The sequence below is a fragment of the Zootoca vivipara genome, chromosome 3, assembly GCF_965207765.1.
Source record: "Zootoca vivipara chromosome 3, rZooViv2.hap1.1, whole genome shotgun sequence".
NCBI lineage: Eukaryota > Metazoa > Chordata > Lepidosauria > Squamata > Lacertidae > Zootoca > Zootoca vivipara.
The window spans coordinates 102,666,521-102,729,793 of NC_142586.1; the positions used below are offsets into that span (position 1 = coordinate 102,666,521).

The window sequence follows — 63,273 nt, forward strand, 5'->3', positions numbered from 1 at the left end:
GCATTTGAATTTTTGTGCACATTCCTTGGCTGCAGAACTGCAGCGAAAATTTTGTAGAAGTGCAAAATTTGAAAACTGTCTGTGTTTCAGTTTGTGCAATGCTTCGGGTAAAGTGAGAATTAAGTAGGTTTGCCTTGAAGTGTGAACCAAATTCAAATTCTCCCTCACCTCTATACATCGGTGTAGACATGCTCCACCTCTCTGTGTCATTCTGCCATTGCCATATGAGAATTCAGTTTTGTCCTACCCATCAAGTCCTTATGGGTCAGATCTCCTAAGACATCTGAGGTCTGGTAGCTGTGGGAGGTTTGCTCCATTTTAGTTCTGACCAAGTTCTCCATGATTTGCCAGACAGCCCCATTGACAATGATGTCAGGCCCCCAATCAGCTGACTGCCTGTTTCCATGACAGGCACGCATCACATCTGCCGATGGCTCCGATTACTTGTAAACAAGCCAAGATAAATTATTTATAAAAGCTGCCATTTCTAGTCCATGAATGAGAAGTGTGCATTTGGAAACCAATAGAAGCCCCCTTTGCAGCAACATATGTAAGTTACCGCTCTTCATTCATGTATGGGTGTGCGTTCTAGCGGTGTGTGGGGTGTGTTTGACTGATTCTCATAAAAAAGAGGGATTGCACATGTTTTTACCTTCCACTCTGAAAATAGATTTCAGCATAGCTATTTCTGATCCTATCAGAGCTTTTTAATATTACGATTTAAACATGCATATGGCAGGTTAGCAACTTCCGGCGGGATAGCTGTGTTAGTACATCTCAGCAAAAATATCCAGAGAGTATAGTTGCACTTTAAAGACTTAACAAATTTATTGTGGCGTTTATTTGAACCAAGGCACTTTTATTTAGATCTATGTCACCCTGAATGGTGCGTGTGTATCACCAGACATACATGGTTAGGGATGGGTAGGAAGTGTAAACAGCCAGGTAAGGAGGAAATGAAACTTAGAAAAGCACAGCTGGTGACTGTGATGTTATTAACAGTCACCGTTCACAAAAAAAGCTGTTGACAACACAGACATTATGGCATTGGTAAGCCAATTAACATGCAGCTAACAAGTCAGAATTGCTGGTTTTTAAAATCACTCTAAACCTGTTAATCTTCTAATGTGTTGATTGGCACAAATTAATAGGGGAAAATATGTCTACAATTATACTTTTTAAATTCATGAATCCTCACTAAATATGGCAGTTAGGTATTGTTAGGTACGTACTGTTAAAAGGTAATGTTGATTATTAAAGTTTACTAAAACAGGAGTAACATGCCATATCAGCATTGTGCTACCCATCAGAGTCTGGCAGAAATATGTATAGCGTCAAAACAGAGAGTTGGGAGTGTTTTCAGCTGAGTGTTTCAGCTACAATTGAGATATTCCTGAGGTGCAGTTGGTCCTTGGGGATCTGAAGCAGAATTAGTAGTTCTTCTGCTTGCTAACCAATGTGATCTGTTTCTTTATTGGTAAATAAGCTGCGGTTACAAAGATGTAGTAAGTCCTCGGTGCTCTTTCATAACATGAAAGCAGGCAGTGCAAATGCCCACCTCTGGAACTTCAAATTTATTTGGGAAATGTAGTTTAGTAACATACATACTAAACTATAGTTTAGTAACTATATTAATATCCCCTTGTTTACATTGTAGGACTGACTCAACAGTGGTTTTCCTATTTCCAGAGCCGAAGCAATGGAACCTTTTTCTCTGTATGACATCACTGCTGTTGTTTACACCAAATCCACCGAGAGAATTATTTCACCCATGGTTGCTGAACTTTACCACTTAATCATAGCAGTACAATGGGGAGAGGTGAATCGTGAAGGTTTGGCTGGTTTACAGGAGGCAGCGGAGGAATTAGCCAAAGCTACTGGACAGCTTTCCTCTACTGCAAGGAGGTAATATTAATTTTTTAAAAGTAAAATAGTTCAATTTGAAATTTGGCCTCAAACCAACCAGCCAGCCATCCAAATTCCCCCGTATATTAAGTCAGGGACTGGGCTTGCCAAGTTGTCCTGCAGGGCTATCGACAGATGGGTAGAAAGAATAGGACTTTGAGAGGCCCAAGGTCCAGTCTCTTAACGTTCATTAGAAATAAATAAAAAAGTCAGTTGGCCATTCCTGAAGAAAGTTAGCATGCAAAATGTGGAGGTAGCTCTAATGCAGGCATAGGCAACCTAGGCCCTCCAGATGTTTTGGGACTACAACTCCCATGATCCCTGGCTAACAGGACCAGTGGTCAGGGATGATGGGAATTGTAGTCCCAAAACATCTGGGGAGCCGAGGTTGCCTATGCCTGCTCTAATGATTCAGCACTCATAAGGCATTGCTAAGGACACCTAATCCATCACTGTTGCGTGGCCATCAGAGGAAGCAATGCTGGCTCAGGAGGGGTCCCTCTAGTGGTATTTTTCTAGAAAAAGAGTTACCAGAACTCACCATGAACTCACTTGTTCTCTTATAATGGCAATGGCGCCCACCAGAGAGGTGAGTTCCGGCTGAGAAAAAGCCCTGGGCCCCACCCAAAACAGCAGCAAAAGCTGGATGGAGGATACTGGGGTATGTCTGTTAAAGCACTTTCCTCAGGTCCAGATTATTTCATCCAGTGCTCTGCCTTTACAGAACGAAACACAACTGGCTGACTTAGGTATGTTTTACTTATTCTCTTGAAATAAATGAGGTTTCTTTCCTACCTAGAAAGAATTGTGATATTGCAGTCCCCTTCCCCCGTCCCCCACTGCTCTGGTTTTTCATGTCCCCTTTGTAACCACTGTTGGCCTGCTTGTCGTCACTGGACTATTATACATTAATATACAGTGACTATATTTATCCTGGCCTGTGACACCTGAGATGCGTGTTTTTAGGACTCGCCCTATTCCTGTGACGGTGATTTGTTTTAACTGCTTTTAATGTTGAATTTTCAATTGTTGTAACCTGGCCTGTGGCCTATTGGTGGAGGGTGCGTAATTAATTTAATACTGCTACTAACAATAATACAAAAAATATATAGAATACAAAACCAGCAAATACAGTTATAAAATAATTAAACACCTTACAGCTGCAACAAGCTAAAATTCCTGTATAATGTACTTTAATACGAGGATATTTTTTATCAAGGTTGGCAAAATGTTTTGTGCCTACATCTATTTTGCGAAACTGCACATATTTGTTGTTTGTTGTTGTATATTTGTATTTTCTTCCCAGGAACTCAAGACTGTGCATATTGTGTCCCTGTTCCCCCATTAATCTTTACAGCACCCCTGTGAGGTAGGCTCAGCTGAGAGCTGGTAGTTCAGACACAAAAGCTGTGAAATGGCACATCCTTAGAGTACTTTTTGGCAGTTGTTAACTTTTTGTTTGTTTGTTTGGGTATTTTACTGTAATTATCAGGACTATGAAACATCACAGTTTAAAGCAAGGAAGCTGCTTCCCTACCTTTCTTTACATGATCTGTGAATGACATTATATAAGGCGTGGGTCGGCAAAGTACCGTAAGGCCCGCGGGCCAGATCAGGCCCAATTGCCTTCTAAATCCAGCCAGGATGGATGGTCCAGGAATCGCCGCGTGGACTGCCAGCGCATGGATCGCCCCTCCTCCCTCTCCCTCACACGGTGACAGCGGTGGCTCCTCCCTCCCTCCTCCTGGATTCTCCCTGCCCTGCCTAGAGGAGGAAGGGGGCTGGGCTTTGTTGGTTCCAGCCCCTCTCTGGAGCCCTTTCGCGTGCCGCTCATCATCCCTCGTTCATTCCCCCCCCCAAAAAAAATATAGTACAGCCCCCCACAAGGTCTGAGGGACAGTAGACTGGCTCCCTGCTGAAAAAGTTAGAGGACCCCTGATCTAAGGACATAGCAAGGTTGTCCCTTAGAAAAAGCATCCTGTTCTCACAGCTGCTACCAGATGCCACTGAGATGCAGGACCTGAGTGAAAGAGCATTCTCCCCTCCTATGCTTTCAAGGTGGGACCCAGGTGGTGCTGTGGTTAAACCACTGAGCCTAGGGCTTGCTGATCAGAAGCTCGGCGGTTCGAATCCCTGTGACGGGGTGAGCTCCCGTTGCTTGGTCCCAGCTCCTGCCAACCTAGCAGTTCGAAAGCACATCAAAATGCAAGTAGATAAATAGGAACCGCTACAGCGGGAAGGTAAACGGCGTTTCCATGTGCTGCTCTGGTTTGCCAGAAGCGGCTTTGTCATGCTGGCCACATGACCTGGAAGCTATACGTCGGCTCCCTCGGCCAATAATGCGAGATGAGCGCGTAACCCCAGAGTCGGTCACTACTGGACCTAATGGTCAGGGGTCCCTTTACCTTTACCTTTACCATGCTTTCAAGAAACTATTATTCAGAAGCATACGTGTCTGACCACGAAGGCAGAGCACCAGCCATTGTGACTAGAAGCCATTTGCAGTCGTATCCTTTGTGAATTTATCCAATCCTCTTTCAAAGCCATCAAAGTCGGTGACCGTCACTGCCTCCCAAGGGAGTGTCCCCCATAGTTAAACCATGAGCTGCATGACATCTATCAGTATCTTGCTTTTCCACCCAGGTGCTCTAGGTTGTTTCCTCCCCGCTTTTATATTTGCAACACCCCTGTGAGGTAGGCCAGGTTAAATTAACATATGTACGTAAGCAGCAGTTGACATACGCTGTACCAGGTGGCACGTAACCCTGTTGGTATCCCTGCTTCCCTGGGCAGAGTCCTGTAACTTCTCTTTCATGATTTCGTTTTTATTGGTTTCACAAATACAAAGTACAAATAAACAGCAAACTAGTAAAAAACACATCTATATAAAGGGGTTCTCTGAATCTCGAGACTCCCCCCCCCCATCCCTCCTTGGAGTCTCATTTCTAAACATCTACAGCTGCATATTCATCCGTACTCCAAAGCCTCTCTCTCTCTAGTCCTTGGGAATCTCCCCAGGCCTCATCCCTTCACCAGCCCTGTCCCATGCCCTCCCCCCTTAGTGTTTTTGCCTGGCTGAAAGATGCCTTTGACCGGTGATCATGCCTCTCACTTGCCCACACTGGGTATGGAGCAGTGTGTGTAGAAACAGCTGTCTTTGCACAGCTGAAACGTAGCTTAGTGTACAAAGATAAGAGCTGCTTCAACCTCTTGCCCACCTCTACCCCAGCCCCATCAAATTCCAGAATGTCCCACCACACTACCCTGTCTCCCCCGAAGGCTACCCATGAAATAATATTGCTCACAGGCTGTAATAGACACTTTGGGTCACTTTCCACGAAGCAGCAGGTATCATCATAATGTAAGACCCGAGTAGGCACATGTCTCATTCATTCTACCAGCATCGTTGAGCTTGAGTCCAAGATCTTTTGCCTCTTTCTAGGCTGGCTGAAGAATCCGATGATGAGGTGCTAAAGCGGGAAATGGCACCCGCAGCGGAATCTCTCCTGGTCTCCGGGGAAAACATCCTCCTGGTCGCTCAGAAGCTTCTCATTCAACCTGATGCCGAGAACTGCCTAGAGGAACTGGCTGCATCTGCAAAAAGGATCCTCGTGGAAACCATAAAAGTACGACAAACGTATTTTCAGTGTGTTTAAAAACGAATGGGCTCACTCACCGATTTTTCAGTGATGTTTTCTTTGCCAGTTAATTGTTACGAACTGCTGGGTGCAACTTCATGCTTCTTCTATATGGCGTTATACACCTCCCTAGGCCTTCTTCCTGAGACAGTGGGGAGTTGGGGGCAGGCCTTGCAGTATCCCAAGAGAGGCTAGTCCCTGCTGGGTGCAGGGTGCCATAACTGGTGGACCATACTGCTCATCAGGTAGGAACAAAGCTTGTAGCGTTTACATACATGCCCAGACTTCATTGCACTGTTAATTTGTATTTATATTACTAGAGACTGCAGCAGACCCACCAAGTGTCCCTGTTTTCCAGGGACCACCCCTGTTTCCCAGAATCTGATTTGATCCCAGAATGTCTCACTTTTCCTTAGGACGTCCCTATTTTCATCAGAGAAATGTTGGAGGGTATGGAGTTATCCGACCCCTGAGCCAAGGAGATAAGTAATTATACAACCTTTAGAAGACATCTGAAGGCAGCCCTGTATAGCGAAGCTTTTATATGTTTGGTTCGGTTTTTATATATGTTGGAAGCTGCCTAGTGCGGTTGGGGCAACACCATCAGATTGGCAGGGTATATATAAAATAAAATTATTGTTATTATTTTTATGGAATAGGATGTCCCTATTTTCATCAGATAAAAGTTGGAGGGGATGCCACAGTCATCATTCATGTTGCTCATGATGGGCAGGCAAGTGGTGGTGGCAGCAACATGATAGCGGGGACATGGCAAGGCCTGCCTACCTGCTTGCTCACTTCACGTGTTGTTGTCACACTGAGGTTCACCTGGCCACCTAGTGGTGGCCATGCAAACTACAGCATGATGACTTTTTTCTTGCAATAATATTATATAGTACAGTATATATAAGAAAATGAAATACCATCTTTGGAACATTAGGAGAGCGCAGGGGAACCTTTTTCAGCCCAGGGGGCCATGTTCCCTTCTAAGCAACCTTCTGGGCACCACCACATGCTGGTGTTAGGCGGGGCTAGATGCAAAAGTGGGTGGAGCGACAGATGTACATTTTCCCTTTGTACAGACAGCTAGTTTCTGCACCCACTCACACACCCCTCCAGGAATGCAAGAGGCATTAACTGAGTTTAAGGACACATTCCAGCTGGGCCAGAGCACTCAAGGTATGAAGCAATGAGGCATGTGGCCTGGGTAGAAAGAGGGGCTTGGAAGGTTGCGTTCAACTTCTGGCCTTGAGGTTCCCCATCCCTGCATTTAGGATAATGACACTATAAGAGTTGCCAAATAGATTATTGCAACTATGCTGCCCTTTTAAAATTTATTTTCATTTTTATTTTAATCCTGACCTTCATAAAATGAGATGATAGCGCAGGAGAGCTGCTAATATACCTGTGCTTTTAACATTATAACTAGTATTTACACATCAACATTCTCAAAATGCAGGTGGTGTTTAATCTCCCTCACCCCAAATGATTATTCCAATGCAATTTAAAAAATAATAATACATACGTTCTTAATTAATTTACTAGGTCCTCCAAGCAGAAGATGATGCCCTGGTTCGGAAGATAATTCAAGCTGCCCACTGGCTTTTCAACTGCCTCCTTGTACTGGAACCTGCTGAAGACGTATCAGCAATGCTGGTCACTTTCCGCAGCTTTTCAGAGGCTTTGCTGCTGCTGACCAAATTGACAGAAAGACTTCTTTGGGATCTGAAAGAATCTTGTCGGAAGCACTTGGCTCAAACCCTACAGCTCCTTAAAAACTGCATTCCGATGCTGTACACAGCAAAACTCAGCAGCCTTAAGCACCCCAGTGATGAGCAAGTGGAAATCTTGAGAAGCTATATTTTTGGCTTAGCAAGAAGCACGGTAAAGGAATTGATCTCCCAGCTGAGGAACAAGGTGGGAACAAAGAAGCTACATGAGAGAACCGGGCTCTTTCCTCACCATTTGCACAATGTTTTGAGCCTCCTGTCCAGACCTCAGTCTAACAAGGGTGAGATAAGCTTCCTTGTAGAATCGCTAGTATTCTACTGCATGCTGTTAGCTGACTCGTCGAGAGGACCTGTGAAGCTCAATCTGGTCCAGCACTGTCATCGCCTCCTGAAGTTCAGAAAGATGATTGCCACAAATGAGGGCACATTGGAGGGTTTCCCAGTGGAAAACCAGAGAGGGGAAAGTATAGAAGAGAAATGTTCTGCCATGAGAGTAGAGATGGAAAATCTTGATCAAGCAGTACGTACTGCTGTTCTCTATCAGGTTCTGGACAATTTTGTGGAGACCAAAGGACCCATGAAGAGGTTGGTGGAAGCTGCCATGCAACCATGTTCTCCTGCTGAAAACGGAGGATTCCTAAGAAAACTGAAGCCTCTCACTAACGAATTCTTCAACCATTCCAACCAGATGCTCAAAGCGGCAAATTTTGTTCTCGTCACCTGCACCAAAAGGAGAACCATTCAAGGCATTGAAGGCTGTGTAGACCATCTGAGTAGACTTCTTGCCACCGTGCCTGCCCTTCTCAGTGAAATGAGCCAACACCCTCCGGGACGTAAGGGGGGTGCACCCGAAAAATTGCACTTCCTGTGTCAGACGTGGTTGAGCACGACCGAAAGCCTGCTGATGTGTTTGGACAAAGTAATTGATCTGGGTGAATTCCTCAAATTATGTCTGCAGGACATGGTGGAGCACAAAGCAAGGAGTGAAAAGGCCTTAGAGGAGCAGCAATCCGGAGAGTTTTCTCAGCACGCATCCATTCTTTCCAAAAGAGCTGTGCAAGTTGTTGAGTTTGTTAGCAGGCACCTGGACAGAGCCAGAGATCCCATTTTCCGGAATGGACTGCTGGTTCTAATTAAGCAACTGGAAAATGCCATACCACAGGTGAAGGTTGCTGCAGATCAGTGCCTGGCAAGAATGGCTTGCCTGCAAGCCAAATATGAATATTCAAAGAGGGCAAAAGATTTGATGGAGGCTGCTTGCAATGTCAGAATGGGACTGGATGAGTGCAATCAGCCAGATATTCTCAGCCCACTTCGGGAGGGTGTTCGAAGCAGCATTATTTCCAGAGATGTTCCAGATTGTTTCACTCCCCAGGACCTTATAGTGCTTGATACACAAAGCACCTCAAAGCAAAGTAGTTCGAACAATTCAGAATTACTAGAAGAGCTCTCCGGCAGGTCTATCTCTGTCTACAGTTCTTCCTCCCCAAATCCTAGTGGCAGTGATTTGTTTTCTGAAGGTGCAAGTGGAAAGATCAATATGCACACTCTGATCAGCGAGATCATAGCAGCTACAAAGACACACAATGTCACAAGTCTGAACAGTGCTTGCTCTGACTTATTGGAGCTTTCCAGTTGTTGGGTTGACGCTGCTAAAGAAGCCTTGCAGGTTTCTAAGCTGCCTGTGTCAGAGGAACTGTTGCAATACAGAGAAATAGTGACATTAATCCCTTGTCTTATTAGCTCAGCCAGAGAGGTAGACTCAAACTCTATTCCTTGCACAGAGACACTTCAGCAAACAGCAGTTTTGCTCTCAGAGAGAATTGATGCAGTTAAGCAAGGTCTGACCGTTGTTGCAAGTTCGTGGTACAGCCTGGCTAGGCAGTTTATTTGCATTCGACCCTCTTCTGAATTTTCTGACAATGCTAAAGTGTTAGGTGAAATCATGGAGATTTTACAGGCTGTTGTTCAGCTGGCTGGCAAAGCCACTCGTATAGAACACAATGAGGGGCTCCCTGAGCTTCCCGGACTTCACGAAACTTTTCTGCGAGTTCAAGCTAAATTAATCTGTGTGCAAGCCAGGACAAAACTCTTGCTTGAAAAGGCACTGGCTGTTAATCAGCCCCACTCCAGCAACAAAGCTGAGCTGGAGATATTGGATGCTCATTGCCTCTTGTGGTCTGTCACCATCCAATCATTCCTAAACTCTGTAGACCAGTTTATAGGGAGAGACGTATTGTCCTTAACCGAGTTGCGAGCCAAAACAAAGCACCTGCTCTGCTCGCAGAGCAGCCTGGCAGCAGTATCAGAAAGTTCCCTTCGAATACAGGAAGCAAGCAGGCTGTTGCTTCTGTCGTGTGCTGAACACAGTACTAAGCACGAGGTTACAGCACTAAAGGAGCAGATGAAAATGCTGACATACTCCCTGCTTGGGGTTGCCGATGTTCTGACTGTCTCCCCGCTGCCTGCACCCAATTTGTCGGCTCGTTTTGAGCTTCTCCAAAGGGAACTTGCCATAACAGCCAAAGTCCTTCTGCTTCAGATGAGTGTGATCAATGGAGAATACTTGAGTAGCATCCGAAACATCATCAGCCGAACCCAGCCTGTGCTATGTGGCAGTGAAGGTGACAGGGTCAAAATCGACAAGGAGGCCTTTGAGAAAAATGCAGATGAGCTCCGGGCAAATATCCAGATGGTCAAAAAGACCGTCGGTGATGCTCTGGAGAGCCTTCCTTCTGAGGAACTGAAAGGGAACTTGCTCTCCACGGCAGACCACCTTCTGCTCCTCACTGATGAAGTGCTCAGGAGAGCTGGGGAACTCCAAAGCCAGCTAGACAAGGAGCATCTTCTCGGAGACAGTGTTTTATACGAGTGGTCTGCTACAGCGGCTTATCTTGTGAAACAGCTTCAGTCCACAAAGGGTGCAAGTGAAGCAGCTGTGGAGCACGTGAGGAGGTGCTTGCAAAACAAGGAGGGGCACATGCCTCCCAGCCAATCTGTCTGTCAAGTGCAACCCCCCTTACGGAAAGAACTGGGTAGTGCAAAGGACCAGAGTCCTGTGATACCAAAGCGCAAAGTCACTAAGACTGGACAAGGCCTGTTGCTTGCTAGGGACGTTACCAAAACGGTAAGATGGTTCATGAAATATACTCGGAGTCGAGAGTGAATTTCATGCTCTTTATTCAGCTCGTAGTCATCAAGGAGAAGAAGAGAAGAATGCCCTTTTGCCAAAACCATCTGCTTATATACATTATTTACACAATGGGCCTTGCGTGGTTGGCTACTTCATGGCTACACCTGTGGGCCAATCAGGTTGCGGATTCACTTCTGCCAGCCGCCTGATTGGCTGCTCCTGCAGGCCAATCAGGTTGCGGATTCACTTCCACCTGGAGTTGGATTGGGTGGCTCCTGCAGACCAATCAGACTGCTCATTCTGGATCCTATTGTTCTATGATTCAGCTCAGTACATAACACCTCATGCCTCCGATACCGGTAGCTCCTTAGCAGTTATTGAGGATGTGCTTTGCCAACGATACCACATTGCATGCCACTGCTTTCTCATCGGTTATATCAGGATACGGTGAGAGGGGTAGAACGGCTCCAACTTACTGCAAGATCTTTTCTGAAAAATCCATTCTTTTAGCCTCACCAGTTTCCCTTATGGGAAGTGGGTTTTGGAGCAAACAAATATGGGTTTTGTGTTTGGGGGCTCAGAAGCCATCTCCACATTTCCCTTAGCAATTTACTAGCCCTTCAGCCTGTCCTGCTTCTCTTCTGTGACATGTGTCTTTTGTGAATCCAACTACATCCACAGGGCCACATGTTCCCCACCTTGGGATAATGTACCCTTCTCCAACTCCAGATTGATGCCTGGCTGGCCATGTTGGCTGAGGCTGATGGATTAACACACAAAACATCTGGAGGCACCAGGTTGGGAGGGGGCTGGCTTAGGGAGACAAACATGCAGAACTGGCCAAGTGTTTGCTTGGTAAAAATACCCCCGCACCGCTACTTCTCCCAACAGCAGAAAAATAAACTTGCTGCTGGGGTCTGAAGAGCAACAGGTCGTTTTTTTCAACCCACAAAAGAACCTCGTTGCAGCAAATCACAAATATGACTATGCCTTCTGGGCCCAGGTCCAAGTAGAGGCCCCTCTTTACTTGTATGCCACTGAAGAAGACTTTAGAAATTGAAACACAATTAGCAGAATTGTTACCCTCAGAATATAGATTTGTGCAATTATTTATATGCATACCTTGTATCTAATTGATGTGTTGCTTCATACTCTCTTTGGTAATACCAATGTTTATATATGCTTGGCTATCTGGCTATAAGATTGTCCTATATAAGATTTAGAAATGTATTTTATTTATTGAGTACCCGGATTTCGTTCTTTGCATTTTATCAAGAGGACAGGGCGTATATTCTCTAGGCTGGAATTTCCTCTTTTGCTTTCTCCAACAGCCCCAGGAAGATCCGCAAAGTGGTTTCGAGCCCAGTCACTCTGAACGCAACTTGAGAGCCGGCCCCGCTGCCTCGCCGGGAGACTCTGGGAAGTCGGGGCATGACGGCTGTCCAATTTCACAAGTCACCCAGCAGATGACAACTCAGATGTCATACATGGCCAAGTTTCTAAAAAGGAAGGGGCCAATCGCGGTACTTTCCCATTATTACCCCCCCCCCCGGAACAAAGAGCAGGGCAAAAGCTCAGAAGGCTACCATATTGTTCCTTCTCAACAAACTCTGCCCTTTCTCATTTCTCTACACTGCTGCCTCTGTTATTTTACTGTGCAAACTCCTGGAGAAACACCTATTCAATAAATATGCTAAGCTGGCTTTCAGGGAGCTCATCTGAGCCTTTTATTTTGCTTTCCTTTGCTGTCTTCTGGTTGGTTATGCCTTTCAGATGCCTGTACCTGGTCACTCTGACTTGTCACTCTGGACAACGTTGTCCTTAACCTTAGCTGAAATGGTTAAATAGTCCACATTCCCCTCATCAACATAGAAAACTATTCTGTCAGGAAGAATGCTCCAACCTAGCCTTTACCCTTAACCTGCTGCCTCTCTAGATCTGGTGTGGGGAGGTTTGCAGCATCCAGATGTTGCTGAACTACAACTCCCACCAGCCCGAGACATTGGCCATGCTTGCTAGAGCCAATGGGAGTTGTAGTTCAGCAACATCTGGAGGACCAAAGGTTCCCCACTCCCGTTTCCAGGTTCAGGGAGCTTTTTAAAAATTATATTATCCCTCAGCTGCAGGTTATAGAAACTGCCTCTTAACTTAAGGCCTGTTGTTCTGAGTTCTTTCGATAAAGTGTGTAGCGTGTGAATGTATTAGTGGATATCAGGACTGATTTTGTTTTGTGGGGTCTTCTTTTGGAACTGCTTCCCATTTAGACCAAGGAACAACTCATTTCCTGCGCCGCACAGATCATTTCTGGAGGGGAAGCCCTGGTAAAGTTTGCCGGCATCATTGCAAAGAACTGCCTAGACGAAAGATGTGCGACCGAACTGCTGTATGCCATGGAGCAAACCAAGACCATTAGCTACCAGCTTAGCATCGTTTCCCGGTAACTGGCTCTTTCAAACATGCTCTCTGATTCTTTCCAAAGGATAACATGCTCTGCACAATTTATTGCTAGGGGAGAGATTTATTGCATATCTCTCTGTGTAGGGCTGAGGAACCTATGGCCCTCCAGATGTTCATAGCCTCCAGATCTCCTTAGCTGCTTGCCCCCCCGGGGAGCAGGGATAATGATGGTCTGGACTGGAGGGCAAAAGGTCCCAAGCCCCATTCTAGTGGATGAGGGAGAGAGTTGCAGCAGTGAAGACACTGTGAGTTTGTTGTAAATAGGATTAGCTGAGCACTTCAGTGCTGGCTTTTCAGCACTGGTACCCAGGAAAGGTGAATAATCTTTCTTTAGTCAATTTAAAAGTATTTATTTATTTTTTTATCACCCTTGATTGATGATATGGATGATATGAACTAGCCTTATCGGGGTAGAATTACAATATTACATAAATAAAAGAGTAATCAATAGAACACCCCTAAAACATCCCTAGAGGGAGGGAGAGGCAATGTAGATCAGGAAAAGAACGCATAGAGGAGTAGGTTTCAACGCCATAGAAGCCCCATGCCACACCTTAGGTGCACATAATGCTTTCTCTCTGTACTTCCAAGGGTAAATGCATCAACAGGTAAAAGCAGGTCATCCGCCGAGCACCTTGTGAGCAATGCACAGAACCTAATCCAGGTGGCTTTTCAGATGTTAAAGGCTGCAGAAGCAGCTTGCGTCAAAGTAAGTAACCCTTTATCTACATACAAAGCAGGGGTTTGGGGGTCCTTACATTAAAAATACTGTATGGGAGAGAGGAGTGAAACTCTTCCCCCATTTTACCTCACTGCACTTTGTTGCTTCAAGGCAGGAGTGGCTAGAGTCTAGACCTTTTCGGTTCACATGGACGACATTCAGCCTTGGGCCAGTCATTTTAAACTGGTTTATATGAACCCATGGTTTCAAGTTGGCTTTAGCCACCAATTCAAATTAACATTTTGTCAGTTGTGGCAATGCAACAAGCTTGTGGTTAAGCAAAAGTGGAAGCTTCTGGACCCCTCACAGCTGTGCCAGATGAGAGATGAGTGTGTGAAGTCAAGGTTTGCTTTGGCTTTTCACATCACATTGAACTAGTGTTTTGATTTTGGGATTTGACACTCAGGAAAGTGAGCATTTTCTCACTCATCTCTTTTGTCACCCACCCTTAGATTGTGAATTGTTTTGCCTGCATCTGCTTAGCATAATTCTAAAGCCCGTTTACTCTTTCCTTGCTTCGCTTTTCTGCAGGGTTTGCGTCAACCGGCCCCTAATTCAGAAGAAGTCAATGTAGCTGCATTTTGCAGCAGGTGGAGGAAAAGTCTATGGTGGCACAGGGTCAAGGAAGCTTTAAATTCAGACAGAGATGATCTGGGACTTCGCAAGAAGGGATCATGGACAGAACCCACATTCACATCCATGACCCAAGAACTATCAGCTCCTTAGTCAGAGTTGCTCTAAATCTAAATGCTTTGCTGTTTCTGGCCAGAAGCAGGTTACTGACATTGGTTATGCTCCAACTTGTGGAAAGAGACATCACACTCAGAATAATTTAGTCTGTGCATTTTAGTTGCTGTCGACTTAGTGCCCAAGTTCAATGCACAAATGTACTCACTGCTATGGTCACAATTATTCACATGCTTAAAGGTAAGGTAAAGGACCCCTGACAGTTCAGCAAATGACTCTGGGGTTGCGGCGCTCATCTCACTTTACTGGCCGAGGGAGCCGGCGTTTGTCTGCAGACAGTTTTTCCGGGTCATGTGGCCAGCATGACTAAGCCGCTTCTGGCGAAACCAGAGCAGCGCACAGAAACGCCGTTTACCTTCCCGCTGGAGCGGTACCTATTTATCTACTTGCACTTTGACGTGCTTTCAAACTGCTAGGTTGGCAGGAGCTGGGACTGAGCAACAGGAGCTCACTCCATCATGGGGATTCGAACCACCAACCTTCTGATCAACAAGCCCTAGGCTCAGTGGATTAGACCACAGCGCCACCCTCGCTTAGCTTAACATGCTTAGCTGTTGCCTATCCTCAGAGTTGCAACTCTGCCCTTGTCTTTCAATATGCTTATCTTGTTTGTTTCAGATGGCTTCAACTTCACACACACACATACACAAAATGTCAGGTAGTGGAAAGAATACCAGAGTAGGGAGACATGGGTTCAAACCCCTGCTCAGCCATGACTCTCACTATATCTCAGGCTAACTTACCACATAGGGTTATTGTGGATAGGAGGAAATTACCAGGTGGTCCAACAACTATATACAGCTTAGGAGGGAGGGTAGAGAAAGTAGATAAAATCTACAATGCAGATTTCCCAGCCTTTTAGCAGTCCATGAAAAGTCAAGAGATTTTCACTCTTTTAATTTGTTAAAAATGTGAGACACATGAGTATGTTACTGTCATTACATATCAATACAAAAAAGCAATACAAATTAAGCAGCTGAATACAAAAATACATTGAATACATGAACACCACGATGTGCCAGCACTAAATGAGAATAATGTATGCATGAAAAAAGTAAATACATTTTTTACACATACAACTTATGAATTTTCTACTTACAAATGTTTTAGCTGTGTCCTTTGCAATTTCTTCTATATACAGCATAGAATAAAATACTTTAAAAATGTTTCAGTTCCTCAGTATGTAATACAGTATCTTTTAGGCTATGAATATCATGAATAAAAAAATGATGCTGTGTCAATGCTCAGAAAAGATCAATTATTTTTTTATTTTACTTAGCAAGTTGGACTTGATAGATCAGATAATTGTCATTTTAAATAGTGTCTCTCACAGTAATGTACATTATATTGCTTGAACCTATACAATCATACAAAAGTGGCAAACATTCTCTAAATGTTGATTTTGAAAAGACACATTACACATATACAAGTCTTCAAATTGAATCCTTAATGATTATTTACAATGAAAGTGCTTATTTCAGATCTAACATGATATACCTATTTTTATTTTTTAAAAACAGATCAATGATTAGTCTCCCTGAAATGTGTAAATTATATAGAAAATACCAACTTGGCAAACACTATAGCATACTGTGTTACGGCATGTGGTTCTGAAAATAGCAGCCCAAATGTGTTTCTGGTTATAATTTAAAAATAAATAAAGCATAGAGGTAAATCAGTTACAAAACCGCAGAAACCTGCATTATTCACAATGGTAAAAAGTCTTAATAAACACACAGCTAACAAAAAGGTGAAGCCGTTGGGTCAAAAGTCTTGAAAACATCTTTCAGTGATTTGTCATCGGATTCCCCATTTGGATCACTTTCTGGCGTTTGACTGATTTGCCCAGGCTGCTTTACAGGCCTCTGATCACTGTACTGTGGTCTGATTAACCCTGACAAAGCCTGGATGGGAAGGTTGTGTACTGCTGGAGCAGCACTGGAGTGTTTAGCCTGAGATTTACTGCCCACCTTATCTGGAATGGCTTCTCCAGATGCTTCCAGGCATTTTTCTATGTGCAGGGATGTTTTTTGAGGCAACTGTTCTTCTGAGAGCGTAGCTTCATTTTGGCCAGCGTTTTTCAAAATACCCTTTTTCAGGTTCTCTCCATTCTCCCCTGAATTAACTGGAGAGGGATCCGATGGAGTGTGATTTCTTGGATCATACAAGCTAATGCCACTTAATAGTGAGCTAGGGGTGCCCAGTTTAGCAGTGGCAGATGATAGCTTGGGTGCATATGGGGGTAACGCATCCGAATCAGAATGAAAGGCTGCAGCTTCTGAGGACTGTGATGTACCAGTGCTGGATTTGGCTAACCTGGGGTCAGCCTTTGGAGGCAAAAAGTCCTTCACTACTGCATGGTGAGAGTCTGTACTGGATGGTCTGTGGAGCCTGGGATCAATTGTTTTCTGCAAGCGAGGGTCTCCCAATTTGCTTGTGCTACCAGGATGAGAATCTGTAGAGTGGTCCAAAGAGACACTTCTGCTTAATAAATGTGTATTATTTTTTGCTTTTGCTGCTAATCTCGGGTCAGATGGTATTGTACTTGGGATGGGATCACTTTTGATATTCCGTAATTGATTAAATCGTTGGTCAGCTATAAGTGGAGGAAGGGGTAAGTTGATTGAGGATACTGGGTCTGGTTTCGGCAAAGGTACTGGGAGTAAGTCTTCAGGAGCCCATACAATATGCTTAGCAAAGTTGGGTTTGCTCAGAACAATGTCCATTTTAATATGGCTGAATTGCCTAAGCTGAGATCTTGGATCACGTAGTGTTACTCCAGGCAGAGGTTCCAATGGTATTAAGAAAGCTCTCTCTCTCAGCTCCCGTTCTCCATCCTCCTCTTCTTCCTCTAATCCTTTTTGCATAATCTTGACACCAGGGTTTGCTCCACTAGCAGATGAGCTAGCATGACTGCTTTCGCTGCCCTTTAAAATTCTAGGATCTCGTGCAAGTCTTGGGTCCAAGGTTCCTGGCTCTGATGGTTTTCTAGCATTTGATCTTGAAGCTGATCTTAGCCTGGGATCAACAGCTTGGCTTCCTTGACCTCGCTCTTTAGCAAGTCTTGGGTCAGTAGGCATAACACGAAGCTGTTGGTCTGCTGCCTGCTGCTGCTGTTTCCTTAATGTCTCACTTTGTTTCTTTAAGGTCTTTAATATTGATTTAACACTGCTTCCTTCTTCCTCTTCACTACTAGAGTACCAGTTTACATTATCATCTAGAAAAAGACAAGACACCATACAAATTTAAGTAGCCATAGTATATATTTTCTATCCTAAGATAAATAAATCAGAATTTCCCAAATAGTGTTGGGAATTCTTTTTAATAAAACCAGATTGTGTAAAAGAAAGGAATTTTAATTTCCTATTAGGGTGACAAATATGGTAGGAAGTGAGAGGGGGAAATTATTTAACCATAGTCTGTTGCCATCTCTTAGCTTATGTCAGCGATATTTATTTTATTTATTAAATATGTATATTGCCCTTCATTTGAAGATCATAGGTTCAAAACATAAAATGCAAAATGAGAACACAAAATCTATATATATACAAATGTAAACTGGGTATGTTCCTTTGTCTCCAATGTTCAACAAAACCGCTTGACCGATTGAGGTGAAATTTTGACACAACATCACATGCAAATGTCTGAAGGCTACAGGAAAGTTTGCTAAGACAGATGTCAAACCTGTGCCAGGTAAAAACCCCCAAACCCCGTGTTTCAAAACACACCACTCAGACGAAAATGCATGATGGGAAAAGAACCAGGTTGCAAACCAGCGCCCTCTAGTGGCGGCTACGCTGGTACTACACCTATAAAACCTTCCCTGTTTACATACTAGGCCAAAGCCTTTATTAGGCTGAAGCCATTACAGACTAGGCCGAATGGAGGTAATGACTCGCCTGGGTGGTGGTTGGAGGGGATGGGATAGGTCAGGACATGGTGGGGTCACACAGGGATGACCCGGGGGTGTGGGAAAGAGGGGGCGTGATATGTCATGGGACGGGACAGGTTGGGGGGAATCACAGGGAAAACCCAGGGGTGGGGGGAGGACGGGGCGGGATACATCATGGGACGGGACAGGTTGGGGGGAATCACAGGGGAAACCCGGGGGTGGGGGTGGGATACATCATGGATTGACATAGGGTGGTGGCAGTCACAGCGATTAGCCACGGCAACATGTGGCAGGGCCAGCTACCATAGTACATAATTTTAATGTATTTTGGTATTTGTTGGAAGCCACCCAGAGTGGCGAGGGAAACCCAGCCAGATGGGCGGGGAATAAATGAATAAATAATAATAATAATAATAATAATAATAATAATAATAATAATAAACAAAGCAATAACCCTCCTCCCACAAACACCTTTAAAGGGATATAGAATGTTAATTAGCCAAAAGCCTGTTAAAAAAGAAACATTTTCACCTGGTACCAGGCAAGCCTCCCTGGGGAGAGCATTCCATAAACTGCAGAAAAGCCAATGCAGAAAAGGCCTATTCTCATGTTGCCACCCTCTGGACCTCTCATGGAGGAGGCACACTAAGAAGGCCCTCAGATGATGATTGAAGGGTCTAGGTCAGTTCATATAGGGAGAGGCGGTCCTTGAGGTATTGTGGTCCTGAGCCAGTCCATAGAATCATAGAATTATGAAGTTGGAAAGTACCACGAGGGTCAACTAACCCCTGCAATGCAGGAATCTTTTGCCCAACATGAGGCTTGAACCTGAGATTAACAGTCTCATGATCCACTGAATGAGCTATGCTTCTCATTTAATGCTTTATCAAAGCCAGCACTTTGAATATGCTCAAACCCTCTTGCCCCAGTGAGCAATCTGGCCACCAAATTCTGCACTAGCTGAAGTTTCTGAATCATCTTCAGAGTTTCAAGGAAAATAAATACCAGTAGGAAGTAAACTAAACTCTTCACTAACATTTGGAAATGGCAAACGCACAAAACTATGTTACCACATGTTATTTTAAAAGTGCAGAATGTGACAATACCTTCTTCTCTGCTCAGTGATCTCTGACACTGATTGCTCATTTGCTCTCCATCGTCTTGTTGTTTTTGACTAAGCCTTACAAAAAGGGCTTTCTGCATTGCCGGAAGAAAATCTGGTACATTAATAGATGAATTGTGGCCTGCTGCTGTGGCACAGTCTGACTCGTACTCATTGCCACTGTTATGTGAATCTGAAGACATGTGGTGAGGCTGTTGATCTGCAAATTCTCCTTGCCACGCACCATCTACATTGACAGTATTACAAACAATTAGTATTTATGCTCAACTTAAGTTAAACAGAAATTACAAAGAAATGTTAAGTACTATTTGATGAGATCTCTATAAAAGCCATCAAGGTGGCACATGAAGGGGTGGGGCTGTACAGTGATACCTCTACTTACGAATAACTCTACTTACGAATGTTTCTACTTACGAATGGATCTCTGTCCGCCATCTTGGATGCGGTTTAGATAGGATTTTTTCTACTTACAAATTTTTAGATAGGATTGCTTCTACTTACGATTTTTTTCTCCCAATGCATTCCTATGGGATTCGACTTACTAATTTTTTCGACTTACAAATGTGCATTCGGAACGCATTAAATTTGTAAGTAGAGGTACCACTGTACATATAAGAGGCTTAATTCTAGGGGGCAGAGGACAGGTTTACTTTCTCACATGCAAATGGGCTTCATCAATTCCTCTCACCATCCTCAACGCAGCAAAGTGTGCAAATGCCCTCTAGCAAGCATGGAGTTACCAAGCCTTCCTCCCAATGCTTAAGCTGCAAGGTGGGCAGGGACTGCTACTGGTAGTTGTGTGGTGTTCTTGCCACCTCCCTAGTTCCAAAGTTGGGAGAAAGTCAGGGGCAGGGGTGTCCCTTGGGAGCTGTGTGGCCACATCATCAACCTCTATCCCAAACTGGTCTTATCTGCTTTAGAGCAGGAAAGTCCAGAGTCGGAGCAAGAAGACATGGTGCTTAGCGTGTCTTCAAGTAGCAACAGCCAAGCAGCACCATTCCACTGGCCTTTCCCTATGAAGTATCATCCAAGCCACCACGTGTCCCTCTAGGTATGGCCAGAACGCTTATTTGTTTTAGATGGGTGCTGCTAGAAGGCACCTCAAGCACTTAGGAAAGGCCAGGGGGAAGATTGTCAGTCAAAGAGATGAGACTACTGGCGACTCCTGCACTAAGTGAGTAGTTGCTTATGGGGAAAAGTTAGCAGCATCCTGGAGGGTGGGAAGGCATATCCTTCACATCTGATCTAGGGTGTCCCGAGTCCCCCATACAATAATTCAAGAAGAGGATGTGTGCAGAGTATACAGAAGCATACTGCACCTTCAAGAGTCTGTGTTCTCCCCACACACACACACATACACCCCCCATAATGAGTATTTTGGGAATACTTCTATAAATCTTGAATGAGAAGGGTGATTTTGAGTTATAATACAGCTCAAATTCTGACACAATTGTTTAGTTCTAACTAAGGACGTAAAATTTATACATTAAAACTTACCACCAGTGTTATTGGTTGTCTGAAAGTTATGTACAGCCTGATGTGAATAGTAATTATCATAGAAATTGGCTGGATTCTGAAGGGACTCGTAACAGGTATTTGGCAGCCGTTCACCAGGGATTTGCTGATATGGTGGACCAGGTAGGCAATGATTGTCTCTGGGCATGTTTGCCATATGTTCTTGAGCAACTGCACAGCCATATGATGAACCAGGTGGAGTCAAAGGCGGCCCACCCTGCTGTCCATGCATTGGTCCACCGGCTTGACCCTGTGGTCCTAGGTAACCTGGAGGAACTGGCTGCAAAGGTGGACTCTGCGGCCCTCCTAGACCTATGCAAGGATGCCCAGGAGAACCCGGGAGCCCTGCTGGTCCATTATGTCCTGGGCTCGATTCTGCATTATACATATGTGAATCATCTCCTTCAAACTCTGGTCCTGGCGGTGATGTGCTGTTATAGAATGCTGGTGGACTGCAAGACAGAAAGTTAGGTCAATACCACCTTTATATAAGCATAAACTATAAGCAAGTTATGAGCAGCATAGTGGTCTAGAGTCTGAAAATGGCTACATGCTCTGTTTTGTCAAAATTAGTTTGCTTTCTCTTAGAAGGGAACACTACCATTCAGTTTGGTTTTTTCACCAAACCACAAACAGGTGAACTTTGGATTATTACAAGGAACATGACAGAAGTCTTCAAATACTTAAATGCCTAATAAAAAGATGAAAAGCAACTGTTCTCCTTATAAGGAGTACTTTGCATAAAAAGTAAAACATATGAAATACAAACAAGGGAGATTTGAGACATTCCTTAATACTGTACATATATTTTAAATGAGACTGACTGGACAACCAGTAGTTTTCATTTTTCTGAAAAGGATGTCAACAATATGCAATTAGTTTTTAAATATAGGCCAAATTTTAGATCAAAATAGGTAGGCAATAATTACGGTACACGAAATTTTCACTAAGGTGTCATTTCAATCAGACATACTAGATCTAAGCATGGTTACTGTGGTGTTTGCCTAATCATGGAGATGCCGTACTGGGGCGAGAAAGGGTTAATAGGCTGACCAATAAGAAAGCCCAGGGGTGGAGCCTAACTGTGTTTAACACTCAACACAGGGGTTCTGGCAGTTAGTTTGGTTGGTTTCTTGTGGGTGGGAGGCATAGGAGTCAGAGTGAGTTAGAGACAGAGAGAGTGAATCGGATTACAGTGTTTCAAAGTATTAAAAACTTGTTTGCGTTCACAATACAACTGGAATCTTTGTTAATATGTTACAACCTGACTGAGTCTGAATATATTACTGGGCAAACCTGGTTGGTGGCAGTGGAAGAGATAAGCCGTGGTGGTGCAGGGTCAATAGTCCGTGGAATGACTGGGGCTCTGTGCGAACACCACAGTTATAAATACAGTTTTAGCTCCTTTCTCCTAAAAAACCTAATGCAGCCTTCTACTGGAATGTGTGAAACTACTTGCCACTTCAGCTGAGGGTGGCAAACTATGCCTGCCACCACTGTTATATTCTAGGGTCATTGTGCTTGTAACTCTCTCTTTCTCTTTTTAACCAGTCCTGTAAGATTACTATAATGCCATCATTTCCCTGCTCTTCCTTATTGCCTCAATAAAACCATGCACAACTTTTATACTTCTAATACATACGTTTTCCCAATCTTGTGTGCTAAATCCACAGTAGGTTTCACAACTATCTCAAAGAGAGATGGGATTTTCTTGAATTCACCAGAGGGATCCTGAAAGTTTTCTGCATCTTCCTCAGTAAATGAATATGGTTCTGGTGGGGTTGGCAAAAGCCCAACTCCTGGAGGAGGCTTAGGAAGAGGAACTATGCCACGTTTCCGAAGTTCCTCCACTTCCTTTTCATCATCGTTTAGTGGCTCCTCTTCAGTATTCAGTACCTAAAACACACACAAATTATACCCGGAGTTATAAAAGTTTCTGGTGGCTGCCATACAACCCCCTAATTGGGATTCTATCTGATCTGATCCTGAAGGATCAGGGTAGGTTGCAAATCTTCGAAATAGAAAAGTCAAAGCATCTATGGAATTCAAAAGAGATTAAAATAACTTGCATACTATACCCCAATTAATCTCGAACACCATTTTGAAGTGCAGCTCCTAAAAAAAGCCACCTATAAAGACCTAACCAAGTTTTCAGAACATTATGTTCTAACAGTTAGATCAATCAGAGCACAGTCCACTATGCAAACTTTTGGCTTCACATCTGCTCACTGCTATGAATGCTCAACTCTTTGGTACACTGAACTGAACTGGTTGGTGGTTTCTCCCTCAATAGCAACAACTATTTCAGCTACCGTAGTTTCAACTAGACCATGACTAAGAAATTAAATGTTGACTTTCGGGAGAATCTTTTCTAACACTGTCAATAGACAACAAGCCCATCCCAGAACCCTTGGATCCTATGATTTCATGCATAGTGTGCAGTGATGTGCACCTTCCAATTTCTGTAAGACTACACTACACCAGTATAAGCAGTTAGGAGATTCAAAGAAAAATACCTGAAGAGGAAAACTAAAGGGAAAAGGTGATAATGGGTTAAAAGGAAGCAGGAAGTTTAAATCAGATTTAACATTTTTACTTCAGTGGGGCTAACATAAAAATGCTCCTCCCAAACATGCTTTTCCTCTTTGGGGTTCTACCACTAAGGGGCAAAAATCCAGTCCTGCCAGAAACTGGCTGTTCACTTTGCTAACTAGCTGCTACCCATGAAGTCAACAAGAAACCTCTCCCAAAATATCTGGAGCTTTGCCATTTATTCCACCCCACCCCCCATTGAAAGCGGAGGGTCAAAACAAATGGGTAATGCATAAATGTGTAAGCAGTGCTATAAGAAATAAACTGATGGTGAAACAAAGGAGGGGCAAGATCGAATGCTAAGATGGCATTTGGTTTAATGGCATGCATATTTGTGATGTGTAAGCCTTGCAAACCTGAGGGGCGCCAGGTTCACCCTTCAGTTAAGGACCCTGCTGTAAGCTCCCTTTTTATATGTTTGTCTTCATCATGAGATGCTGGTAAAATCTCTGAAGCCTAGAATAACTTTTTTTACATGAAAATATACTACGTTGACAGATGACACTGTACATCATGTGCAACTGAAATCTCGATAAACGTGACTGGACTCCTTGGAAAATCAATTTGAAACTGGGTTACCACAGACTTTTTTGAAATATCAGTTTCATATTAAAGCATGATGTGGTGTATTCTGTTGATACAAAGGAGCATTACTCACCTTATCAAGGAGTTCTTTCGACTCTTTAGTTAATGGATCATGAGAAAACTTGCACTTGTCACCGTGGTAGCACTTAGCTCCTGTATGATAGAACTTGCAAGGGAACTCATGTGAGCCTTTATTAAGGATTTTAACAAGTATAACACTTTGTGAGTGGACTTAATGGGCTCCCTAAAGGGAACTCCTCATGACTGTTAATGGAACAGGATGGATCATGCTCAGCTAATATTTTGGATTCAGATTTTCTGCCTTCTATCAATTTACTCACCTGCTTACCAGCAGAAACATAGCTGCCAAGTACCCCGTTTTCCCTGGGAAACCCCCTTTTTTCGTACAGTTTCCCGGTGGTTCCCCGTATCAGTTCCTCTCCCGTTATTCTCCCTTATTCTGCTCCTGCCAGCGGCAATTTTTTCCCCCTGCTTTGCCCATCTATGGGCACCAAAAATGGCTGGCGCCAACACCGGAAGTTGTGTTTACGCACTTCTGGACATGCGTAGACGAGACTTCCATTGCCAGCGCCGACCATTTTTGGTGCCCATAGATGGGCAAAGTGACACCGGAAGTTGCGCCTACACAACTTCTGGTGTCACGCGGCTGCCGGTCCCGGATTTTGCAGTCCAGGACTTGGCAGGTATGAGCAGAAAACACCTCTTTCCCATTTGGCAAAATTGCTACTTGTGGAAGCTAAAACACATCACCTTTTCTCTCCTGTCCTCCATGGGGGTAAAGAGATGTAGCTTCTCTCATGAAGTTAGGCTTTTGCAAAGAGCTCTGGCAGTACCTCACTGCTGCTTCCAGCAAAAACCCAAGAGGAAGAGAGAACTGACCCTCTTCTTTCTTGCCCATTTTGTTGAGAAAAAATGGAGTAGCATCTTTCCCTTTCTATTAGACTTTTGTAGGAGCTGGTGGAAGTGGCAGCAGGTTGCTGCTGAAGCTTTCTGAAGAAGTCCAGCTTGTAGAAGACAAATCATCTCTCCTTTCTCCCTAGATCCTCCAAGCCTCTGGAGAGGAAAGGAGAAATAGTTTCTCTCCCATCCAGTGTGGCTTTTGAACATAGCACAGGAGTAAGGAAAGGGAAAAATTAGTGGGCATCACAAATAATAGGCATGGCTTGTAAGCAAAGTCAAAATTTTGGACTCCTGCTCTTTAATTGTAAGCACTGCATTTTTGATGTTTTAACAACAAAGTATAAACAATATATTAAGTATAACGCTTATTGTGACATATCAAAGAGCCATCATTTATCACTTTGAAAATTTCATTTACATTATATATTTGAGGTCAAATTTATATGTACCGTTTATGTACACACACACACACACACACACACTTAAACAAAATGCTTTAGGATATTATTTGTAAAAGGATATTGTGCATGTAAATGCAGTTCTCTCCTTTGGAACAATAACCCTGTATATAAAACTTGCAGATTTCCTTTTTCTTCTCTATTTCTGCATCATGGTCAAATTTACACTGGTCTCCCTGTGTACATAAAAGAGGTTATTAGCTCCAAATGTGGAATTATTGTATTTCAAGTTGAATTTTCAATGATAGTATGAGAAAGTTTAATCAAACATAGTTCATTGCTTTTCCTCCCCCACCCCACCAGTGGTGTTGGAGGAAGTTGTTTGTAAGGCAAACCAATCATTAAAAGCACAAAGCAGAACATAAACTATACCTGCACTGACACTAAACAGATGGCATTGTTCAGAATTGTATTTATTTCACTCATTTCTATAATACTTTTCAGGACCATAGACCTTTCCCAAAGCGGCTTACAGCAACCTAAACAATTAAGATCAATACAATATTGATCTTAATTTTTTTTTTTTAAAAAAAAGCAGAAGATGAAAATAGCATCTCACTGCCAGCACAGCATGCTAACCACCCCAAATTAACCAAAAGCTGATTGGAAAAGAAAAATATTTAGGGCTTCTTTGAAAGAAATCAAGGAGGGAGCCGAATGCAGTTCTTGGGGAGGTAATTTCTATAAACAAGTGACACCACTGGAAAAACCCTATCACACTTGTCTGCCAGAATGCAGATAGTTTTTGAATTTTCTCAACTGACTGGTAGAAATGTTTAAGCTGCTCTGTTCACAGTGATGCAACTCTGTGCAATAATTTACATAGCTCACTAGAAGATATACTATTATATACTGTACAATCAAGCTTTTCTTTTCCAATCAAAGGAGATCATGGCTGCCATATTACACACTTTCAACATTAAATATAAAAGCCCGCACAAGAAATACAATGACTGAACAAAATACACCCATATTTTAAAATTAAATATCTATTTTAGTACTTTAAAAAATACTTAACAGCTGGGGTGGCGGCTGATAAATGTGTTGAGCAAACTGGAATAAACCCCACACATTCCCCCTACCCTTTCTAGAAAGAGTACAATTGTATATTCACCTTAATGCATCGTGCCTCTAGGAAATATTTACAGATTTGTTTTCCTTTGTGTTCCACAGTATGCTGATTTATGAATGCCTGACTCATAGTTGGCCATTTCTTAACCGGCTTTATTTCCTGTAAAAACAAGCATCCTGTTTTAATGCATCGTTACCTAAAGTGTCACTGAAGATCCAAAGTTACAGTACTCAAATGATACACTAAAATGATTTAGTCAAGCTTCTCAAAAAGCCTAGGACCAAACAAATAGGTATGGTTACTGACATTCTAGTTATGGTAAATGCTAGGCATAGTGTTGGGCATGTTTTGCTTATGAGGAAACAACGCTGTGAATAACATGTCATTCTTTGTATTTAGTGGTGGTGATGGAAGGTGATGGGACTGACAATTCATTCACTTGTTCCCCAAGCTGTACACATTTTACTATTACTGACTGACTTCACTAGCCCTAGTTCTCTGTATCATTTTAATTTTGCCAATGTTGCTACCTGCCAACCACTATTATTTATCTTAGTCACATTATTTTTACAAACTGCAAAATTGTTACTACACATTCCTCCACCTTAGCATTACCAGAAGTTCATTTCACAGTGCATGTGTCCTTAGGCTGCAATACTGAAGCTACATAATGCAGAGTAATCATAACTGAAGGGCTGCGTATTCTAAATTAAATACTGTACTGTATTTACTCAAGTCTAATGCACCGTCAAATCTAATGTGCTCCTCAATTTTTAAAACCTTGAAACCAAATAAAGTATTCACTGGCAAATATAAATGTGCCATCGAATCTAATTGTGCACCTTAATTTTTGCAATGTAATTTAGCAAAAAAAGGTAAGCATTAGATTCGTGTAAATACGGTATTCTAAATTATCCACAACAAACTAAACAGAAACCCCAAGTTTCAACTTAACTTAACCCACTTCCATTCCACTTACCTCTTCAGGACCTTTATTTATCCCTCTTCCCCTTCCACGGTCTTTGCGTTTCAATTTCTTCTGCATGCCACGCCCTCGGCCAATACCGTAACTATTGCTTGTCTGTGTAGCACCTAAAAACAAAAACATCCAACACATTTCAGCATAAAGATTCTGACCTGAAAAAAGAATGTACATACATACCACCTGTACTTTTCTGCAGAATGAAGAGGTCACATAAGGAATACATGCCAGGTCAGAACTATAGTGTTTTAAAGGTCATTTCTAAAATTATAAAATAGCATTTTAACTCTAACTTCCAAAACAGTGAATTTGCAACTTGGCCCCAAAAAGTTTCATTCCAGGCCATTCAATGGAAAATGCTCGTTCTGAACACAATTTCACTGTAAATGCTGTAATTATGCATAGGTGGGTTTCTAACACAAACTAAGCTAGCATTAGACCAATGCCTTACCTTTCTGAATCCCTTTCATTCCTTGTTTTTTCATAGATTCTTTTGAAATTGGCGCATCTAAATCAGCATTTGAAGTTTCTTTAGCTTGTCTATACTGTTTTAACTGGTCAGCAAAATCCTCTTTTTCATCCTCATTGTAGACAAAATCATCACTGTAATTATCATAATCTTTGTTTTTTGATTTTTTATTATGCTGTGACTTCTGTGAAGGGGTGTATTTTCCTGAAATATGCCCATGCTGGACAAAAGAGAATGATAATTAGAATGCCATTAGGATTCAGCCCCAACAGCTCTCCAAGAAAAAGCTTAACTACAGATGTCAGAACTGAACTTAGCACTCTGTATAGAGAAAGCATATGACCTCTCACTATTTTCTCTACAAAGAAAACATAATTTTACTGGTGTTCCTGTGTACTTTTAAAATCCTGAATTAGGGTTGTTATTTGCAAGTCCTTAAATGTGTAGTGCAGTTGCAAATTGAAAACAGTGCAAAGATGTCTTTAGTGCTTGATTATCCATAGACAGATGGAGAGTTGATGGAATGAACACAGATCTGTTCACTTGACTATGGGTGTTGTGTCTCCAAACTCTTAAGAGAGCTTTCTGTCCCCTCAAACCATTGTTCCAGGGAGAGCAACAAATACTGATCTTGAAAGACTCCCTGGTGAAGTGAGTGGATAATATAAATGATTCACTAAGTTTCTATTTCTTCCAAAATATGTAAATCACACAAGAGTAGCCAAAGTAGAAATAACTGTTTTTAGCAAAGACTTTGGCACTACCAATTTGCTAAGCCAAGCGTGTATATGCAAATACTGGAGATGGATGAAAGGAGAAGCAGAATTAACAGCTTCTCCTCCCCCACAGCAGCTCACACACTCTTTTTACAGGTGTTAATCTATAAATAGTTCATTTTGTGGCGAAAGACACATGACTTTATTGAACAAGTTATTTGTATCATTCTGTTGCAACGAGCAATAATAAAGAAAGAAAAAACTATTCTAAGGACATCATTTTCTTATGCTTTAGAGTTCAAGTTGTAACAAACACCACAGATGCATGGGCAGAATCAAGACTACCCTGCCAAAAATGGACACACACAAGTGTGTGCCAAGTCAACACAAATTCACCTCCCCGCAAAAGTGAAATTATGCAATAAGTCAAAATTATGCAAATTAACATTTTTATTATTTAATTTTAGAGGATTAATTGGAGCACAAAGGAATGATTTTTTGAAAGATCAACTGCCCTCATTGCTTGCAGAGAAATTTATGAAGACATGCTGAAACATAAACATATAATACAGTTAGCATTAATTATTTCTCCAATGGGAACTACTAGATTCAAGTGAAATATTTCTTATTTATTTTCTGTAGCATGAAGTTAAAAGGTAAAGGAACCCCTGACCATTAGGTCCAGTCGTGGATGACTCTGGGGTTGCAGCGCTCATCTCACTTCATTGGCCGAGGGAGCCAATACAGCTTACGGTGTACAGCTTACGGGTCATGTGGCCAGCATGACTAAGTCGCTTCTGGCAAACCAGAGCAGCGCACAGAAATGCCGTTTACCTTCCCGCCGGAGCGGCACCTATTTATCTACTTGCACCTTGACGTGCTTTCGAACTGCTAGGTTGGCAGGAGCAGGGACTGAGCAACGGGAGCTCACTCTGTCATGGGGATTTGAACAACCGACCTTCTGATCAGCAAGCCCTAGGCTCTGTGGTTTAACCCACAGTGCCACCCACGTCCCTAGCATGAAGATATTGCATTCCAATTTCTGGCAGTCAGAGTGAAGCAATTCTTATGTCAGTTCCACCCCTTTTCTAGATGTAGAACTTCCAATCTGATGACTTCCAGCATTGTGAATAAATTTATGATTAGTAACGCTATGCTAGTACAAATTTTGCAGGGTTGAGGAACCTGTGGTCCTATAGATATGGTGAACTAAAACCCTACCATCTTTGACCACCACTCCCCATGCTGGCTGGGGCTGATGGGAGTTGGTTCCCTGCTCTATGTCTGAAATATTTATCTCCTCTTTCTGGGTTTCACCTTATGAATTTTCAATTTGAATTAGTTGCAAGCCATATGAAAAACCTTTCATGTGATATAAATGATGTTTTGAAGTTAGGCTTCATTCTGCCAGCACCTTTAATTTTAATAATTTTAGATATATTATTTTGGAAGTGTGGAATGAGGATGAACATTTCACTTATGTATTGTCTCTTTCAACATGATCTTTGGAATGTGTTGATTGTTTTATATTGCTTTATTTGTTTGTTTTAATGTTATGTATATGTTATGTATTTTTTTTTAAATAAAAAAATAAAATAAATAAATCAATATCCATATAAGGCTTTGCTACCGGTACCTTAAAGTCCAGGTACGTAGTATGAAATAACTACTGATTTTATAAGTCAAGCAGTAATAACATTGTTTTTAGTTCTGAATGGACATTTATCTTCTCCCAGAGCAACTGTTCGACTAGTCAAGAGAAACCATATGCTCCTTCATTCAGAAAGACATGAAGCCAAGAAAAACCCAACCAAGTCTTGTTTTATTCAAATAATGGAAGGAGGTTTTGGATGGAAAGCAAGAGCCCTCATAGAGCGAGATCATTTTTACTTCTGGGAGAGATTTACTTCAACCGAGTCACTCATATGTCCGCCATGCATATGAATTTCATAACAGAGAACAAAATGATACTACTCCTCTCTAAGGAATGCCTGCTACTGATCCTTTGAAGAATACTGAACACTGCACAAAACTCCTACAATGAAAATCTCAATAGCTGTCAAGGCAAAGACATATGCTACTTTAATAATCTCTGGTTCCATTTCTTTGAATAAATATGGCAAAGGCAAAAAAGAAACCCATGGCCCCAGTAAAACTCAAAGTGACACAAATTACTTTTGAAGCACCTGAGAAGTAAATGGAAGGCTTTCATACTCGGCCAGAAAAGTGGGAGGATAAAAATTGCTTCATTCTCACTGTAAAATTTACTAACAAGTAACCAGGGAAAATGTTGCCCTCTGTTGCCCCCGTATCACCAAAAAATTGTAGCAAGCCAGGAAACCGGCATGATATATAACTTTGGATGGAATGAACATTTTGAAAGCTGTACCTGAATGAATGAAGACTCATAATCTCTGTAGAAACCAGATCCTTTCTTATGGGATCTTTCTGTTCGTTCGGCATCAGAATCAATGCTATAGTCAGAACTGTCATTGCTAGAGGGGGAATTATGCTGAAAAACAAGAATGATTTCGTTTGTATAATGTAGGCATATGGACTATATACATTGTATTTATATATTGCATTTAAAATGCTACAGTAAAGTCAATCGGAAGAGAAGCAGATTGTGGGGAAGTGGCATACAATTCAAATCCCTATGAGGGCTAATTTATTACCAATAATAATTAAGGTAGCTTGTACTGTATGAACTAGAGTACCTCATAATGCACAGGCAAACATTGCAATGCATTATTTGGCACACTTCTCAGCTCATATGTAGTGTGAGGAATGTTGGACACAGCAAATAATGATTTAGTAGGCCAATACTCTTGGGCACATTATAATCTGTACAGAACCAGTTGGCGCTCACTTATTACAGGGCCTTATTGGTGGTTGTTCCCATTTGCAGAGTGCCCTCTCTAGTGACGTGTGCCTTTCTCCCTCGTTATTGACTTTCAGGAGAAACTTTAAAATATTTTTGTTTACCCAGGCATTTGATGACTGTAGATAATGGTCATGGCAACTGTGAAATTAAAAACTGTGACGCTATGTGATTGTTTTTAAATTTTCTTAAATTGTTTTAGTGTTTTAAATATGTTTTTATTCTATTTAACCAACATGAGTTTGACCAAACTGTGGGAGGCAGTGGAAGACAGGAGTGCCTGGCGTGCTATGGTCCATGGGATCACGAAGAGTCGGACACGACGAAACGACTAAACAACAACAACAACACTGTTTAAATATTTTCAATGTTTGCCACTCTAGACATGGCAATCAGAATACAAATTTAATAAATAAACAATATTTCTAAACTTATTTTAACACTAGTTTGAGTAAAGGAAAAATAATTACCAGAGTTGCAAAGAATATTGACTAATAATTCTAACCTTGTGTTTATCTCGTCTTCTCCTTTTTGCTTTTTTCTTATCTTTTTCCTTTTTGCGTTTCTTGCGGGATTTTCTATGGGTTTTTTCATTTTTCTGTTTATCTTCAACCTTTGCATTTTGTTCTTCCTTATCCTCTTCAAATCCAGCATCATCTATTTCACCATCTTCGAGTTCACCATCTTCTCTGTTTTATAAAGTCACAATAGTTTAGATTCAATATGAATTAGAAATATTTTTTAAAGGGGGTATAGTTGACAGTAATAGTACAATCATCTCCCATGCTTATTTGTCCAACAACCACAACAATTACATGACATTTACACACGCTCACCCTATAGTAGTATCTAGTATTGTTTGCATATTAAGAAACAGCGGCATGTAAGGATTACATAGCTTCAGTTTACTACCTTAAAATTATAGGCAGTTTAATGAATACTAAAATCACTTTTGATTTTAAAGTTCCCAAACCTCACCACTATGAAATGCATAAAAACATAAACCTAAAAACTATTAATACATTAATAAATAAACCAAGACATGAAAAGCTGACAAAACCAATAAAGCAGCTAAATCTATTACAAAGCAATAAAAACAAAACTTAAACATTAATTGCCCAGGTGAATATAGTAATTCTGAACTAAATGATGCTAGTGTAGATGCCTCCTTCACTTGCTTAGTGAAGTGACGCCTTATCCCCTGGAAAAGAGGGTTCTATTGCATATCTTAACTATCAGGCAGGTTCATATGGGAACACTGTTTGGTATCAATTTACTATGACAACACTAATCACGTGACAGCAATGTTATTTAGTTTGGTTGTGAAAATATATGATATACAGTTTAAAATAATAACATATACAATCTGTTAGGAAGAATAATCTTAACTGCGCTTAATACAGAATATGGAATCTGTTTTCTAAGTCCTGTACTTCTAGCCTTGCACAAATAATTATTTTTCTGGTTAATTTACTTTACAGGGTTATTGCAAGTGTAAATGAAATGCACTTTGTACTATAGAAATAATGAACTATGCAAGAACAGTGATGTTATGTTAAGTGATGTAGGACATCAGTTAAAAAGGAAGGCTCTCTTAATAAAGTACTGAACTCTTCTCAAAATAGGCTAGTTGTGTTTGAAGGAAAACTAAAGCAAAACACATCTCACAAATATTTTTTTAAAAAATGTCTACCTTAAGGTTAACAGTTGCTGATCAGTGAGGTGTAGGAGGGAGGGATTTAACCTTGGCTTAAGGTGTATGTGACTATGCTTAACATTATTATTATTATTTATTATATATTATTATTTATATATAATATTATATCATGTTATATTATTTATATGATAAAGATATCAATGCATTTATTTCAGGCTCTGGTAAAATCTATAAAGACCAACTACATATATGCCCAGAAAAAATAATCAACACAAAAATCTCAACCAATTTTAAGTATAACAGGACATATAGGCAACTATTTGTTCAGTACATTGGTTGGGGTAGAGAGAACTAAATTCTCACTGTATCAAAGGCCTCTGATCAAGTTTATTCAAACAGCAGAGACTTCCGGCCGATCGCACGGCCATTACAGTCGGAGGTTTTTTCGGCTGAAAGGACCTCGGCGCGTCAAAGGCGGGGGGTTCCGCTCCAGCGCAGCGGACCCCCAAAACGGGTGTTTGGGGATGTGGTTGTCTGGCGGGCACAAAAAGTGGGCTCCCCCCTCCCCGGTGAGGTCGTGCTTTGAACCCCCGAGAGGGAGGGGGTCAGAGCTGCGGCGCACGGACTAATTGCTTCATTTGACAGCACGTAGCTGCAGGACTGTATGGCAACAGCGGCCAGCACTTCCAAAGCTAATTAAAAATTAAGGACTGAACTGTGAGTAACCTAATTATTGGAAAAAATCGGAAAATTTGGCCATGGGAAAAGGGGTTTAAAAAGGAAGTCAATCCCTTCCCTCTGATTAAATTCGACAGCAGATGCTTTTACCGAAGCCGGGAAAAGTATTTGGAAGGATCGGAAACTCCAAAGATTGACTTTTTACTCTCCCCCAGAAGCAGGTTGGGGGGGGGGGAGAATGCTTAAAACTGTTTAAAAATTCCTGTGAAGTTAATCAATTCAGACAAAGAAAGTGGCTTCTTTTTTGGGAAAGTGAAAGTACAGTCAACTCGGTGAATTTCCATTATGATGTCGCAATAGGGAGGAAGTTACTAAGTTTTGATTCTAAAGGGAGCCTTTTGAACTACAGTATTGTGGCAAAGTGAATGGATGTTTGCAGCTTGAAGTTCCTACATCCCTTGTTATTTACATTCCTGCTCTGACCTTGAAGATAGAGAGAACTTAACAGCCAACATGTCATCTGACTTTCAACAGACTGTTTTGAGTCTTCTTTATGAACAAAAACAGGAGATGCAAGCCATCAGAGTGGAGGTTAAAAAGTTTAAAGACTTTGTGGAGAATTTTAAAGAAGAAGTGAAAATTGAGGGAAAAAGTGAACTGAGTAGTAATAAACTGGATAGAGGAGTTGGAGAAAGTTTTGATGATGGAAAAGATCAAGATGAAGGGAAAAAAACAGCAAGAAGCTCCAATAGGCACTGTTTTTGATCTCAAGAGAGAACAAGAAGGGAATCTGAGAGAGATTGAAATGGCAAAGGATAATAGTAGAGGCTGGACAAGGAAAGAAATGAAATGGTGTAGGGGGGAGCAGGGGGGAAAGATTCATCGTTGGGCTATGAGACAAGCTAAAGTGGGAGTGGGGTAAATAAAAGGATAAGTTATTAATTGATAAAAATGGATTGAAAACGGTCTGGTTGATAAAAGTAAAATTATGTATTGTAATTATAGGATATGGAATTTGCCGAATTGATTGGGAGTTTTGGTGATTAAGAAATAGGGAAAGAGAAGCAGAGAGTTTTTTAAAAAATTATAATTGGGAAAAATGTGATATTATTTGAATTTGAAATTATGGAAAATCTTGGAGGGGATTACAGGCCATGGGTTAGAGGTAGTTGATTTTGCTGATTGAATATAGATAGTTTGGTTATATAAAAATGTAAAAATGAATTTGAATGGCAATGATTTTTTAATATGCTAGTATAAAGGCTAAGATGAAATATGTATAATTGTTAAAATGTGAGAAATTTTAGAACAACGGTTAAATTGTAGAAAATGTTTAAGATTATGATATATGAAACTGCTTAAGATGAGTTGAAATGAAAATCAGATAGGGGGGACTTGGGGAAGTCCACATAATAATGGTTTGTGAAATAGATAAAAAGAGAATTGATGATTTGTTTTGTTTTTGTTTTATGTAGTGTGTATGTGTTTATGTTATATTGCATTTGTCTTGTTATTATGATTGTTGGTATAAAATCAATAAAAAATTCTTTTTAAAAAGTTTATTCAAACAGCAGATGAAGTGGTGAACTTGTTTCTGGACAGTACCACCTCAAGCTGCTATCATTCAGCTTTCTCATGAAACATTACTTGAAAAAACTGTGTCTACATTTCAACAATTGGGAAATGTTGACTAGATATGTAGCAAAAGCCAACTACAACTCTTGGGGACACAATTCTTTTGGGCATCTTGTACTGCCAGAGCTTGCCATGGCGAATAGGTAAAAGGTACTTGGGAGATGTAGTTGCTCAACATTGCATGTCTTAACACTGACACCCCCCGCACCATCTAAGTACACACACACAACTTGATAATCTTGAGCTCAGTGAAAAACACAAAATTAAATTCAACAAAGGCAGTGTATTGTATTAGACATAAACAAGGACTATACACACAAGGATAAATAGCTAAGGAACTGATTAGAAAACAGAAAATTTCCTCTTTGGAGGGCTTCAGCATATGGATACCAGGCGTGGTCTCAATGCTGAAGGTTTAAATTAGATGACTTGTGTGGCATCTACAAATATATGCAATGTGTCATAAACATATCTTTAATAATCAAATGTTTATCAGTTAGCCTCAGGAATGTGGGTTGGTGTAATTTTTAACATTCCCACCATCCTAGCTATGCAGAAACTGTATTTGAAATATGCACTTTTGCCATATATAGTGGTAGCTTGGTTTAAGAACAGCTCAGTTTATGAACAATATGAATTAAGAACGCTGCAAACCAGGAAGTAGGTGTTTTGGTTTGTGAACTTTGCCTAGGAAGCAGAACATGTTTTGCTTCCTGTTGAATGTGTTCCATTTGTAAATTGAGTCTCCTGCTGCTATATGGGAAAGCATGCCTTGGTTTAAGAACGCTTTGGTTTAAGAATGGACTTCCGGAACGGATTAAGTTCGTAAACCAAGGTACCACTGTACATGTCTTTAGTTTTAAAACATATCTGAAGGGCCAAACTAGTTTAGCATGAACAGTATCATGATACAGTTTGATCCTCCAGTAACAGTAAACCTTACACTCTTATTCTGAGAAAAAGGATTCGATTTTTAAAGAACCTATCCAAAATTTATCTAATTGTTCTTTTTCAATACTGTCCTGTTTAGAAGTGGGAGCTTTTAATATGGTTTTCATTCTTGCAACTGAGATGTAAGAATTTACTTGCTACCCTGTTAACTGAACACCACAGATCTACAAATCTAGTATATTCAAGTTAAATTTTAATGTAAGATGAAAAAGATAAGCCTTTAAATATGCAGTTAAAATGTGTTCATTAATGCAAGGGGGAAAAAATATCTAAGAGCACAAAATGAGAAAACAGCTCAATTAGTATTTTCTTAGTGTGAGGCAAGGGTATTCATCAGTGTTTGGACAACAACTCCTATCTCCAGCCAGCATGGTCAATGATCAGGGATTATGGCAGTTGTAGTCCAAAGCATTGGAAGACACTATGTTGGCTACCACTGATGTGATCAATACTTATAAATTAGATTAACAGCTATAAACAGAAAGAGATGTGGCTCTTATATACAATGGAATCTAATTCTGTCCTACAGTGCTGTGATAAGTTACTAGTGAAAAGAGAAAACTATAAGTTTTAACTCTGATATACATTAAGAATAGTACTACTGGTGTACAATAACAAGTTCATAGGTACCAAGTGTTCCCATTTAACTATATATTATTTATTCTAGTAAACTCTAAAGCTCCAACACTCAACATTTCAAACACCCTCCTTTTCTATCTACTGCACATAGTCAGTTACACTCAGTGCAATAAGTGGGGCAGTAAAACGGGTAGTTGGGCCTCCAAGGACTAGGATGGAAGCATTTGCTAAACATTTGCAGAGTTCCTTGTCCCAGATGTCTTATGTCAAAACAAAACAAAAGATATCTTCAATTCAAAATTAGCAGCCCTATCTCTATTTGCTTTAAAGTATGGCACGAAAAAACTAAGGAAAATGAATTCCCATTGTATTTTAAATTTATCCATGTAGACTTTTTCTCGTTTTGCAACTTAACTGTTTTTGAGATTCTGCAGAAAGAGTATCTGCTACTGCTGCAAAACAAGGAATCACAACTTCTGTGTTTCTTGTTTTCCGATAACAATTCAGGGAATCCAATATGAAAGTTATCTACCTATAAAAAGGTCTAATTTATTATTGGGAGTTAGAAACATAAAAAACCTTCAGAGATTTGATAGGCCAGCAGGGGAATTAGCTCATTAGGAGCTGCAATTTCTGCAAAGCTATACAAGTTTAAAGGCTTTGGCTGTGCTTAAACTACTTAGTACAATTCCAATGTATCTCAGAAGATTTGCTAGTCAATAGATTTGAGGGTCACCTGCTTTTCTGACATACTTTTTGTTTTTAAATGTCTACGAGAACACATTGCATGATGTAGTAATCTTTGATTTCCCCTTATTAGTTCCCCTTTCAAAAGGGTAATATCTCTTAAGAACTCCTAGGATAATTAGCTCCAGGTCTTTTAATAATTCAGTAATGTGCCAGCCTTTCCTTTAGCTAATATTTGCTGGACAACTCATGCTGCATTCATGACTATGTTAAAAGTAACAATACTATACCAGGTAGTATCCTTTTGCAGTACAAACTGTTTCATTAACATTTTAAACTGCTACATCTACGGTATGAAGGACTGCTGATATGTAGATCTGAGATACAAGGCCCAGTCCGATTCACTGTAGCTCTGTCCAAGTCATTTTAATTGCTATTTGTCTCTGTATCCTGTCTTATAAAAGATGAAAGCAGTATACAACCTACAATGCTACTACTGTAACATGAATTAGGGGTTATGTTATGTTTTGTACCACTTTGATAAACCAGTATTGTACATGGTTGTTGGGGAATGTGGACCATGGGTAGGCTTGCTGTTATGGGGAATACAATTATAAACTGTGATCTAAGGAACAAGATTTGAATACATGTTGGTGAATGACAGATCAATAATTTCAGAGAGGTTCCCCCTTTTTTTTAACCAACTGAGAAGAGCCAGATCTTATGAAAACAAGAGCCTGGAGAAAACAGAGGAAGGCACAAGACCTCAACCAGGGGAAAAACCCTCTGGTGTGTTGGCTCAAAAGGATTGAAAGGTAGAAAAGATAAAATCCAACAGAACTTCACCTGCACATAAAGAGATCTAGTTAAATGTGTAAGGTGTAAACATTTACATGTAGCTCCATGTATAAAGGGGGGGGGACACACACTCTTTGATTTCAAATGGCAGTAAGGGATATAAGGCAGGGTAAGAACAACAGTGACATTATACAGACACCCAATGTAAAGTGCATTTTATGAGAAGATGGGATTGTTTAAAAAGGTAATGAAATGTGAAGGGGGGGGGGGGGAATGCATGCAAAATGCACCTTGAAGAGACCTAAAAAAAACCCTCCTCAAAACACATCCTTGTTCCTGTATTAAGAACACCCCCCTCCCTCAGGCTGAAGGTGACTCCCCTCCCCAGTACAATGTTACATACATTTTAAATTTTTTTAAAAACCCCACCTAGGTACATTTAAGACATCATCATCATCATTATTATCATCATCATCATTATTACCACGACCACCATCTCACATTCTTAGTTATTATCACCATTGAGAAGCGGAGAGAAAGAAAAAAGAAAGAGAGAGAGAGAGAAGAACGTTACTCGACCTTTCGTCCCCTGCATGTTGCCTGTCAGAGTCGGGCATGTTTTGGTCAAGAACTGGGTTTGGGGGCTTGGAGAACAGGCTTTCAAAGGCCATTGTGCTGGCTCTGGCTGTGTGTGCAGGGAGGAGGAGGAGGGAGGAGGAGGAGGAAGGCAGGACACTGCTGCCCGTGGTGGGGCGTTGGGAGAGGAAAGGAGGGAGGAGACACTAGGCACACATACAACACACACGCACACACAAATATACGCAGAAGCGGCGGCGGCCGGAGGAGGACCGCGTGGGGGTCCCCCCACCACCTCAGCAAGCAGCAGCGAAGATTTCCACTCACGGTTTTTTACTGAGTGACGGGAAGGGTGGGCACGGGGACACACGCAAACACACGCGCACGCGCCCCCCAGAAAAGGGCGCTTTTAACGGTCGCTCTGGGGCCGGGCGATGCAAATTTCAAAAAATAAAATAAAATAAAGGGGGTGGGGGGTTAACAACAGGCAACACACACGCACCACAGGAAGAGGAGGGAGTGGTGGGTCGGTCGGTGAGGGCGGAGGGGATGGGGAAGAGGTGCCGTTGGCCGCAAAGGAGGAGGAGAGGAGGCTGGTCTGGTTATGTCTTCCTTACAAACATGGCGCCCGGTCGCTTTGCCACAGAGAAAGAGCGAGACGGGGAAGAGAGCGCGTGGGAAGAGAAATGGCGCGCGGCTGAACGGGATGGTGGGGAAGGGAGCGGGTGGGGGAGGAGGGACGCGCTTACAAAATGGCGCCGAGCAGAGGAGGAGCAGGAGGGGGTGGAAAAGGGGAGGGGAGGGGAGGGGAGGGGGAGGGCTAGCGGAGCTTCTCTGCTGGCGCCTCACGGGTCGCCCGCAATCGAGGCGAGGGCTTGGCCGCACGCCCCGCCGCTGTCGTCATCGCCCAGCTTGGGGGGGGGCTTCCCTTCTCAGCATTGGCCCGCGCGGATAGACGGGGAGGTGCCTATTGGGCAGGCTTGCTGCCTATCCAGGGCACGTTCGAAATGCAAAAGAGCGGAAAGCCCCTCTCTTTCCTCTCTCTCTCGCGCGCGGTAGTGACTTATAAAACGGGCGCGCGTCCGCTTCTCTCGCCGCCTCCTGCTTTTCTAAGCGCATAGATAGCGGGAGGCTGCGTGTGTGAGAGAGAGAATCCTGTATGTGTGTATTATGTGTACCGCTTGATGATTTAGCTGCTAATCGTGATACATAAATGAGACTCAGAAGTATGCCTCATTTATTTCACTAGGATCAAGGGTGGCATTCAGCCAAGTTTTACTTAAGAGGACACCCATTGAAATTAACGAGCATGACTCAGATTCATTAATTTAAATACGTCTGAGTAAAACTTTTGGCTGCCACCCTTGCTCCCCTAAAAATCTCTAAATATTGGTTCGTTATTAGTCTCCGTTTACATTAATTACTATCAACCTTTTAAAAATTATTTTAGAAATTGGCAAATAGCTCCTTAGATGTGCTTTAAATGGATGGCATGGCTCTGCCCAGTGCTATTACTATACAGCCTCCAGCTGAGTTCGCTTTCCAGATCCCAGTTGGGAATGGCTGTTAAGGGAAAGGACCTGCAGAAAACTTTATACCGTAGAACAGGGGTCCCCAAACTAAGGCATGGGGGCCGGATGTGGCCCAATGACCTCCTAAATCCGGCCCTTGGGCGGTCCAGGAATCGGCATGTTTTTACATGAGTAGAATGTGTCCTTTTATTTAAAACGCATCTCTGGGTTATTTGTGGGGCCTGCCTGGTGTTTTTACATGAGTAGAATGTGTGCTTTTATTTAAAATGTATCTCTGGGTTATTTGTGGGGCATTGGAATTCGTTCATATTTTTTTTCAAAATATAGTCCGGCCCCCCACAACGTCTGAGGGAAAGTGGACCGGCCCCCTGCTGAAAAAGTTTGCTGACCCCTACCGTAGAATATCACTTCCTCAAGACTTTTGAAGCAAAGGTTGTGAGCCGGAAACTCAGCAGAAAACCACTTGAAGGATTGTGCATGAACATTATGCAAATATATGCAACAATGAGGAGGTTCTACATCTACAAGTATTAAAATGTATGCAATACATTTATTTTCAGTTTTTACTTAGTCACAAATATCTTCTTTCTTTGGCGATCACTCGTAGCCATGTAAGATTGTCTTCCATGAATATGGTCTTAACAGTGTGTCCGTAGTCACAAATATATTACCATATAGTCAAAATATGCCTTCCTTGCAGACTGCTTTCTCATGTACCACCTGCCATGCACGACCAGTTACATAGCCCTTTTGACTATCTGAATTCCTAACAGAAAAGTTTGACCTGAACCTTTTTAAACAGCACAAGCGAAGTCTGTGACTTAACTTTAATGAAGCATCCTGTTATATGGTTGCTATTTTGCATGTTAATACATGTCAGTTCCTGGTATTTAGTAATAAAGTGAAGAAAACAATAAAACAAAGGAACATAAAATCAAATGTATGTCTTTTGCTGTCTTTTAAGCTGTTGCCACCCACAAGGGGTCCTTGAGAGGAGGAAGGGTTGAAATAAATTTTATATTTTATGTTGCCCTAAATACACTGTAGCCTTGAACACACACCAGCAAACCTTTTCTAAGGGTACTTCCAGACAGGCATTTCTTGTGGTTTTGATTTTCCTCATGCATTTTTCCCCCCAGCGTTCACACAACATCATTAGCATCAAAATGCCAGCCCATATCCCTTCCCCTTTTAAATCTGATTTTACCTCTTCCATTTAAAAGTTGATGTTTAAAAAAATCCTGTTGCCAGCTGCTCTTTTGTGATATTCAAACAACCTCTTAGTAATAATACATTCCTGTCTGGATTAAGCATCCAGGACATAACCCCCCCCCCCCCGCCACTCTTCCCATACCCACAAGGAAGGTGGGGCGCCATATTATCATTTTAGGCACCAAAAGTTCTTGAGCTGGCCTTGAGCGAGAGACTCAAGACACAACAATCCTCGATAAGCTTATCTGAAGGCTAGGCAGCTATCTCTCCTTTGCCTTACTCATTCTCAATAGACCCGTCTATTCTTCCTTGCCATCTCTTATGCCTGGTATTTTTATGAGAGTACTTATGGTAATGCCACTCTCCTTCTTTCTTTTTCTCTCCTTCCCTACTTTCAAACCTTAGCTTTCCAGTGATTCCTTTACCCTAACTGTTAGGTGATTGAAACAAAAAATAAGATAAAAAATTCCTTCCAGTAGCACCTTAGAGACCAACTAAGTTTGTCATAGGTATGAGCTTTTCGTGTGTATCTGGAGAAGGGTGCATGCACACGAAAGCTCATACCTATGACAAACTTTGTTGGTCTCTAAGGTGCTACTGGAAGGAATTTTTTATCTTATTTTTTGTTTCGCTTACGTCAGACCTACCTGTTAGGTGATTGTTGGTCCTTCAGAAGCCCAGTTCAGAGAGCTATAGGGAAGGGAGCAGTTTGATGTCGTTCTGTTTTGAGTGCCGTTTTGCCCTATTGATCAGTTGGCGATCGGTGGTGCCTGCAAGCACCATTTTGGCTAAGCCCCACTGTTATTTGCCCCACACTTTATTTATTTCATTCATTTATATCCTACATTAAGCTTACCAGATTCCCCCCCCCCCAATGAATCCAGGGAAACTTTAAATAAATAAATAAATAAATAAATACTACACGTTTGAGACGTTGATGCGGTGGCGGTGGCAGAGGGGCGGCCACCGCCTTGACCCCAACCACCACGTTTCCCCTTCCTCTGAGACTTCTATCTCCTTTCTCCATGAGCCTGGGCAGCCCCTGAGTTGTTGGTTCTTTGGTGGTGGTGGTGGGGAAGCGGTGCGTGGTTGGTCAGGTATGGAAGGCGGAGAAGGAGGACAGAGCAGTGGCAAGGCTCTGGCAGCGCGATGCCTCCCTTCCCATCGGAGCAGCCCCAATCCCATTCCTAGCAAGCAGCAGGGGGTGGGATCCCGCAGCTGGGAAGCGAGGCTTCACACTGCCTTTCGGAGCAGCCCCATCCCACCTCCTACTTGCGTGCAAGCAGGAGGGGGCAGGGATCTCTCAGGCAGCGCAATGCCTCCCCATCGGAGCAGTCCCAATCCCATTCCTACTTGCGTGCAAGCAGGAGGGGGCGGGGACCCCTCAGCTGGGAAGGGAGGCTAACTGAGAGATCCCCACCCTGCTCCTGCTTTCACGCAAGTAGGAGTTGGGAGGCTGCTCCGATAGGCAGCATGAAGTCTCCCTTCACAGTGAAATATACTCGGAGTCGAGAGTGAATTTCATGCTTTTTATTCAGCTCATAGTCATCAAGGAGAAGAAGAATGCCCTTTCCCCCAAACCATCTGCTTATATACATTATTTACACAATGGGCTTTGCGTGATTGGCTACTTCGGGGCTACACCTGTGGGCCAATCAGTTTGTGGATTGACTTCTGCCAGCAGCCTGATTGGCTGCTCCTGCAGGCCAATCAGGTTGCAGATTCACTTCTGCCAGCCGCCTGATTGGCTGCTCCTGCAGGCCAATCAGGTTGCGGATTCACTTCCACCTGGAGTTGGATTGGGTGGCTCCTGCGGACCAGTCAGACTGCTGATTCTGGATCCTATTGTTCTATGATTCAGCTCAGTACATAACACACAGCTTAGCTGCTGCGGTCAGGGAAGGTGGAGGCAGCCCGGAAGCTGCATCTTAGAGCTGCATTTTTCGGGGACATTAGATGAAATCCAGGGACATTCCGGGGATGGAATTTGTCCAGGGACTTATTCACAAATCTGGGGACTGTCCCTGGGAAACAGGGATGTCTGGTAACCCTATCCTACATGGTACTCCCCCCCCCATTTAATCACAACAACCCAATGAGGTGGGTTAGGCTGAGAGGCAGTGACTGGCCCAAGGTTGCCCAGTGAGCTTCACAGCCAAGTGGGGATTGGAGCCCTGGTCTCCCAGGTCCCAGTCTGACACTAACCACTACCCCACACTGTCTCACAGTGTAATAATATATGATTATTGTGTAGGGCAGGTGGGCGTGGCCTGACCCAAATGGCCTTGTGGACTGAATGGAGAGGCTGGGGGCTCCCCATACCTTCACTAGCACCTTAGTCCTCACCCCCAGACTAAACAAGGTGTGTGGTACATGTAATCACAATTTATTCACTTTGATAAAGAGCAAGTCCACTGGCAGTGTGATTTGATGCTGCATACACACCATATAGTAGATTTAAAGCATGACTTCCCCCAAGGAATCTTGGGAATTGTGGTTTGTTAAGGGCGTTGGGGATTGTAGCTCAGTGATGGATAAACTGCAGTTCCCAGGATTCCTTAGGGTACGTCGTGCTTTGAATGTATGCTGTGTATGTGCCTAAATTGAACTTTCTTTTAGTACATTGTAAGCCTTTTAGGGCTGCCTTCTTTGAATGACTCTGTTTTTTAAAAAAACAACAACACACCAGGGTTTTTTCAGGTTGTTTTTTTTTGTAGGATTCCACCATGAACTGGCACTCAGCAAGCTGCAGCAGACTCTGGTACTTCCAAATCATTTATAATATTTATATTCCTGCTATTCTTTGCAGTGGGGCTTAGGGTAGTGCACAAGAATCTGACAACTCCCCAAGACAGTCACATTGAGAACCCTTTTACAGGTTTATGAAAAATCCTTTAAAAAAAATGTTGCTAAGGGCCAAACGCCTTAAAATAACCCAATGAGGAATCAATGGACAGCGAATGCTAACTGAAAGGGAAACAACAATAGAAAACTGAGTGGGAGTGGAGTGGAATTGGATTGGCTGAAAAGGGACAGGACAAAACAGGGTAGAGAAAACCGTCTAATTGGCTGGACAAGTCATTTCCTGTTTCACTTTAACACACCACTTTGAAGCATATCCAAGGGTGGAATTCAAGAACAAGCTGGTAAATTAAAGATGACTTGGAGCTGTTTTACAACTAACCCACTTCCCCCAAAGATCAGACTTTTTGCGATCAGAAAAGTAACTGGAAAATGCACCGGAAAGCGTGGTCTAACCTCCACGCAAACAAATCAGAGGCAATTCTCATTAAATAGCTAGTGTTGTTTAATGTCCCTGCAAGAAAAACAGGATGGATGCTCAATAAACACCACCTGGAAGCACCCTATGTGACATTTTGTGGGAGGTTCTGCTAATTGCATAACCTAGCATTTCGAAAGCACATCAAAGTGCAAGTAGATAAATAGGTACCGCAACAGCGGGAAGGTAAACGGCGTTTCCATGTGCTGCTCTGGTTCGCCAGAAGTGGCTTTGTCATGCTGGCCACATGACCTGGAAGCTGTACGCCTGCTCCATCGGCCAATAATGTGAGATAAGCGCCGCAACCCCAGAGTCGGTCACGACTGGACCTAATGGTCAGGGGTCCCTTTACCTTTACCTATCATAACTGGAAGGATGCGGGTGACGCTGTGATCTAAACCATTGAGCCGCTTGGGCTTGCCGATCAGAAGGTCGGCGGTTTGAATCCCCGTAACGGGGTGAGCTCCCATTGCTTGGTCCCAGCTCCTGCCAACCTAACAGTTCAAAAGCACCCCAAAAAGTGCAAGTAGATTAATAGGTAGCACTCCGGTGGGAGAGCAGTTTCCGTGCACTGCTCTGGTGTCGGTGGAAAAACTGTCTGCAGACAAACGCCGGCTCCCTTGGCCTGTAAAGTGAGATGAGTACTGCAACCCCAGAATCGTCTGCAACTGGACTTAACTGTCAGGAGTCCTTTATCATAATTGGAGTTTGTTATTTTCTCTTTATCCACCAGGTGGCATATAGGAGCTATATATTACCTATCTTTTCATTTATATTTTTTTTGCTGGTGACTAGGAATGGGTGAATGTCAACTTTGGTTTTTCTCAGTTTCTCATTTTCCCAGCCTTAAATTCAGCCCTTCACATTTCTACATTCATGTGTGATTTTGGTTTTAAGCGCTTATAAAAATTCTACTGAGACGTTCTCCTAATATACATACTTTTTTTTTTTGCCAGCAATTTTGCCTCATATCCACATTTTTGCAAAACAGTTTCCCCTAGTACATGCGTTTTTAAACTTTAGTTTCACTAACATACACTACTTTAATGCACACTTTACCATAGTATATGCATATTTCTGCACATTACTTGGCTGTAGAAGTGCAGTGCAAAATTTGCATAAGTGCGCATTTTCAAAGGTGGCTCTGTATCAGGAAGAAAACAGGTAAAGTAGGTAAGTTAACCTTTAAGCATGAACTGTACTGAATTTTCCCCATGTCCCTTGTGGTGGCAGCCTTTTGAATGTGAGCAATCCAACCTATACAGAAACAGAAACACACAGAGGGAGAGTTGTAGTTCTTTTTTTTATTATGAAGGACAGGAGAGAGATTCAATGAACAAATTTGTAGCATAAGTGTAGTGGTCACCTTTGTGGCAGGCATGTATTTTATTTTCTAATAGCAAAGGCACACACACAGAGAAAGGATAGCAGAGCTGGAGGTAGAGTTGAACGAATCTGTCAATATCAGTTTCTCTCACTTTCTTAATTTTTTAACCTTGTATTCAGTTCTCCACATTTCCACAGTTTAATTTTTTTTAAAATAAAAGTCATTCTGAAAATTCACCAGCTTTTAAACACACATTTCTCCTGATATACAGGTGAAACTCGGAAAATTAGAATATCGTCAAAAAGTGCATTCATTTCAGTAATGCAACTCATTATTTTTTATTTTAATTTTAATTTTTACAACTGCTTTCTTTTGGAAATTCCACAGTAATAAAACAAATAGTTACAATAATACAAAAATAAACATCACTATTACATTTCATTAATTCCATTCCATTTATAATTGACCTGCCTAATGACAAATAATTACAATTACAACAAATAAAGGCTTGACATATCTTGCTTTGCATGCCATGCATCTATCTCATATATTGGTTTCACCTTTTAAGTTGTAGTTACAGGTAGGTAGCCGTGTTGGTCTGACACAGTCAAAAAAAAATAAAAAAATCCTTCCAGTAGCACCTTAGAGACCAACTAAGTTTGTCATAGGTATGAGCTTTCGTGTGCATGCACAAAAGGTATCTGAAGAAGTGTGCATGCACACGAAAGCTCATACCTATGACAAACTTAGTTGGTCTCTAAGGTGCTACTGGAAGGATTTTTTTATTTTCTTTTAAGTTGTGTTACTGAAATAAATGCACTTTTCGACAATATTCTAATTTTCTGAGTTTCACCTGTATATGTTAATGTATGCATTTTTTTTATCTTGTATGCAGACTTTTGCAAAATGCTTCCCCCTAAAATTATGCATTTTTGTATGCTATTTCCACCATTATATGTGTTTAGGCCAGCATACCTAAATATTTTTGGTACACATTAGTTGACTGGAGAATCGCTTTGCAAAATGCGGAGAAGTGTGAATTTCACAGGATAGCTGTGTTTCGGTCCCCGTACTGTTTAAGAAAGTCAAAATTATGTGGGCTCACTTTTAAATGGGAACTGAATTGAAATTCACCCCCCATCCTAATTGGAGAAGACCTTGTAGGCCGTTGAGCACGGTCTCTTACTCAAAGCAGGAAGCTGATGGTCACATGCTAATGATGAGGAAATAAAGCTTTCCTTGGAACCTTCCACTGCATCTGAAGCGCTGAATTGTTTTTACAGTTAAGGTCTTCGGTTATTATGATGTTTGCACTGATGAGCATTGTAAACTCCTCTGAATCAGGAGGAGACTCTGCTGGGCCACCGTGCATTTGGCCTCTTTGAATGATTGGCAGCAAACACTTTAAAAACACATGCAAAGTGTTTTCTAAAAGTTCAGTCCTTTTGGACCAAAATTCTGGCTGGGGTGCTAAGTGGACTAGACCTGGGACAGAACGCTAAGTCATTTCATCATGAAATGACTCGTGCCATGTTTTTTGTTCACAGGCAAAAGCTGAGCTGACCTCGCAGCAGCAATGTAGCTTGCCAGCCCTACCATTCTGGGGCAGGGAAATAAAAAATGTTCCTTGTGTCCATGTGTTGAAATTCATATTGGTTCTGCAGTTTTGTTGCAGTGCAATGGAACATAAGACCCCCTAGGCTGCATTTCACAACTTATTTACTCAAAAGAAGTCCTATTAAAATGAAGCTATGGGGAAGGCAGCTGTGGTGAAGGGGGGACAGTCAGTGCAACTTCTTTATATGGGCAAGACCTACAGAAGAAGAGTTGTGCTCATTTGACCTGTGCAGATCCTGTTTTCTCAAATAAAGAGTTAACTCCACTTACTTTGTGTGATTTAGATAGATAGATAGATACTTTATTGTCATTGTACATAGTACAACAAAACTGAATGCCGTCCTATAAAAACAAAAACACAATTACAGCCACACATACACATTTACTGCTGGCTCGCTCACTCCTGACACCTATGTGTGTCAGGAAACAGTGTGTAGTTCAGAGATATCTCTGAAAGCCTGAACTTTTTGCTGTAAGGAAAGTGTTGGGAAAACACACTGAAAAGTCGAAACAAAAAACAAACAAAAATTCATTCCAGTAGCACCTTAGAGACCAACTAAGTTTGTCATAGGTATGAGCTTTCGTGTCCATGCACACTTCTTCAGATGCACTGAAACAGTTTCATACCTATGACAAACTTAGTTGGTCTCAAGGTGCTACTGGAAGGAATTTTTGTTCGTTTGTTTGTTTCGACCATGTCAGACCAACATGGCTACCTACCTGTAACTAACACTGAAAAGTGTGGGATAACATTTGCTTTTGTTGCATGGCCAAAAATGGCTTATTTTCTCAGTTAGGCCAATATAACTCAGAGACAAGAGGAGTTAGGAGTCCATTTTGTTTATTGCAAAGCAATGGGCTACAGTCGAATATTTTTGCAAAACTGCAACCCCGCCCAAAGGTCGGGCAGGGGTTTTATAACATTTCAAACAAAGGATTTTGATTTAACCAATCATATTTAACACTACATCATTTTAATTCAGTACGCATGTCCACCAATACTTTATCCTAATTTAATATGCATGTGCAATAAGCATTTGCTAACTAGGCCTTGATTCTCACCATGATGTGTTAGTATGGCGTTGGGAACCTGTGTTACGTGTACCATGTAACAACTTATGTTCTAGTTTATGAATTGCATCTTTGTGATTGACGTATTAGCTGACCTTCTATCCCAGTAGGGACGGCATCTTGCTGAATTATCAGTTTCTTTAAAGCATCAGGTTACCATAACTATTCTAATATAAGAATATTCCAAGATTTATAGAGATTTACATTATCACCGTAATCATCTAATATCTCTGCAAGGACCCTTGGACAGTTAAGTCCAGTCAAAGGCGACTATGAGGTTGTGGTGCTCATCTTGCTTCAGGCTGAGGGAGTCGGCGTTTGTCCATAGACAGCTTTCCAGGTCATGTGGCCAGCATGACTAAACTGCTTCTGGCACAACAGGACACTGTAATGGAAACCAGAGCGCATGGAAATGCCGTTTACCTTCCTGCCATAGTGCTACCTATTTATCTACTTGCACTGGTGTGCTTTCGAGTGGCTAGGTTGGCAGAAGCTGGGAAAGAGCAACGGGAGCTCAGTCCGTCACGGGGATTCGAACCGCTGATCTTCTGATTGGCAAGCTCAGTGGTTTAGACAAAAGTGAGAGGTAAGGCCTATTGGACTCAATGGAGATTACTTCTTAGTAGATACACATACATTTGCACTGTAAATCACCTTGGTCCAAATCCATTGCTGTAATCACTAAACTGACTCTGGGCCTTATATTTTGATGTATCTTGAAAGAAGATGTATGTACCTCGGTTTTTTGAAATGTAAACGTTTCTGAGCAGAAACAACTTTGCTCATGTTGATGATGTTCCATACATCCCAAAAATATTCTACAGGAATATATTCTGCATGTCTGTCCTCCATTTTTCCATGACATTCATAATTTGAACTGAGGTTTAGTTTATGTAATAATCTAAACCTTGGTTCAAATGACGAGGGCCATGGAAAAACTGAAGGGAAGCATGAAACTACATCTTTCCATTAAAATAGTGTATTTTGTCTATCTAATCTGTTTAGCTACCTAAACTGTGGGATGTGTCCAACATTCCAAGAAGGACCAACTTCATCTCTGTGTCAGTTTGTTTGGACCGTTGAACAGTTAAGCTGCTGCTGCTGATAGATGCTATGAAGGAGTTGTTAAGACTCACTAATATGTAACATATCGTTTATTTTATAACCTAAGTATGAATCTGACAGTAAACTAGTTTGTTTTATTATAAGACAGATTCATGTGTATTGTTTTTAAGAGAGATTAAAGGGATTCGCAACTAAGAAAGGCTCTAACGAGTAGGCAAGCCGTTTTGCTGCTGTGCAAACTTCAGTAGGGAAACGTTTGACTCTGCAACTAAAGTATATTATAAACGTTCCTACATTGGGTTATGGTTGGCCCAGAATTGCGATTTTTTTTTTTATAGTTCTGGGTTGTCTAGTGGGGATTAAGTAACCCCTCCCTTCCCTCAGAGGTTACAGTAACCTAAAGCAGTGGAGATTATATAATTTTTTTAAAAAATGGCTAATGGAGATTTTGAAAGTGATCTCGGAGAAGGTTTGCCTGTTCTAAATAATTTTGTGCACTGGAAGCAACGCTTAATAGCACTTCTAGATGCAAAAGGCGTCTTTGATGCTATAAAAATCCCCCGACCCACAAGCACAAATGAGGGTGATTTACCCAAGATAAGAGTTTGGTAAGAAAAGAATAGTAAAGCTAGATCCATCATTTTGAATGGACTTCGCAATGAACACCTCTCAATGATAAATTCTGAAGAAACGGCATCTCAAATATTAACTGATATTGAGCGCATGTTTGGAGACACGATGAAGAGCTCTTACTGGGTGTTAATACATGAGTTAACCGGACTGAGAATGAATTCTAAAGATGAATTCACAAGGCATATGAGCCAGTTTACAGAAATGGTTCAAAAGATTCAGCTTACCTCAAAACCACTTGATGAGGAAATGAAGACATCAATTCTGTTATTGTCTCTAGGACCATAATTCAATGCATTTGTGAGTATAATGGACCACAAAGAAGGTCTATCTTTAAGAGATCTTGTAGCAGGGGCCCAAAGGACCACAATTAAGGTGATAATCCCAATAAATCTTGGAATCCCAATAAATCTTGGAATATGCTTATAAATCCCTATAAATCTTGGAATATGCTTATACAGTGGTGCCTCGCTAGACGAATTTAATTCGTTCCACGGGTCTTTTCTTATAACGAAAAATTCGTCTAGCAAATCCCATAGGAATGCATTGAACCTCCGCTCGAAAAATCCTTTCGTTGAGCGGAAATTTCGTTAAGCAGGGCATTCGTTAAGCAAGGCACCACTGTGTTAGAAGAGTTATGGTAACCAGATGCTTTAAAGAAACTGATGATTTAGCAAGATGCTGTCCCTATTGGGATAGAAAGTCAGCTAATATGTCAATCACAAAGAAGCAATTCATAAACTAGAACATAAGTTGTTACATCCACACATAACACAGGTTCCCATGCATGTAAACTAACAATATGTAACAGATCATGGTGAGAATCAAAGTTTAGTTAATGATGCTTATTGCACATGTATATTAAATATGAAATGAGGTAATGATGAATATTAAATATACAATGATGTAATGATTTATGTGATTGGTTAAATCAAAATCCTTTGTCTGAAATGTTATAAATTCCTCTGCCCCACACTGGGCGGGGTTGCAGTTTTGCGAAATGATTCGACTGTAACCCTATTGCTTTGCAACAAACAAAATGGACTCCTAACTCCTCTTGTCTCTGAGTTTTATTGGCCTAACTCAGAAGACAGGCCATTTTTGGCCACGCAACATTCTGACTGCTTATTTAAGACAGGAATGCAGAGGGAGAGCTGAGTCTCCAGAAAGAAATACTCCATCAGGCAAGGCCTCTTTCCACCTGCCTTCCCCACCCCCCCACCCCGGCCCTGGGACTCCTCATAAGGAAGCTGTGCCTGGAGGAAGAACTGTGAGGGGAGAGGCTCCATCAGGCAAGGCATTCTTCCACCTGCCTTGCCTCATCCTCCAGTCTCTGTTTTTCAATTTGTATTGTATTTTTTTATGCACTGTGGCTTGCTGTTGTTTTATTGATTGTTGTTTTGAAATTATTTATTGTAAATGTTAAGAGTGGGTTTCTGTTTAATTTTCATATGCTGATATCATTCTATACTATTCGAATGATTGTTGAGCGTTACATTATTTGATTGCTTATTTTAAAGCTATGTTTTATTATCACATTCTTGTATTGCATTAGATTGTTATAAGGGTGTTTTGTATTTCATTAGATTCTGTTTCTTCAGCTTGTAAACTGCCTTGAGTATTGTATGATAGAAAGGCGGTCTACAAATTAAAAGTGATGGTGATGATTATATGTTAAAGGACGCATCTTTTCCACACAAGCTATGGGCAGATGCAGTGCTTACATCAATATACCTACAGAACAGATTGCCAACAAAGGGAGCAAAGCACACACCTTTCGAGCTTTGGCTTGGGAGAATTCCTAATCTGTCGCATATACGTGTATCTGGCAGTTTGTGTTAAACGTTCCCACATAAACAACATCCATATTTGTAGTAGGGGATAATTGTGGACTCTTGCTAATGTTACGGCTAAACAGTTGCTTCTCATCAAGAATCAAATTGTAGGCAAATTAATTTCAGGGACGGAAACTGTAGATAACTTGCCACTTTGAAGGGCTTAACTTTAAACACTTTCCCTGAATCCAAGAAGCAAGAACACATTCCAAAACACTTATTAATCCCACTGCTGACTTCAATGAAACTTTGAAGCATAATATTTTTATTTGTTATGGTTGCTAGGTAAGTATGTTGCTAAGCTATACACTCAGAAGCCTGGCTCCTATGATGTTTGTGTAATCTGACCGTGTATACTGTACTGAGGGATTTCTTTAGTCAAACGGGCCAAGTTTAGTTGTACTTCGAAGCTACAAAAAAGTGCCATTTTTTAGCTTCCCATGTGCTGACTATTTTTTCCTTGACGACACAAACACATGTACAGTAATTATAGGTAAACAAATGTTTGTTGGAGGGGCTTGGTCTTTACATTGTGCATGGAGGTTTCATCTCTTGACTTCCTTAAATGATACCGTGTTTCTCATATTATAAGACATGTCTTATATTCATTTTTCCCTCAAAAAAAAACACACTATGGCTTATTTTCAAGGGATGTCTTATTTTTTTCCTCCTCCTCCTGCCGTGGCCGGCATTGCTGCTGCGCCTATCACTATGTCTTATTTTCGGGGTATGGCTTATATTCCTTGAATGCTTAAAAATCCTGCTATGGCTTATTTTATGGGTATGTCTTAAAATATGAGAAACAGGGGTAGTCACTTTGAGATGATTCTTTTCTGTATAAATAACACCAAGGTTGCAGGTTCAAGCCCTGTATGAGACAGCTCCATATTCCTGCATTGCAGAATCTTCTCCCCCCACTGAGTTGTGCAGAGAGTCCCAGGTGCAGCCAAACCCCGACCCTTTACTCCATCCACCTTGGTTCCTGCAATAATAGAGAACTGGTCTTCCTCCATTTCGGCCTCACTGCCCTCTCTCCAGAGGCACGTTATGAATCCGCACCAGCATCTTGGCTGCGGCGTTGCGCTTGGCCAGTTTTCTGGAGGTGCTGCTGCCTATTTCAATGAACCTTTCAACCCGGCAGGTCATGGTGAATTCTTTGCGGTGTGCAGGCCCTAACTCCTGAGTGACAGTGTATTCGGGGAGCCACCGGCCCTTCTGCACCACCAGCTCCTGCAAGGCACCAACCAGGTTGCACTCCGACTGCTGTGGTGATACTGGGGACTTCATGTCCATTGCGGAACTTATGGGAGACGCAACCAGCAGGGGTGTAGCAGGGGGGCGTAGGCGGCGCTGCCCCCGGGTTCCACTCGGGGGGGGTGACACTCGGTGCCCCCACCCCGTGAGCCAGCAGCCAGCCACTGCCCGGTAAAAGTCGGCTCGGCAGCTGGCTGCCCGCTCACTTGCTCGGTGCGCGCTTTGCTTCTTCCTGCTCGGGCTGAGGCAAGGGGTGGGCCAGGGAGGGACGTCAGCGGCAGCTGCTGCCGCCCCTCCCTGGCCCGTCCCTCGCCCAGGAACAAGCAAAGTGCGCCAAACCGGTGAGCGAGCAAGCTGCAGAGCGAGGCACCGCTCTAGCGCCGGGATCCTCTGCTCGTGGTGTTGCGTCGTGGCTTAAGAAGTCCAGATACGCATCTTCAATAGAACAGTTCTTTATTCAGGGCAAAACAGGACTGACTCTGAGGGCAGGAAGGCTACATTTATAGGGACAGGGAACTAGCTAGAAAGGGATACATTTTGGAGGGAACAATATCAGGCAATCACAGTGCTGCCTTTTGGAGGAAACCAATAAGACAGAGGATCCAAATACAGCAGCTTAAATGAACCAATAGTAGCTGTACCTTCTGGAACCAAAAGGCAGTTACTTAACCCTAAAGCACATACAGACAATAGTAATGCAGATATAAAATGCTTTGACTCAATACACAACACGTGGCTCCTGCACGCGGCTGTAGTGGCTTCATTCCCGCAGCGGCTGCATCCCCTTATGGCACTCGGCTGCGTACGGTGCATGTGTCGTATGCATACGACGCTGCGCATGCATGGTGCGTCCCACGGTTGCGTCCCGGGTGCCGGAATGCCTTCATCCGCCCCTGGCAACCGGCAAGGTGGGTACAGGAGTGTTGACTGGAGTGATGGTCTGAGCCAAGGGCTCGAGAGAGTGTTGGAAAGGATCCTGAGGATAATCTCTGCAATGCAGGAATATGCAGCTGTCTCATACAGGGATTGAACCTGCAACCTTGGTGTTATTTATACAGAAAAGAATCATCTCAAAGTGGCAATCATTTAAGAAAGTCAAGAGAGGAAACCTCCCTGGACATGCACTGTGTTATCCAATAAATATTTCATTTGTATTTTGTTAGTTTATTTAATAAATCTCTAACAGTATATTCCCCAGTCAAACCTTTTCCTCTTACAAGTGCAAAACAAATAACAAAATTAACAGAAGACAATGTAAAGACCAAGCCCCTCCAACAAACATTTGTTTACCTATAATTACATGTGTTTGTCTTGTCAAGGAAAAAATAGTTGACACATGGGAAGCTAATAAATGGCACTTTTTTGTAGCTTCGAAGTACAACTAAACTTGGCCCGTTCAATCAAAGAAATCCCTCAGTACAGTATACACGGTCAGATTACACAAACATTTTCCAGAGAAGGAAAAATGATAACTCTCTTAATTCTGATATCAAGTAGGTGCCTCCGTTGTACCTGGTTAAAACCCCTTTGTTTGGTCAAGCCTATCCAGACACATAGGTATTGGTTTACAGTAATTTTAATCTTTTACTGTTAATTTTAATTATCTTTTAAATGTTTTCAGTTATTTAACTGTTTTTGTTGATAAGGAATCAAAGCAAGACGAGGTGAAGCTTGTTTAAATGCCTTATTAAGCGATGCCATTACTTTCTAATGTCTTATGATGACAAGGTATTGTTGTATGCAGAGAAACTAAAAAATTTATAGCTTTAACTGACATTTTCAGAAGGTAAAATCAAATTTTTTTGGTTCTCTGAGAACAGTTTATGTGTGATTTTTTAAAATCAATTGTAGATTTAACAAGCTAAATGTTGTCCAGTCACAAAAATAGAAGATTTTAATTCCTCACACCCCAAAACATATTTTAAAAAGCCCTCACTGAATAAATTTGCAAAAATTACACACCCTGCCATTGCTACAGTGAACCTGGGTGGAAGGTTTGTTGCCAATGTTCTAATTATTCAGATACCTGGTTTTGCGTGAATAAGTTTAGGTTGAACCCTCTTCAAAAGTTTTTTTTAAAAAAACATTCTTTATTCATCTACTTTAATTATATACTCTTATGAAACTACAGGTTATTACAATAATCGTGCCAATGTCCTTATCTGTTTACAATTTGTTTGTAAATATTCAATAAACCATTTACATTCTTCTATAAACCATTTCCATTCTTGTATAAACAGTTTGTTATCTTGATTTCTTATTTTTTCGTTAAGTTTCGCCATTTCTGCATAGTACGTAAGTTTTTGTATCCATTCTTCTTTCGTTGGGACTTCTTTCCATTTTGGGGCAATAAAAAGTTTACTTTAATAGGGGGAAATATAAAGTATGCAGGACGAAGTAGAAATGATTTTAAAACCACCTAATTAATTAATGGCTCGGTTTTCCATTGTCAGTGTATATGTCCTGTTATAATAAATTTTCCTTCAACAATGTAACTGCTATTTAAACAAGCCATGCTCAGCCCATCCCAAGTTTCCCTGACTTTATTTCCTACATGAGTAGAGTGATGTTAACAGATCTGATCCAGCCGTAGTTTTTTAAACACCATTTATTTTTAAACACCATTTATTTCAGTGGGGGACAGTTAGGCCGCAATCCTATACCCACGTACCTGGGAACACTGTAGAGCAGGCATGCCCAACTTGTGGCCCTCCAGATGTTTTGGACTACAATTCCCACCACCCCTGACCACTGGTCCTGTTAGCTAGGGATCATGGGCAAGAGAGACCCAGAACCAAGAAGAAACATCTTTTTTAAGGGTTTGCATTTTGGCGTGGAGAAGAAGCACATCCCCTCTACAAACAGAAATCACATCACACATAAGGTGGGGTTATCATAACAAACAAACGTGCAGAATCCCAGCGCTTGACGCTGCTGTTATTTCATGAACAACACAGATAATCATGGGATTATTAGGTAACAATATGGCACCAGCAGGCCTCAAACCAAAGGTGATCTTGCAGGGTTGAGAATAAAAATATGAGTATTTCCTATGAAGAAAGAAATCCTTCCAGGAAACAACATCGCCCGACAATGGATTCCATATGTACAAATAAAAACCTGAAGTTTAGCATGGGGCTGTGCAGGATCCAAAACCGTTCTCAGCTGCCACAGGAGCATATTCTCTGCGGTCAGCCGTGTGACTTCAACGAGCTTGACACTAATGACTTTTCAGTGTTTCTTGGAGATCGCCCACACTTGAAGGCTTAAGGACTGTTCTGAAGCCAGCTGAACTCAAGGCAACATTTCCATCTAATGGTAGATCGTGTCCTAGTAGTGTAAACTTTATTAAGGCACTGGGATCAGATTATCAGACTATCCAGGGACTCACAGTCACCACTCGCTAGCGAATGAGCCTCTCTGCTTGCCGTTATGTAATGCTGTGTGCGTTTCACTTTGGCTGGTAAGCTCCCGTTTTTATGTAACTCATCCCAGATCAACTGATTTCCTTCAGAGTCCTAGAGCTTATTCTCCACCAGTATAGGTGGATAGAAGAACTTGGTTGAAATTAACCTAGAATCATAGAATCATAGAGTTGGAAGAGACCACAAGGGCCATCCAGTCCAACCCCCTGCCAAGCAGGAAACACCATCAAAGCATTCTTGACATATGCCTGTCAAGGCTCTGCTTAAAGACCTCCAAAGAAGGAGACTCCACCAAACTCCTTGGCAGCAAATCCCACTGCCGAACAGCTCTTACTGTCAGGAAGTTCTTCCTAATGTTTAGGTGGAATCTTCTTTCTTGAAGTTTGAATCCATTGCTCCGTGTCCGCTTCTCTGGAGCAGCAGAAAACATCTTTCTCCTTCCTCCATATGACATCCTTTCATATATTTGAACATGGCTATCATATCACCCCTTAACCTTCTCTTCTCTAGGCTAAAGGTTTTTGTTGTTTAGTTGTTTAGTCGTGTCTGACTCTTCGTGACCCCATGGACCAGAGCACGCCAGGCACTCCTGTCTTCCACTGCCTCTAGCAGTTTGGTCAAACTCATGTTCGTAGCTTCGAGAACACTGTCCAACCATCTGCTCCCCTGTCGTCCCCTTGTACCCTCCATCTTTCCCAACATCAGAGTCTTTTCCAAGGATTCTTCTCTTCTCATGAGGTGGCCAAAGTATTGGAGCCTCAGCTTCAGGATCTGTCCTTCCATTGAGAGCACAGGGCTGATTAGTTGTGCACAACAATGCAATTTTGTGCAATTAGTACAGGCAACTCCCCAGTTACATGCTGGAATGTAACCTATGGTACAAAGGTAAGCGTCAGTTCCATTGTTCCAGCCATGTTTGCCTCTGACCTCACTCACCACCAGCATGGAGACCCCAGACTGCAAAAGGTCCCCCCCCCCCCGATTTATTTCATTCAGTTCAGTATCCTACAGTGCCAGTTATTTTATATAAGCTCAAGTTTATCAGGACTCCCATCACTTGAAAACTGTATATGCCATGCTATTTGGCTTAGGTTGCTCAAAGATGGATCGGGGAGGAGGCTAAGCCCATTTTCCAGCTGCTTGCTAGCACACATATGGAAGTCATTCGTACCGAAGCCTCATCATTGGAAGGCACAGATGAGCCCTTGCTAAAACTGAGTGCTAGAGGAATTATATAATGGATCCATCACCAAGCAGACCATCTCAGGGCATGATTTATGCCTTTGTATTTTTCCAGGAGTTATTTTTGTTTTCATTTTATACATGCTCGCACAAGTAGTGTTTCCTCTCTAAGGGCTATTGCTTTATTTGCGACTGCCTTTCTTACGCACAGACGGAATGATGCATTAGGCTTTTGCTTTTCGATAAAAAGAGATTGGACAACGTGCAGAGCTGAGTAGACCACCAGTCTCCAAAGTGCTGGCATCAACTTCCGGTAGTTCTTTAAAAGTATGAATTAGGGTGGGTTTTTTTTTGTCCTAGGTGAGTGTCATCACTAATTCCTGGCAGGCGACCCATTTCTTTCCCCTCCAGATTGTGCTTCAGCTGTAGGGAGGCAGTATTTCATCAGCATTTTCGATAGTATTTTGAAAATATGGTGCGTACGTTTCCCCCCTCACAGCTACCTCACCCTGGCAAACTCATGGAGAGTAAGGCTTCCAATGGCTACCAGCCAGAAACATTCTTGCTTTCAAATACCAGTTGCCTGAAACCACGGGAAGAGAGAATGCTCTTGAGCGTGAACCCTGCTTGCGGGTTTCCCCCAGGCATCTGATCTGGGTGGTCACAGTGAGAACAGAATGCTGGATTAAGTGGGCTACTGGCCTCATCCAGCAGGCTGTTCTCATGTCATTGTTGTTGTTGTGATTGTTGCATGACCAAGGGTTGCTCCAAGTATTCATGGCAACTAGCGGATAGTGTTGGTGCTGCACTACTAAGCATATTTTCCATTGCACCTGAATGTTTCTACGTTTGTTCTACATCACAGGCTATTTTACCCATAAAACCATGACTGTTTATCATAAAATGTTCAATGTGTGGTGTGAAAGTGGCTCCAGTTGTAGCAGAAGGCCTCTAAAAGGTTAACTCATTACTTTTATAGCTTCCTTCCTTCCATAGGAGCCAACTCCCAGGGGCCGAGGTCCCTTTGCCCCCACTCAATAAAATATTTGAGGGGGCTGCTCCCCCAATATTTTATTTAAGTTGGCACCCCTCCTTCCTTCCTTCCTTTCCTTCCTTCCTTCCTTCCTTCCTTCCTTCCTTCCTTCCTTCCTTCCTTCCTTCCTTCCTTCCTTCCTTCCTTCCTTCCTTCCTCATAATCAACACTAGCAAAAAGATAATCTATTATTGCTCACACCAAGTTATCCACTTTAACATTACTTGAATCTGGGAATCCTGGGCTACTGTGCTTGCATACTTTTAGAGATTAAAAGAAAAAAAACTAAAATAAACAACATTGAAGGATTTGGACTGAAACCAAGCTGATGTTGCTCTTTTGCGATTTCTTTTCCCTCCCTTTGCCTGCGTAGTGTTTTTACTGGATCAGTACATGAGCCCACAACAGAAAACCTCAGAGGAGAACAAGACTGTTTCACAGTTCACTTTGCAGAAGCCAGCTCGATTGCTTGTTTGGTTTTCTTTAACTCAATTTCCCAGTGCAGGTTTTACAAGAGATCTTAGGCTGCAATCCTATATACCAGGTACGGAGAGCTTTTTTTTTCCAACCTGAGGGCCACATTCAATTCTGGAATGGACTACTTGAGGGTGGTTAAGGCCTCTCCTTCCTTGGAGGTTTTTAAGTAGAGGTTGGATGGCCACCTGTCATGGATGCTTTAGCTGAGATTCCTGCATTGCAGGGGGTTGGACTAGATCACCCTCGGGGTCCCTTCCTACAGTTCCACGATTCTACGATTCTATTTCCACAACAAGTAAACTGCCTTCAGGGGATGCACATAGGAAATGTGTGTGTGCACGCACGCACACACACACACACACACACTGATTGCACAAAAAGCATGATTCTGCAGAACTGCCTGGAGCCACATAAAAGATTATAGAAATCAACTGCCTTGTAGTTATTGAAACAATAAACCTCTGCCAGTTCTCGCTGTTATTCAAATGTCTGCATTTAGGAAGTACAGCGAAAAAGATTTCTCTATTTATTTATTTGTTTTGCTTCAGGCGAACATGTTCCCTGCTTTTTCTTGGAATAATTAATCCGCAGAGTACATCAATAAAAGGAAAAGCAGGTTCAAGCAGCAGTGGATCATTGATGGGCCAATGCCACAGGGCCTGGCGAAAGGTTCAGCAGTGCCTCTTTTGTTGCCCTCGGATGTTCAAGCCAAAAAAAAGAGGGGGTGGCTTTCATGCAAGCATGCAAAGTAGCCTGTAATATCAACACCTGACGAAGCGATCCGATCTTAAATACCACAAACCAAGTTGCAGTGCTAAATAAGAGACAACATTCAAGCTTTCTTATGGAAAATGGAAGCTGCCATTTACCTGTTTCACCTGTTTGCTCAAGCATCCCAGTACAATGATTTTGCAAAGCTACTGGTGAGAGAGAATTTTGGTTCGGGTTGCATCTATAGGCAAGCCAACCTAATTTCCACGTTCCAAAACAGGGCAAGAACTGAAGCACAGTCCAGCATCCTGTTCTCACAAAGGCAGTAGCGTAGCAAGGGGGGCGGGGTGGGAGGCCGCCCCGGGCTCCACTCTGGGTGGGGGCTCCACTTGGGGCGCCCCTCCCCTTCACCTGTGCACGCCGTACGGACATACACGGTCCGTGCCGGCTACCCTGCGAGTGGCAGCCCGTTATGGGCCGCCGTGCGCCAGCAGCAGCGCATACTGACTGTGCATGTGCAGCATCCCGGCATGTATGGAGTGCACACGCGCTGGGATGCTACACATGTGCAGTCAGTACACGCTGGTGCTGGCGCACGGCAGCCCCGCGGGCCGCTTTGTGCGAGCAGCAGCCAGGCTGGCGCTGCTGCTCCCATGGCAACCTTACGAGCGGCAACTCGTAAGGCTGCCGCGTGCAAAAAGCAGCACGGACGGGGCAGCCTTATGCGCGCTGTTTGCGCGTGGCAGCCTTACGAGTTGCCGCTTGCTCAGCGGATCGTAAGGTTGCCGCGGCAGCAGCAGCGCCAGCCCGGGCGGACTGCGCATGCGCCGTTCGTCTTGACGCGTGCATCGTGATGTCACGACGCCCCACCCTGGGCAGCCAAGCGGCAAGGTTTGCCACTGCACAAAGGCCAACCAGATGCTTGTAGGAAAATGGCAAAGAGGACCCGAGCACAAAGCACTCTCTTCCCACCTGGAGAACTTCTCTAGAAAAAGAGTTGCCGGAATTCACCATAAACGCATCCCTTGTTCTTTTATAATGGCAATGGCCGCCTACTTGAGAGGTGTCAGAACTAAGTTCTGGTGAGTTCTGGCTGAAAAAAGCCCTGATATTAGGTATACTTGCATACACAAAGGTATATATTACAAAAAATTCTCACTAAAATGCTAGGGGTTTTTTTTAAAAAAAAATCACAAAGTGATGTGGAAATATGGAGAATTGAATTCAGGACTGGAAAAAATGAGAAAGCGAGAGAACTCAAATTTGACAGATTAACCCAGCGTTTCTCAACCGCTGTTCCGCGGCACACTACTATGCCGCGAGACGCTGGCTGGTGTGCCGCGACGTGAGGCAACGAGAAGGGCGATTTGCAGCCGCCAATAGGCAGCGCTGACCCGCCAGAAAGGAGGCCGGCCAGGTCAGTCTGGAGGGCGCGGGGGCGCGAAGGGTGTTTCTCCGTCATCTCCTCGCGCTCGCTCATGGCCGCACGCCTGGGCTGAGGGGCCGGGCTTGGAAGCGGGAACATCGAGGGACGGGGCGGATCTCTCCGCCGCCGGACACAAAGCGCCGCCGACGCCGCTGCTTTCCACAATCCTGGGAGAAGGAGGAGGAGGAGGAGGCGGCGGCGGCGGAGGCTGCCCCTCGGGTCTCTCTCTCCCGCCCTTCCTCTCTCCCTCCTTGCGTATGAGTCAGGTATTTCCCACTTTGAGTCTGGCAGTGTCTGTCTCCGTGGTCTTAGATGAACCTCTTTCACATCACCTGCTGTCTGACCCCTTTTCAACTGGAGAAATCAGGGACAGAAGCTGCTGCTATTGTTGGACAATTGGAAGTCTGAAATCCTTGTTGATTCAGTTCAAATCACTACCGGTAGGTCAGGCATGTCCAAAGTTCGTTTCAGGGGCCTATTTAATCCGGCCCCTGTGGCAGTATACAGTATGTCCTTGGGTTAAACTGCAAAAAAAGCTCAACAACTTTGGGGTAAAATTGTAAAAAAAAAAAAGCTCAACAACTTCAGTCGGCCCTAACGCATGTTCACTTCCGGCCCTCTTAGGAAAAAGTTTGTGCACCCCTGCACTAGGTGATCTGCCTTTAGATTACCCTTGCAATGTCCCGTCCCAGACACAGACACTGCATGTGATTGGGCATTCTGTGCATGAAGAATATTAAAGACTACTAAGGCAAGGGAAAACCAATCTTAAAGGTTCTGTAAGCGTTTAAAATTCCACCAGGTGAAAAAAAAAATGCATTAGATTAACACTTTGCCCTGTGTTTTGCTTTCATATGCATACTCTTGGACCCAACGGCTCAGATGTTAAGTCTGTCTTGTCAAAGGTGGAGGCTATTTTTATGACACTGGGACATAAATGGAACTTTCAGCCGCACATGAGCACACTTGCAATTCCATCGCTACCCCTGCGTCAACAACATTCAACCTCAAATATATCGCCTGGGGAATTCTAGCTAATGTAAACTTCCTTATGCAACCGAAGTCAGGTAAGATCGACTGAATAAACACAAGTCTGCC

At 42.4% G+C, this 63,273-nt stretch overlaps 2 protein-coding genes across 2 annotated transcripts; one reads left to right on the forward strand and one right to left on the reverse strand.

Annotated features, from left to right (window-relative positions):
* Positions 1-1,699: 1,699 nt before the first annotated feature.
* LOC148686387 (uncharacterized) lies at positions 1,700-15,470 on the forward strand. The gene is made up of 7 exons (XM_088666788.1): positions 1,700-1,905; positions 5,348-5,531; positions 7,089-10,400; positions 11,738-11,929; positions 12,671-12,843; positions 13,455-13,572; positions 14,116-15,470. Exons 1-7 carry the CDS (start codon positions 1,700-1,702, stop codon positions 14,308-14,310), a joined length of 4,380 nt encoding a protein of 1,459 aa, XP_088522914.1. The 3' UTR covers positions 14,311-15,470.
* On the reverse strand, positions 15,213-40,003 carry ZC3H6 (zinc finger CCCH-type containing 6). Its single transcript, XM_088666789.1, has 12 exons — positions 39,102-40,003; positions 32,043-32,226; positions 31,046-31,168; positions 27,923-28,160; positions 27,469-27,581; positions 26,532-26,648; positions 25,480-25,593; positions 24,112-24,219; positions 22,504-22,757; positions 20,844-21,313; positions 19,330-19,572; positions 15,213-17,548 (listed from the first exon to the last, which is right to left on the reverse strand). The coding sequence occupies exons 1-12, from the start codon at positions 39,191-39,193 to the stop codon at positions 16,071-16,073; spliced, it is 3,534 nt and encodes a 1,177-aa protein (XP_088522915.1). The 5' UTR covers positions 39,194-40,003; the 3' UTR covers positions 15,213-16,070.
* Positions 40,004-63,273: the final 23,270 nt, after the last annotated feature.

Bases quoted from the DNA above. Each gene is read 5' to 3' on its own strand.
- ZC3H6 (XM_088666789.1), bottom strand. From the start codon at position 39,193: ATGGCCTTTGAAAGCCTGTTCTCCAAGCCCCCAAACCCAGTTCTTGAC. The intron at 27,582-27,922 runs GTAAGGCATTGG...TTTTGTTTTTAG, and splicing joins AATGAAAGGGATTCAGAAAG to GTGCTACACAGACAAGCAAT. The intron at 26,649-27,468 runs GTAAGTGGAATG...TTGTTTTTACAG, and splicing joins TAAATAAAGGTCCTGAAGAG to GAAATAAAGCCGGTTAAGAA.
- LOC148686387 (XM_088666788.1), top strand. From the start codon at position 1,700: ATGGAACCTTTTTCTCTGTATGACATCACTGCTGTTGTTTACACCAAA. The intron at 11,930-12,670 runs GTACTTTCCCAT...CTTCCCATTTAG, and splicing joins AAAGGAAGGGGCCAATCGCG to ACCAAGGAACAACTCATTTC. The intron at 13,573-14,115 runs GTAAGTAACCCT...GCTTTTCTGCAG, and splicing joins CAGAAGCAGCTTGCGTCAAA to GGTTTGCGTCAACCGGCCCC.